The sequence below is a fragment of the Vigna unguiculata genome, chromosome 10 (genome assembly GCF_037176805.1).
Source record: "Vigna unguiculata cultivar grain cowpea cultivar isolate G323 ecotype 2 chromosome 10, ASM3717680v1, whole genome shotgun sequence".
In the NCBI taxonomy this organism is placed as follows: Eukaryota; Viridiplantae; Streptophyta; class Magnoliopsida; order Fabales; family Fabaceae; genus Vigna; species Vigna unguiculata.
The window spans coordinates 5333660-5405748 of record NC_140801.1 but is presented as its reverse complement, the minus strand read 5'-3'; the positions used below and the strand labels follow the sequence as shown (position 1 = coordinate 5405748).

Here is a 72089-nt window from a genome sequence, read left to right as displayed (position 1 = left end):
GTCATGTGTTCCTTCTTTTGTCTCATTTAGGGCTCTCCAAGACCCCGTATTTTGATATAATATCTCTCCACATACCTAGTTCTTCATTCACAAGCCTCCATTTCCATTTGTTAAGTAAAGCAAAATTAAGATATCTCAAATCTTTTAAACCTAGTCCATCCTCTTCCTTAGGTTTACAAATTGTCTCCCATTTCACCATGCAATATCTTCCTCCCCTCAAAACCCCATCCCTATAGGAAATCCTTTTGTATTCTAACAATTGCATTCAACACTCTCTATGACATTTTAAAGATTAGGATGAAGTATAAAGAAATAACATATATTACATATTTAATTAAAGTGATCCTTCCAGCAAATGATATTTGTCTTCCTTTACATGTAGCTAATTTTTTCTCATTTTTCTTAGTATAACTAGCCAAAAATCTATTTTTCTATGATTTCCTCGACAGATACTCCTAAATAAGTAATCAGTAAACAGTATGCTAATAGTACTACAATCTAAAATGAGTGAGAACCTTTCTATCTCACATACGTTAATTCTAGCATATTAATTGATTACATTGAAAAACATTAAACTAAATAAAAGAGTATATCAATTAATCCTGGAATATATAATATATTTAAAATTTAAAGCTATTTACATAATTTCAATCCTCTCAACCGAACAAAAAATAAATAAAACTCTTTAGAGAGGATAAAGTAAAAAATAATCTTTGATTGCAAAATTAACTGTTTGAAACTGAAAAATAATATAAAAAAAGTTTTAAAAAAAAAATCTACAGCTAAGCATAATTACATCAGTTAATTTTGTAACGGACTCCATTGCTTCATATTTTCTAAACTACCTTATCCTACCACAAGGTAATCATCAAGAAAGTCATAAATATATAGTAAATTTAAAATAAAATAATATGTACAGTAATTTAGAATAAAATACTATACAAATTAGTGTGACTGTTGTAAATTTATTTTACCATAATTTCTTTCCAAACTTCGGATATGCAACCAACAATTTTCTGTTTTAAAATAAAAATGTCTAAGTAATAATGAGCTGCACAAAACTAATGTTAGAAATATAAGTGTGAGTCTAAGTCCTACATTGATCAGAAATGAGAAAGTAGAGCATTATATAAGAATAAAGACTCATAAATTCATTGTCTTAAGGTTTTGGGTTGAGAATGGTGTCAATGTCTGATGTGGTTGGGCTCAGGTCTCATTGGTGTGTGGTATCTCCCCAGTGAAACCCCCTCTGTAAACCTAACAAGTGGTATCAGAGCCGATGGTTAAAAACCGGCTTAGACAAGTGCAGTATGGTCCTAGTATCGAAAGTTGGGTCAGGTAAAGGCCTGTGAGTACTCGTGGTTACTCGTGGTTGGACAGCAGCTTCCGCTGAAGCCCTTGAGGGGGAGAATAAAGACCCATAGTAGTGAAAAGGAATAAGTCGGATAGGTAGAGAAAAGGCAAAAGAAAAACCTTCTATACAGACTAATTTAAAGTTTATGAGTGCTTCCACATTTTATCAATATTATTTAGATCAATTCTATTTAATAGTTTTAATTTAGCTAATTCGCTTTCGTAATATTCAAAAAAAGTATTCTTTATATTTTCATATTCTATATTCTAATAAAATTAAAAAGTTTTGATTCTAAAATCGAATAGAAAAGAAAAAAAGTTTTTTTAATTATTTTAGAGAATGAATTGGGAGACATTTAAGGGACTATTTCAAATAGAAGCATAAACCCATTGTCTTAAGATTATGGGTTGAGAGTGGTGCTCCAGCTTCTCCTGCCACAAAAGAAAAAGAGGAAAATTGTAGAATCAGCTTTGGTATCTAACACACAAAAGTCTTCACAGAGTCTTTATATTATACATTTATATTTTATATTTTTTTTTAAATATCCACACAAAAGTAGATATTTGCGAGTTTTAAAAAATTTGTTGTCATTCCCATACTACATTTTGTGTACTATTGGACTACACTCATTTGTTTAAATTTGGGTATTCGCTGTTTGCCCACCATGTTTTATTCATACAACCTTCTTTATAATTTTCTCACTTTTTAAAGTTTTGGGCTCTTTTTTCACAACACTTATTTTCACTATTCATACTTTCACTCTTTTAATTGTCTAGCATCCCATATTTTCAAATGTATATACACCTTTTAATAAAAATAAAAAATATGCTATAAAAATAATACATTTTGGGTATTTGTATAACTGTCCGTGTGTAATTTGGAACCCTATGAAAAGTAAAGCTTTTGTATGGTCACACACATGTTGTATTTGAATTTTTTTTAAGATATGTTTTATTAGTACGATCACTCAATTCATTTCATTATAAAAACATATTTCATTAACAACTAATTAATTTTATTGATAAAAATTGTTAATCATTATAATAACCAATTTACAATATAAAAAATTATTGATTATTAAAATATTTTTTTTTATAAATAAAAATTTATAATTAATCTTTAAGTTGGTTTCTAAATTTATTTAAGTACGAATGTTTTAGCTATTTAAAAAAATTAATCATTAAATATTAGTTATGAATATTTTTATAATTAAAAAAATTGATTTTTAAATTGATCTCTGATTAATTTTATAATTAATTATATATTTTTTGTTTTATTTTATAGACTGATATTTAAATTAATTATTATTGATGACTAATATTTTTTTATTATTGAAATTTGTTATTAATACGATATTTTATTGTAGTGTTTAATATCTCAAAATAAAATAAAAGTATAAAAAATCGCACATGTTATCCCATTACTTAATAGTTTTTCTTTTCCAATAACTAAAAAATAATTATTTTGCATTTCGTTTTGATGTCTCTAAAGCTGCTCATATGTCGGCTGACATTCTCCAAAGTGAAGGTCTGTGACCATCGCTTGTCCTAATGCTCGGTAAAAAAAAAAAAACTTTATTATATGATATTTCTAGATGATATTTATAATAGTATCTTAATATTAATCCCAAGCTAGTCTTATATACATATATTGCTTTTTATATGTTGAATTGAATATTTAGTTTATCCATATTAACATTTTATAAGTTAAATTGAATAGTTAATTCACTCTTACTCTCTTTGACTGTTATGTTATTTTATATTATATTATATTATATTATATTATATATATATATATATATATATATATATATATATATATATATATATTATAATAAAAACATGTATTGGATATGGATTGAGACGATACGTAGTAGTGTTTTATTATACTAAAACTATATATTTTGGATTATTTTATTGTTGGAATTTGTTTTAGAAAAACAAAGAAAATATAATATATTTTTTATTTTAATAATGAAATATGTATGAAATTTTTTATTTTACCTTACGATAAGAGTACAAATAATAAAAACATGTAATTAATATATGTGTTTTCCAACACATATCAAAGGATTGGAGGAAATATTAAATAAGCTTCATTACATTAACTGAAAAATAATAAAAATAACACACACTTTATTGAATATTATTAAATGAAATAAAATTGGCATTACATGAAAGAGAAATTATAAATATAATACTATAATTCCCTCAAGTCTAATCTTTGTGAAGAAAAGCTTTGAACCATTTTGCAGATTGTTTGGCATGTCGCTTTAAACCACTTTTGTAATCCACAAAGTTTAAACCAAATCGCACAACATACCCATCTTTCCATTCAAAGTTGTCCAACAATGACCATGCAAAGTATCCTTTTATTTTTACGCCATCCCTTATAAATTCAACAAAAAAAAAATTAATTTAAATTTAACAAAAATAAATATTATTGTGTGAAAAAAAATGATGTGTTACCTGATTGCTGAGAGTAGATAATAAAGATGGCGGTAAAAATAATCAATTCTGTAAGTATCTTGAAGCATTTCTTCAACAGATAATGATGGATCAGTGTAAATATCACCCATACCTTTAAATAAAAAGTAATACACATTCATATGTTAGAACAAGAATCACACACACACACACACACACATATATATATATATATATATATATATATATATAGTAAAATTCTATATTTTGAATAATTTTGTTTAAATATTCACTATGTATTTTGAAGATAATAAAAATGAATTTTGATATATAATTACCATTTTCTGTGATGTAGATCAAAGGATTGTTGTATACTCTATTGGTATAAAGCAACAGTTCTCTAATTCCTTTGGGATAGACATATAACCAACTTGGACCAAACTGCAAGTATAATTACAAATCAAGTTATAGAAAAACCAATAACTATAATAATGATATGTGTTAAGTTTTAAGGAGGAGTTTCATTAGGGAGATATAATATTAATGAGACCCGAACTCAACTATATAAGGAATTGACATCACTCTCAACTCAAACAAAATCTTAAGTATATGTTCTTATATAATGTTCTATTTTCTCAATGTAGAACTTAAACTCAAACTTGAATTCCTAATTATATGTTTCTACAATTTGACATGAACAAATACATACCTGTGGACCAATAGAAACTCCGTTGCGAATAGCTGTGGCAAATGAAAATCAAAGAAAAATGTGATTTTCATATTCTTAACATTTATAATTTAAATATAATTGATAGATAAAAGGTTTTGCTCACTTATTTCATTGGCATTAGCATCTGTAGTATAACTAGGTTTGTTGGCTTTGGATGCATTGGCAGCATAATAAGTAGTGTAATAGTTTAGTCCAACAAAATCTATTGAACCAGCAACAAGTTTTGCTTCACGTTTTGAAAACTTTGGCAACCGTTTACCAACCAGACAACGCATGCTCTTTGGATATCTTCCTGTTGTCAACGGTTCCATGTACCTATAATAATCATTGTCACATATCAAAATATCAAATTTCAGAATGGTCGGAAACAAAAGAAATAGCAATATATAAGGATGTGCAAACGGTTTTGTTAAAATTATTATCTAAAAAAGTTATTAGGAAAGACAATAAAGAAAAAAAAAATAAAAAAAAATAAACACAAATAATTTAACGTGATTTGACGTATAATGTTTACGTATATGTCTACCACTATGTTCACCATTTAATCTTATATATTTGTTCTCTTTAATACTTTAGTTCTACTTTAGAAGGTTCATCAATTGAAATTCAAATAATTTCTAATTGTCTTTGCTTAGACTCTTAGATTCGTCGGTAACTGTATATTCTCGTGTAGAATTAAGAACTTACCATCCAAACATGAATTCAACAGCTCGAATTGCAGCGTCTTTATCAGCTTGGCTATTTGAATATGGTTCATACCAATTAGAATTAAGTGTTATGCCTATGAGTCCTTTCTGAGTGTTCTGCATAAATAATAAGAGTGTTATACCATAATATTTGAGCTCTTGCAACAATGTGGAATTGTAATGAAATATGAAGATTTAAAAGGTCTCATAGAGGCTTAAAAAACCTGAAATTTTTTCTTGTAGACATGTACAGCGGCTGCATGAGCAAGTAGTTGATTATGTGCAGCTATATAAGGTTCTGTTCCTGAGTCGCCACCAAAACAAGTTGAATCTAACCATTTAGAACATCGACCTGGTGGAAAGCTCCCAACTGCATACCCACTGTTACTGTAAGACCATGGCTCATTCAGAGTAATCCAATATTTCACCCTGTTTCCAAAGTATCTGAAACAAATCTCTGCATAGTCTCGAAAATCATCTCTGAAAAATCAACAATACAACTGTTAGAAGTAGATTTTAAGCCTAACTCAATCTCACAAAATCGACTTATAAGGTGAGGATTTCACCCACTTATATTCTAACACACCCCCTCACGTCGAGGTATATTCATCTCGTTTGTGGAATAAATTAGCGACCCAATATCGGATGGAACAGAATGTCCAAGAAAGTTCGCTAGAATAGGCTCTAACTTGGTAGAAGTGAGTTTTAAGCCTAACTCAATCACACAAAACCAGCTTGTAAAATGAGGATTGCACTCACTTATATTCTAACACACCCCTCACATCGAAATATATTCATATAATAAGTCATTGTTTTAAAATTATAATTAGTATAAAATTTACCAAATTTAAAAAAGAAAAATAAGTAATAATTTTTGTATAACTTACACAACGCGACGACTTAAGAAACCTCCGTATTCTTCTTCCAAAGCTTGTGGAAGATCCCAATGAAAAAGTGTCACGTATGGTTTTATACCTGCAATATTAATATTTATGTATTGTCGTTTTACTATACAATGTAAAATTTAATTAAAAAAAAAACAAAAAACAAGAGAGTAAAAGATGAATGTTACCGTTGGCTAGCAAATTATCGATAAGGTTGTTGTAATATCTGATTCCTTCCGGGTTTACACCTCCACTCAGCTTTCCGTCTATATATGAAAAACGGAAATCGTTAACGTGAAAGATCCAACTACAATAATTTCAAAAACAAAAATTGTTTATCAACTTTGATCTCACTTGGTAGGATTCTAGACCAAGAGATGGAAAATCTGTATGCATCCAAATTCATATTCTTCATTATCTGAATATCTTCCTGTTATATAAGTGAAAAACATCCAAAAATAATTAATTACTTTGAGGAAGAGAGATAATTGGTTCTTGTTGTCATCAATAAAAATTAAAATTTACCTTGTAGCGATGATACTGGTCAACAGCTACATCTCCATTACTTACACCCCTTATCTTGTCTGCAAGTATTACACATTTATAATCAGATTATTATCAATTATTTTTAAGTTTAAAAAGTACAACACAATGATATCATATTAGAGATTGAAACACAATAAGAAAAAAAAAAACCTGGATATTTGTGAGTGTATGCATCCCATATACTTGGTCCTCTCCCACCTTCGTTTGCTGCACCTTCGTACTATACGTAGATATGATGGAGAAACATAAGAAAACAATTCATGGTTTGCAAATAATAATGTGAAAGGTTTTGCAAATCCGTTAGTCGAGACAATATGTTGAAGAGATAAATATATAAGATTAAGGGGACAAAATAAAAAATTTTCATATATTTTGTGTTCTGGTCCAACCCCTCACGTCGAGGTATATTCATACCATGTTAGAAGTGGGATTTAAACCTAACTCAATCCTACAAAATCGACTTATAAGGTGAGATTTGCACCTCACTTATATATTATGGATTGGTCTTATCTCTCTAGCCGACGTGGGACTTCCAAGAGTAGTAATTTTGTTAGGTCTTTAAAAGATGTGAAATATTTAAACTAATTTCAATCTCTCAACTATGGTATGCATTAAAACACTTAGTAATAATGTTAACAAAATAAGTTGCGCTGGTCAACCCTAGTATACACGTAGGTCTATAATAAGAAAAACATTTACCTGATAAGCCGAGGATGCTGTCCCGAAAACGAAGCCCGTCGGAAAACTGCTTCGATTCAGAGAAAGAACTTCCGCAACAGATGAGTGCTGTTGCGCAAAACCAATCGAAGAGAGTGTGGTAAGAGCGAAGAACACCAACAGAATAAACCCTTTGCGTGCCATCTTCAGTGATGAACACTGTTTCTGCTTAATGCACAAATGCTACGTGTTAACGTTTTCTTACATAATGCTCGAAAACTTTGTAAGTATTATAAGTATATAGATAAAGAATTATTGAAATTGATTTTCGTCTAACCTGAAGCAACGTTGGTATCTTGAAGTGGAAAGAGTGAGATCTGCAGAAAGTTGAGTTTGATCTTCCAAGATGAAGACTCAGAAAAGATCAATCTCCAGAAATTTCTTTAACTCTATGAATAGCTATAGCGAATGAGTGTATACGAATATTGAGTGAGTAGTATCTGTAACATTAGTATCTATTTATAGGGTTTTGAACTCTACAATAAAGATAAAGATTTAGATAATAAAAAGATATAATTTATAGTTTGGTATTCAATTCAATTGTAACCATAATCATATTCATTCCTTATCATCTATCTATCTAATAATATATAATATTTATAAGAAAATCACTATACATATATGATTTTCAATCAACATATAGTTATTTAATAGATTAACTAATTGATTTTTTTTAGAAAAATTAAAAGATATAATTTATACTTTGGCACTCAAATCCAATTCTAACCATATCGTATTGATTGCTTATCATATATCTATAAATATAATATTTATAAAAATATTACTATACAGATATAATTTTCCATCGACATAGTTATTTAATAGATTAGGTAATTTATCAATTTTTGGAAAAATTAAAATATATAATTTATACTCTAGTACTTAATTCAAAATTGTACCCATATCATATTGATTCCTTATCATAATAAATATAATATTTATAAGAAAAATCACCATAAAGAAATAGATTTCAATCAAAAAATTAAAATTTTAAATAAAATCTTATATTAAAGTTAAATCATTCTTTTTCTTTAACAATAAATAATACTTCTCAATTCTCTTATAATGAAATTATGAATTTTTTTTCAATAATAAAATTTTCATACTTAAAATTGCACATATAATAATAATATATATTAATCACAAAAAATAAATATATATTAACTTAAATATTTTAATATATAGTAATTACACTAGTAATAATGACTTATATAAAATACAACCATAAATATTTTGTGAATTATATCAAATTATAATCAAATTTATAAATTTTTGGAGAAAATGTCACTTTAATTATCACTAAAAAATTACAAAATTATAAAAGCTACATGTTCTTTTTAATAATAAAATTTTCATATTTGAAATATTATTAGCTCACAAAAATTTATATATAATAATAATATGTAAGAATTGTAATAATTTTGTATGCGTTAACTACTAAAATATACTAATTATAATAATTTAATACATATTAATTATTAATATACATTAATCATAATAATTTAACATATATTAATCATAATTATAGTTAATAGTATCAATAATTTTTATTATTATTATAATTAATAAATATATTATTAACTATATTTCAGTGTAAGACTTAAGTAGTATTTTGATCGTGAAATTTATTTAATTTTTTTTATTCACAAATCAGTTTTTATTTTATTTTTTAAAACAAAAAAAAATTATTAAATTTATGTTAAAATTTTTTAGAAAATAACTACGTGTTTAAGATATTTATTTTAATTTTTTTATTGAATTTAGGAGGTCTTTCTAATTTTTCTGGCACTTAGTGTTTTTAAGAGTGGGTTGCTTTAAAAATATGAATTTGAGATAGAATGAGCAAATGAATTTGAAGATAAAGTTTGAATTGATTATTTAAAAAGTCTAAGTTGTGTTCGTTTGAGCATATTTATCAAATATGTTGATTTGGAGAGAAGGAATTTTGAACTTATTTCGTGTTCCGTGATGATGATAGTACAAATTCATATCTAGGTGTGGTAATTAGGGCTTGGCCCGTAAAAAAATGCGGGATGGGTTAGGGTAGTGAGCCCGTAGGCCCACATAGGCCCGTGCGGGCCGTCTCATAAGTCTCCATAAAATTAAAAAAAAAAAAAGAAAAATAACTTACACTTGTGTATATTAATTACTTCTTTTATGGACTCTTGCATTAATGTTTCAAATTCTTGTTTAAATGGGAAAGATAAGTATTATGTATTTTTTAATGTGCTAAAATTTAAAGAATATGTGTATATCATAGTATGAATATGATGAAAATGTTGAATTATCAATTTATCATCTAATTCCTCAAAGTCTTTACTTAATTTTGTGAACTTTTTAAAGTTTCCCAATTTTTAAACATTGAAAGTTTTATCATAAAAAAAAAAAAAACAGGCTAGTGTTTGCAGTCCGCATAAAGTGTGCGGGCCGGGACAGACTAGCCCGTGTTGTACGAGTCTTATGCGAGCCAGGCCTAAACGGGCCAGGCTGACCCGCATTACCACCCCTATCCATATATCCTTTGTTTGATTTTTTCTTGTTGAATTTTACTAAACATTAAAAGTATAATGATATTGATATTTTAATTTTTCTTAATATATTTTAAAAGTATCTATCAATGTATCTTAAATGTGCAGCAGCAAGAACAATACAAAAAAACAAGTAAAAAGTCCAAATTCTGTGTGGTACAGAGAACCAACTTGCACTAGTTTGATGAAAGATAGTATAGTAGTTTGGAAACTAGGGGTGGCAATTAGGGCCTGGCCCGCGGGCCCGGCTCGCAGGCCCGCATAAAAAATGCGGGGTGGGCCAGGATATTGAGCCCGCAGGCCTGTGCAGGCTCGGCCCGCGGCCCGCACGGGCTAGCCCGCGGCCCGCGCGGCCCGGCCCGCAAGCCCGCATAAAATTAAAAAAAAAAAAAAAAAACTTGCACTTGTATATATTAATTACTTCTTTTATGGACTCTTGCATTAACATTTCAAATTCTTGTATAATTGGAAAAGACAAGTATTGTGTAATTTTTAATGTGCTAAAATTTAAAGAATACATTGTGTATGTCATAGTATGAATATGATGAAAATGTTGAATTATCAATTTATCATCTAATTCCCCAAAGTCTTTACTTAATTTTGTGAACTTCTTAAAGTTTCCCAATTTTTAAACATTGAAAGTTTTATTATAAAAAAAAAATAAATAAAAAAATTAAAATAAAAAAAAAAGCGGGCCGGCCCGCAGGCCCTCGGGCCAATGTATATGCGGGGCGGGCCAGAGTATGCGGCCCGCATAAAATGTGTGGGGCGGGGCGGGCCGGCCCGCGATGTGCGGACCTTATGCGGGGCGGGCCTAAACGGGGCGGGCCGGCCCGCATTGCCACCCCTATTGGAAACTACTATATCAATTAATTCAAGAGTCAATACCTACATTATTAGTATTGTATTCTTTTACATTAATCTAAAGAAATATACAATTGTTTTTAAATCGGAGCTAATATATAATTTCAATATTAAATTTTAATGAGGAAGAAAATCAAAAGAAGATCAAGAAAAAACGAGAGGGAACCTTGCGCGAACCTCAGCAAAATGAAAGCACTTCAATACTCAAATGAAGAAGAAAAACAGAAACAAAACATAGTTTTTCACAGCCAAGGAGGAAAAGGTGTTCTCCATCGGCGGGAGTTAATAGTGACATCCGCCAACAAGTAAAAAATAAGAAAATAATGTTATCTAGAGACGTATAAGCTACAATTTTATCTTAGCCTTTACCTATTTTTTCACCATATTTTAAAAAATGCCATCGTGTACATAGGCTACGATTTTCTTATAACTGTAGTCTTCATGTGTAGTTTTTTTTTTTTTTATGACCAAAAGGAATTTATAAGAATTTATAAATGTGAAAATTTATAAGAATCGAGTCATGGTGCAGTAACAATATTAAAGAGATGTCACGTGGTTAAAGGATGTCATGTGTCAGTTCCTTGATTTTTTTATATTTCTTTTAATTTTTAATTTATTTATTTTTATGTTTTTAAAAAAGATTACAAATTTTCACATGTCAAGTTGACGTCGTGTTACGTGGCAGTGACAATGTGCTGCGACAGTGACAAGGCCACTTATAACTATTATGCTAGGTCTCATTTTCTCGTACTCAACTTTGTCCTTAAATTTTTATTTTGTCTTAATTTAATCTCAATTTTTGTAAAAATTGTACAATTTCATCCAAAAAAATTAATTTTTATATAAATATTATACAAATATTTTTATTATATATTTTTAACAAAAGTAAGTTTATTTAAATTTGTGTTTCACATTCACCTTTATTTTAAATTGTTTTAAAATTTTAAATTTATTTGTTTTTCATTGTGATATAAATTGGTTTAAATTATTTTAAAATTTATATAATTTTTATTTTTACACCAATTCAAACATTTGTATAAAAATTATTGAATTTTACACATCTAAAAATTATACAATTATTTGAAATATAATTTCGAATAAATTTATTGAATTTTTTCTATCAGTATTATTTTCTATTAACAACTTTAAAACAATTTTAATTAAAGTTCAATGTAGAATATAAATTTAAATAAACTTATTCTTGTTAAAAACATTGACTAGAAATATCAATTTTGATAGAAATATTTGTATATTATTTATATAAAATTTAAATTTGGTTTTAATTTGGAAAGAGACAAAATTACTCAACTTTTACAAAATTTGAGATTAAATTGAGACAAAAATAAAAAAATAAAAGAACCAAATTAAGTATAAGGAGATGACATTTGGCATAATAGTAACATGTGACACTATAACTACCACATCACACTCTTATTGTCACATGACATGACGTCACCTTCAAACATGACATTTAAATTTTTTTAAAAAAAATTAAAAAAATTTAATTATAAAATAAAATAAATAAATAAATAAATCCAACATTGTTACTAAACTAATAACAAAAAAACTTCATTGTATCAAATTTTTTAAAAAATAAAAATAAAAATAAAATAAAATAAATAAAAGGACCAAGTTAATATTTTACTACAAAATAAAGAATAAAATAATTTAACCTATATTTTTTATATAAAAGAGAAACCCAATTATAAGATACTAATATCAACCATTCTCAATATTGAGTTCACCCGAGTCCGTGTCACGCGGGTTAATTCCCCTCACCCGAAAGTTTCCTCAATTCTCATTTGTCCTACTATTACAGTCTTATATAACACCAACACTTACCCTCTGTCTCCCATTCTGAGAGAAACAAAATCAGCCACTGACTTAGCTAAGAAAAATGAGTTTCCGTTCTTCCATGAACGCCGTTACCCTTCTTCTCTTCTTCTTTTTCATTTCCGCATTAGGTATGAAATTCTGCTCTTACTCTTCTTCGTCCTTCCACTGCCAAATCTCCATCTCCTCTTTCTATCGTTTTTCTCTTCGTTCCGCAATTGCTTTAGATCTCGCCAATCTTCCGCTTCAATTCATCAATTCTTATGGTTTATCGTTGTCACTCATAATTTCTCTATCGTTCTGACTTCTCTTTTTTATTTCTGTGGTTAAGTTTGTGCCAAGAAGACCGCTGATGTGACGGAGTTGCAGATAGGCATTAAGGTAGCCTTTAAAATGATACTCTGATTAAGATCCATGCCATTTTTTTATAGTTTAGCCTATAGGCTTTGAATAATTTGTACGGAAAAGGACTTTGCGTGTTTTTTTTTTTTTTTTTGTGGTTAGAATTCTTTGTCTTGGTATGTTTTTAGAGTTGATAAATTTGATTTTAATAGATAGAGTGTATTCGTCGGTGAGTGTGACCACATTGAATAATCGGTAGTTTTGTCGGAATTGGAACTGTACGAGTGTTGTTTCCTTGGCTTAGCTGCAAAGTGAAAGGATGCTTTTTTTATGTATAAAAAAGGTTAGTACTTGCTGATTTTATGGCATCAGGGGTGCTTGAACATTTATGTATTGTTTGGTGTAACTTGTTGTGATGTGTGTACAAGTGCAGGGAAAGACCTTTGTACGGGTTTGAAATATTCAATGTTACTGTTTTGAGCATTTGGAATGGCTAAATAAATAGCTGATCTTTTAGGCTATTAGGTAGAATAGTACTTCTTTTATTCACCAGAAAAAGAACATTGTTGTTTTATGTTCGGCGGTTTGTGACTTGTTTATTTAAAGTAAAGTATGAATACATGATTGGAGTCTGGCTATGGCTTTGAATGAGGTAGTGGTATAGTGTGATGGGAGACTTGCAAAGGAGAACATTTCAAGGACTTTACACGTATATGTTGTCTTGTCTGCTGCTTGATCACAAGTTCATTGTGATAGATAGCATCAACAAATTGTTTGTAACTGGTTAGGGTGGAAATGAAAATTTCTGGTAATTTAATGTGGAGGTTGAAAACAGGAAATACGTCATGGTTTCCCCTGTGAATGATGCAAAATTTTTTATTCCCAGAGATACTGAAGTTGTTGCTTGTCGATATCTGTTAGCAAGGTTATTTTGATTGTACATTCGATGAGACCGAGTTTATGCCCGCGTGTTTGCATACTACTGATGCGCTGCCTCTTTTTGCAGCATAAACCAGCAACATGTGAAGTTCAGGCACACAAAGGTGATAGAGTCAAAGTACACTATCGGGTAAGTAATTTCTCAAGTTTATGTCGTGAGGCTGGAGGATGGTGCCGTTTAGTGAAACCTTTTTAAGTAAGATGTTTGTTGAAAGGGAAAAGGCTCCAGTGTCTTTGCTGAAGTTACATATAATAAATCTGAAGCGCAACAATAAAGTATTTGATGCATAATATTCACTCACCATCCATCAATAAAATTAACTCTAATTGAACGTATTATATTAGGTATATTACCTATAATGAACAATTCAAAGTACTATAATATCTGTTAGGCAATTGTAGTTTCCCTTTCATGTTGAATATGCCTTATTCTGGTTTTCAACGGGATGAATAATATTACCTTATTGTTAATTTCATATACTGTTTTTTGTGCAATTTCCATGTCATTTTGTAGAATAACTTTGTTCTTGGTCTATCTTGGTGGTTTATTTTTTTATTTCATAATCTGGACCTCTCCATCTAATCTGGGCAATAATCTGACTACCCATTGAAAGAAAATAAGTGGGGGCGAGATATCAGTGACATAATCACAACTGGGAATCACCTAGAGTCATTTCGATGGTGTGCTACTTGCGTATCGTTGCTTTTATTTATATGGATGGAGTTTTTATTTTAGGTTATCAGCAGGCTAAAGCACTTTAAGCTACATATACTCTAACGAATTATTATTTTCAAATCTCATTTCATTTGTTAATATGATGAGGTATCAGTGTATTCACTTAGATTTGTTGATCGTATTCTTGCATGTGTTTCCAGGGAAAACTCACTGATGGAACTGTGTTCGATTCTAGCTTTGAGAGAAAAAATCCCATTGAATTTGAGCTTGGTGCTGGTCAAGTGATCAAAGGTATGTTGTGCATTAACAATTTTAAGTTTTTAAATTTCTAGGTTCATCACCAATAAAAGTGGTTATCGACTAGCTACTTTGCTTGTTTTCTTATTTACTGAAAGTGGAGGTTTTTGAGTAGATAAAATAAAGGAGAGGAAAAAAAGATGCTGCAAACTGTAAAGAAATTGTATACCAGATCACATCTGTGCAATGAAATGGGTCCTGGTAGTTGGAAATAGAGGAGAACCCTTGTACAATCAATTATTGACGAGTGATTGTATAATACTGGATTTGGACGTTTATGAGGCAAGAAAATATGCAAAATGTCACCTTGTAGTAGCATTGTTTCCCTTATCTTCTTGATGTCCTCCCCATGCTCTTTTTAGTATCTTCTGTTATCAGCATTACCATAAAAATGTAATTATGAGCTATAATTTATACTGATATAGTTTCAAATTTGTCTTTTATTACTTAATTTATATGCATGGGTATATTTACATAATCATACTTGCATGCATCGCAATTTTATTACAAATTACTCGTTTATGATTGATGGGAAATCTTTCAAGATAGAGGATTCCATTTCACTTCGTCTCTTTGCAGGGTGGGACCAGGGATTATTGGGAATGTGTCTTGGTGAGAAGAGGAAGCTGAAAATACCATCAAGACTGGGCTATGGAGATCAGGGTTCCCAACCCTCTATTCCAGGTAATTTATCATGTTGATAATGATAGTAATGCTCTCTACCCAGCATTCATTTCTAGTTTAGTAAAATTCATGTTTGACACCTAGATATTTGATCAGATTAATCCCCCGGTGTACTTTATTAGTTCTGATTCTTTTCCTTTAAAGATATGGGGACGTTAGGTATCAGATAAATTTTTTCATACTTGGAATTATATTTTTTTAAAATTATGATTATTGGAGTGATTAAATTTTATTTGGTTGGTAAAAAAGTATTATACAAGTTGTTTTCATAGATCAAAGAGTTGTTTATCCTAAAATTCAATTTATTAACATGTTAAATTATTTAAAAGGAGGAAATTGTATTTTTTTCATTCAAGTTTTTATTTCAAATTGGGATATTTAGATTCTCATCTCTCATATAGAAATGAACTTCTTAAAGAAACCAGCCAAAAAATTATTTCCAAAAACGTTGTTTCCTTTTACTTTTTAAAAGTCAAATCAAACTTGAGAAACATTGTTTTTCGTTTTCAGACTCTTGGCACCACTTCTCTTTGTTGATGTGTGTTTTGTCATATTTTAATGACATTGTCTTATGATATTAGTTATGATACATCATGAGTTATAACTCGCAGGTGGTGCAACACTGATATTTGACACTGAGCTGGTGGGAGTGAACGGTATAAGTTTCGATGAAGAAGACGACGACTCTAAGACAGGCTCCGAACTGTAGACAAATAGAAATAATTGGAACGTTGAGACTGTTTGCTATCTTAGCTTATTTTTGTTCTTCAATAATGATTATTTTTGTTCTACAATGATTTTATGACCCGAGGTTTCACTGTTTAATTCTGAGCTTAATTTAGAAAGATTTAGACTCTCTACCTTTCTTTTGTATTCATCTCACCCTAGTTTTTAGTAGCGATCAAGTATATATGTTTCAATCTTTTTAAAAAATTGCTTTGTTATGGAAAATTGAAAAATAGTACTTGTTTCTTAACACTAGTTTTTCAATTTAAGGTATTTAAAACCAGCTATGAAAACGTCTTTATAAAATCTAGAGTTAAACCAAAATCTAAAATAAAAATAGAAAACGAGATTGAAAACATGTGTTTTGTATTTGAGATTTTTTTTTTTTTTCTTAAAACGAGCCTTTTCTATTTGAAACCATTTCGTTCTTGAGAAAGGTTTGGGAGCGGTTTCCGAAGGTTTTATATATTCTGAAAATAGAAGCATTGGAAAAGTTGGATTTTTATTTTTTCAAAATAAACCCGTTTAAGGAAGTTATCTAAATAAATTTATCTCTACTTTAATTTTCAGACAAGATAGGTTTATTATTCATATTTAGAATTTACTCTGGTCATTGTTCACGTTAAGAATTTGATTGGTATAATTCATTTGAAAAATACCTCATCACAATTAAATGAGTTGAAGTTTTTTTTTTTATGATATACATTATATTAAGTATCAATTATTTATGATGAATAAGAAATTATTAAACTTTTATTAATAACACATCTAAACGGACTTCTTAAACAAATTAGAAATTATGAAAATAATAACAAATATAATGTTTAATTTCTGAAATAATAATAATTATGCAATTATTAGAAAATAACGTTAAAAACATCCAAATTAGGGAGGTTTGTTTGGAGTTAACATGATATTTGATTAGAATTAAGGATGTATATAGGGTTACGACGTGAAAATCTTCTTATTTATCTTCTACGTTTTATTTAAGAATGGTTGTTGTTTTCGTCATCTTTATTTTGATCGTCATGATTGGATCTTGTAAGAACATTATGGGTTGATAATAGTGCATAATTAACGTGAGATTGTATGCAAATGGAGGTATTAATCGTTATAAAAACAATGGTTCTAATATATTGCAAAATGTATGAACGTTGCATTACTTTTTAATTTTTGGTTAAAATACTTTTTTTTTCAATTTTCGTCAAGTTTTGTCAAATAAGTCATATTTTTTATTTTGTGTTCAAATAAGTCATAATTTTCGTCAATTTTGTTCAATTGATCATTTTTTACTAAGTTTAAATCATTAACGGCTATGAACAGTGACTACCACGTATCACTTCGTGGTTTTATTTATTTATTTTTTAAATTTTTAATTTTTTTTAAATGTCCACGTGTCAACCCAGCAGTGTGTCACATGTCAAAGTCAATGTTCTATATTGAATTTGGTACCTATATTTGTTATTTTTATTCAATTTAGTTCCAATTTTTGTTAACATGGACCAATTTGGTTCGTCTCCAAATTGAAACCAAATTTAATTTTTATATTAAAATTCACATTTTTATTAAATATTTTTATATAATATATTAAAATTCACATCATTATAACTTTGATATAAATATTAAATTTGGTCACATCTTCGATAGAGATAAAATTGGTCAATTTTAAACACAATTGTGATTAAATTGAACAAAAATAACAAATATAGAGACCAAATTGAATATAGAACATTGACTTTGACACGTGACACGCTATTGGATTGACACGTGGCCATTTTAAAAAAGTTCAAAAAAAATTCAAAAAAACCACGAAGTGACACGTGGCAGTCACTGTTCATGGTCATTAATGATTTAAACGGTGTTAGCAAAAAAGGACCCAATTGAACAAAATTGACAAATTCAACTCGGTTTTGATGATTTTGGGGTTCTAGAATGATTCAAATCAGGGGGAAATGGAATTTGTATACGTGTTGATTGTTGAGGTTTAGGAATTGTTGAAATCACGCTGTAAATGGAAATCAATTGGGGAAGATTGTATGAATGTGACTTTAGGGTTTAACAGTTGGGGTGTTGATGTTGCGAGAACAATTAGTGATTGATTTGTACTGTAAAATGTGAATGTAAGCATAAGTGAGTTCGTGTGACAAGTGGGAGAAAGCTGCAAAGAAGGAAAGTTGGGAAGTTGGAAATTCTCGCAGGTGCAAGGCAGAATTCTGGGTTCCCTAAAACTTATGCACCGGCTAGCGGCAGGCTATGTGCCGCTAGGCGCCAACGCAGTAAAATGCAATGCTACGTGGCTGTGAGTGATTTTAAAGGTCTGAGGACTTTTTGCAAGAAATTGTGTGGGAGGATGAAGCATGGGGTCGTTGGATTAAGAGTGAGTGAATTGAAACTACATAACTTATAGTTAAATTATGTTGGATTAAGTATATGGGAATAATGGGAAATAAAATGTGTGAGATGTTGTGTTAAGCGTTGAATTATCATTTGTGATGCCTAAATTGGTTTTATTGGGATATAGGAATCTAATGTTCTTTGATGGAAATCTTAGTCAATGCATGAGGTTAATTGAGATAAGGGTATAGATGGTTGAGGCTAGAAGTGCATTAGGCAAAATTCATCATGGGAAATCTTGAGTGGGTGAACCTAAGAGGACATAAACACCTAGGAATGGTTTAAACATGTGAGAGTTGAGGTAATCCACTTAGTAATGGTCACTATAGGATTTTGTACCCAGCTTAAAGAATGGAATCAGACCTGTGTGCTTAAAAACTAGTAAAACGAGAGCACTGGTGTGTCGCCTGGCGGTGAGGTATGAAACGTTAGGCGATAGCAAGGGAAACAGAGGCAATCTGTTTGAGTGGCGCTTGGCGGTGGACAGTGGCATCCAGAGGTGCGAGGCGCCTGGCGACACGTGTCCCCTGCCCGGCGGCCTGGAAGCCTGTTGCGCCTGGTGCATAAAGTTAAGCAATTGTGGTTGCTTGCTTTGATGTGCGTGGTCTACAAGGATCCTATGATACCTTAAAGGTCGGCTTGTTGGTGTTCCTTGAGTTGTGCCTCAGAACGTATCCCTTGAGTTGTGGCTCGGGACAGGGGTTAAGCATGTGGCATTCCTTGAGTTGTGACTTGGAATGACATCCCTCGAGTTGTGGCTTGGGATGGCGGATGAACATGAGGAACTCTTGAGTTGTGGCTTGAGTTAACGGTTGTTGCCGGTGTGAGTGTGCTTATTGTGGCCAGTACAGATGGGTCTAGATAGATTGTGATCCTCAGTAATTAGCTGATGAGTTTGGTAGTCTTGGGACGTTACGAACTAGGTTCGTATTGGGAACTCCACCTGGCGTTACGGTGTGTGATCCATAGCATGGTTTCCTGCACGTGCTCTATCGGTTGTGGCCGATAGGTATGGCAGCAAGACATCTTGAGGTACTCACTAGAAGATGTAGAACACGGTTAATATGGTGGTTGCCATGTATTCTTGAATCAAAGGATGTAATTCCTTTGTTGTGTTGTATGTATATATGTATATTCTATATATATGTTTATTCTGTTAGCTCACCCTATCTGCTTATGTTTGGCGATGATCGTGTATGCGATACACGGGAGCAGATGATGTTGCAGGTGGATCTGGTGAGGCTTAGTGACAGAGCGAGGATAGCTTGAGAGCTTTTATGGTTTATGATTTTGAAATAAATTGTAAACACTATGGATGTTTTTATATTATTTCGAGTTTTATAAATTATGGATTTTTGGACTATTCATTGATCTAATAAAGTTTTAAATTTTCCGTGTTTTTTGGAAATGGAATTTTAATAAATGAGGTTTACTAATCATTTATTTATTTCATTATTTAAATTCATAATATATTGTCGGGATGTTACATTGTTCACCATGATGAGAAAGTAGTTGAGGAGTAGAAGCATGAGAATGATGGTGGTGGATTTCCTGGAGGTTCATGTGGCACTTCTCTATTGATTAAATACGTTGATCATGACAACATTCAGTTATTTCGTTAATTGGTCTCCATGCAATGCCATATATTTATTGCTTATCAATCTATTAAGTATATAACAATGTTGTAAAGACAGAACAAAGAGGCACAACAGCAAACAGACACCCCCAAAAGCTATCATGTAGTCAAAATAAAAAGTGCAAGGAAATTTAAATGCTGGAAAAATAACGCCAACTAACTTGTGTCAAATAAAAATATGTAAAACAACTTATATCGTGGTCAAATAATAGTTGTGAAAACAATATGTAACAAATAACATAATTAATGTACCATAACATGCATGTTACGTCAGGCAAATGATCATTATCGGTAAAATGAATATCTTGAATGAAATTATATGATCATTACTTTACATTTTTATCCACCTTTCACGATATTGTGATTAATATCTATCTAGTTTACTCTGTTATATTCTTTATAAAGTTGGTCTAAGTTTAATGAGTATGTTAGAATAGTTTGTCGAAAGGAAAATCAAAATGTCGTATTACCCACTCAACTTAGATAAAATTCAACTTTAACAAAAAACATAGCGAACAAACTATTTCCAAATAACCTTACATAAAGAATAAAGACATCCCAAAATGAAATCATTGATCCTAAGTCATTGTTACAAAATTCTAAGACGAAAAAAAAATGTTAATATACAAAATATAAATGTTATAATTGTAGAATTTATATAAAAAGTAAATAAATAATACATATATGTGAAAATAATATTATTAATAAATGTAATCTTTAATCATTACAATATACAAAAATAATATTGATAACTATATTTTAAAAACTGTAGAAGACTATAGTCTTTAATAATTACAATCTACAAAAATAATACTAATAACTATGTTTTAAAAACTTTAAAATACTATAAAATTTAATAATTAAAATCTATGAAAATAATATTAATAACTATATTTGAAAAATTGTAAAATACTATAATCTTTAATAATTATAGTCTATAAAAATAATACTAATAACTATATTTTAAAAACTTTAAAATATTATATAATCTTCTATAATTACACTCTATAAAAATAACATTACTAAGTATAGAATAAAAACTGTAAAATTATTATAATCTTTACAACCAACAAAAATAACATTATTTAAGTATAAACTATAAAATACTATAGTCTTTTATAATTAAAATCAACAAAAATAATATACAAATATTATATGAATAATTTCCTATTTAGTTCGTAAATTGAAGTTACTTGATATTATTTTACTCATTGTAAATTTTGGGTTAAACATGTATTTAACCTTTTATTTCTTACATTTTTTTTTAGAAATCATGTTTAAGCAAATATGTCAGTGGCTTCATTAACGGGACACACTTACCTAAATCCCTTTTCATGAAAACTTTCGACACATGCATCATATTGAACTCGTACGAGTCAGTCACTAGGACTAACCATCAACTCTAATACCATTGATGGGTCTTTCAAGGGGGTAAATGGGGAGATACAACACCAATGAGACTTAAAGCCTAACTCACATATGGGATTGTCACCCTTTCTTACTCAAAACCTTAAGGAAATGGATTTATGGGTATTCATCCTTATATGGTGCTCAACTTTCTCATATTTACCCGATATGGGACTTTGACTCATTCTTGAATCCAAACATATAACATCACAAATCATTTTAGTTCCTTTTAAGCACACACTACTATTTGTACATTTTTTTATAAGCATTAAAGATCACCACAAGATATAGAAAATTCATAATAAGATCAAAATGGTTAAAGGAAGAATCCTAGCAGATCATTTCTCTCGCTTCAAATGATAATCAAACATTATGTTTATTCCTTTCATTCCCAAATTATATATACCCATTTTTATAGAAGAAAAAAAAAACATAAATAAGTTTTTGGGTCTTTTTATTCACATGCTAATAGTTGGATCCTTTGTTCTCATTCCAAGTAAACAATACACGTGAGCAACTTCTTCCTCATGTGGGACTCCACATGTTGGGCCTTGTCATGTAATTGCACCTCCATTAGACTAACAACATATTTTCAAAGCTTCCTGGGCCAATTTAGCTCACACTCTTGTCAAGAGCCCTCTTAGCCTTGTATCGGGTCTTGGGCTTCCATTTTCATGATTATTAAGAGCTTTAGCTTGTTAATGATATACACAAATATGATAAATCATCACCTACATCAAAGGAAGAAATATCATCCATATTAAAAGTATTACTTACTCCATACTCACCTAGCAAATCTAGTTTGTAGGCATTGTCATTTGTCTTGACCAATATGAGAAAGAACTTCCTTTATGATGACAATCACTCTTTTCTAAAATGCACCTATACTAGTCACCTCGCTCAAATGCGGCCTTTTTTCTTCCTTTAGAGGTGACTAATAATTTTGAAATCCCAGTCACTTACAATACCTTTAGGCAGTCTAAGTAATCGTACCATATCTTTGAAAAATAAGTCAACAACATGACATGCATCATCTATTTTGTTACAAGGTATAAAATGAGCCATCTTAGAAAATTTGTCAACTACCACAAACATTGAATATTTTCCTCCTTTGAATCGAGACAAACATAAAACAAAGTCCATAAAAATATCAATCTCAGGATGTCATGGAACAAGTAATGGAGTATACATGTGGCATGACTTTAGATTTAGCTTTCTTGGAATCAATACACTTTCAAAAAAATGTATGCACATCATGTTTCATATGAGGCCAATAAAAATGCTCATGCAAGATGTCATATGTCTTTTGCACTCCAAAACGATTCATTAATCCCCTTTCATGTGTCCCTTTAACAAGAATTCGTCTAATTCAACCCTTAGGAATACAAACTCTCTTGTCCTTAATCAAATCCATAATGTTTAAAATATCCATCACATGTAGTATCAGAACATGTATGATAGATATGAGAGAAATCATCATCTTGTTCATACAATTTCTTAATGCCCTTAAAGCCAAGAAATTTAGTTTCAATAGTACGTAATAAAGCATACTTGCGTGATAAAGCATCAACAACCACATTGGACTTACTTATATTATGCTTAATGACATATAGGAATTGTTCAAGGAACTCCACCCCTTGGTCTGTCTCTTGTTCAACTTACAATGTCCTTTCATATACATTAAAGATTCATGATCAATATGAATGACAAATTCTTTTGGTAAAAGATAATGGTGTCGTCTTGTAATGCTTTAACCAATGCATACAACTCATTGTCATATATTGGGCCCCATCATGTAACTACAGGTCCATTAGATTAACCATAATCTTTTGCGAAGTTTCCTAAGCCAATTTAGCTCTTACTCTTATCATGGGTCCTCTTAAGCTTTATATTAGATCTTAGGCCTGTATTTGATTTTTAGTATAGACTTCATGGTTGTTAAGAATTTTAACATTGCCAATGATGTCCACGTCAGATATAAAGATTGATGTCTACTTAATCAACATATAAGTTATACCTTAATAATTTGAATGTCTACCAACGTAACGCATAACTAATGGTTAAAAGAAATGGGAATAGATGAAGTGAAATATGATGCTTTCAGTTATGAGATAATGTAGGTTAGACACACCTAGCTACTTATAATGGGAAAGGAAAAATTGAATGCAATTTCCTATGCTTATATATGTATGTGTGTGTGTGTATATATATATATATATATATATATATATATATATATACACACACACACACACACACTTAGCCATAGATTTAATTAATTAGATCACTTTAATACTTTGGCTAATAATGTAATGGCTCTAACACATTTAATTATATTAATTGTGTAGATACCATCAATATTCTAATTTGATGAAGGACCAAATTAAAACTATTGAAATTAAGTAAGTAATTAACAAAAGTTACATAAGGGATTATGGTCCCTATTTGTGAGCACAACACATACATCATTCTTTTCCATTCTCTTCCTCCCCATTAAAGAGAAAATCAAGAGGGAACCTTCAGGTGCTCTACAGTTTGAAGAAGGAAGATCAAGTACCAATCTTTCATCTATTGTTTCCAATGACCAGGTATGCTTCCACATTATATTGTTTGGGGTATTGGGAATCGCTCAATTAGTTATAGGGTTTATTGCTCTTTTATGATTGATCTTTCTTATTCATAATCTGACAGCCTCAACTCCACCACAATATGTTTATAAACTAAAAGAATTTTTGCTTTGAAGTAGTGCTTTCCATATGTGAATTAGTGTAATATTTGATTTAATGCACCAAACAAATTAAATTTGAAACAACAACAACAACAATATTATAGCTTCAATATGCATGATTCTAGATACCATCAATATTCTAATTTGATGAAGGACCAAATTAAAACTATTGAAATTAAGTAAGTAACTAACAAAAGTTACATAAGGGATTATGGTCCCCATTTGTGAGCACAACACATACATCATTCCTGTTCCATTCTCTTCCTCCCCATCAGAAGAGAAAATCAAGAGGGAACCTTCAGGTGCTCTACAGTTTGAAGAAGGAAGATCAAGTACCAATCTTTCATCTATTTTTCCAATGACTAGGTACGCTTCCACATTATATTGTTTGGGGTATTGGGAACCGCTCAATTAGTTATAGGGTTTATTGCTCTTTTATGATTGATCTTTCTTATTCATAACCTGACAGCCTCAACTCCACCACAATATGTTCATAAGCTAAAAGAATTTTTGCTTTGAAGTAGTGCTTTCCATATGTGAATTAGTGTAATATTTGATTTAATGCACCAAAAAAATTAAATTTGAAACAACAACAACAATATTATAGCTTCAATATGCATGATTCTACAAGGTGTTAGTTGAAACATTAAAGTCTACTAATGGAAACATTGAAGTCATGCTTATAGTTAATGACTTCATTATAAAAGTCATGCACCCCATACTTCACTTTCTTAGAAGTCGTGCACCCCCATAACAACTTTACTTTTATAAAAGTTGTGCACTCCTTTAACAACTTCACATGTGTTAAAGTCATGTATCTCCATAACGACTTCAAATGGACTTAATCCCTTGTGAGAAAGTTGTATCAATTCATTAAGATTTTTGCATGGGCTTGCAAATACTATATGTGATCTAAAATCACTAGCAAAAGTTTTAATTTGGTGTAGGTTGGTCATGTTGACGATTGAGTAGATGAATTACTTATAGTGAAAAGTTGTGCTTGATTAAAGACCAATATTAAACAATCAAGCATATCATATTATAATATATTAATATTATAACCAATGTTATATATGACCTCTGGTAATTGTACTTAATTTTTCAAAGTCATTACAAAAACCATTCCAAATGAAAACTATTGAACGAGTTGAAGAAGAGTAACCATTTCTAAATCACAACTTTTGTTCTTATCATATTCAAAAGGTATATATTTTCTACTACTAACTTTATATATTTGTAATACACATACAAATGATATTTTAATTATTAACTTTGTCCATGCCAAATAGATAGTTTATACATTGACAAAAAGTTCTAGGACTATGAGGGAAAAACCTATCATCAGATATATGATTAATAATTTCAATGAAGATACATTAGGAATTAGTTCATTCTAGAGTAAGATATTTTTCCCACGTCATCCACCCAACAAGTTTGGTCATTTAGCCACTCATTCCAAAAATATTTAATTTGAACTTTCAAACCAAATATGTTTCAATACAAAATAAGTTACCTAAATTGTGATAAAGCAATCACATTGACCAAAACTATACATTGTTGTGAAACCCAGACACGTGTGTAGCATGTTTCATCCATTATGCCAATGACTACCAATAACAAATTTGAGCATCTTTTAGCAAAATTCATCGATAATGAGAAATAAAAAATAAATCAAAGTGTCTCATACATTTTTGTGAATCATTCTTTCTCATGATCACATAAATTTGGTCAAGGAAAATCCTTCAATTTTGATAAAAAGTTTAATTGTAAAAATAAATTATTGACATGGTTATTTTGTGATATATAAAGAAGCACAACAAAAGGCATTTGCAATGGAATTTGACAACCGAGATGAATCATGTAATCACCTTCCTAGATTGTTGCAAATTGTACAACAATATATTCTATACACAATTGTATAGTATGTTACATGTCCATATGTTGTTGACAATGTTTAAGACACTTTGTCTTACATCTTAGAAGTGTCTTTATAGTCTCATGTCATGTCATAATACAAGTTGATAGGACATTTTTATTCGAAAATATCATGGCACGTTTTTTTACTACAATTGGTTTAGATGACAATTAAAAACATATTTCCTTTAGCTTTTAAAATTGGGAAAGGTGAAATAGAGTAAGTTATAGTATGATTCTTCTAATTGTTGTAAGAATACGTCGCATCTCAACCAAATGAATGTATGATAATTGACATAGGAAAAATCATATTAGCATCAAAATTTCCAAAAGTTGATTTGGAAATGAGATGGTATTGTCTCACTATACTGCATACGTCATATTGCATTAAACTTAAAAAAAAAATTAAAGATTATGAGTTGAAGAGACAACTAATAAACATGGATATATTTATTTCTTAACTTCCATGCTTAATATTGAATTTGTCACAATTTTGTTATGTCATTTTATTTATTACATTGTCATAGGTTATGAAATGAAACAACCTATTTTTTAAGCTAAGTAAACAATAATGAGATCAAAATTTTGACAATAAGTTTCCTAGATAGATCAAATATCCCTATAAAACTTGATTTAGGCAAATGAAGGGACAAGAGATATGTATATATGACAACAAATCTAACCAAAAATATGAACTTTATTTTGAAGAAAGCACGATCCTTATCCATTTGTGTCTTTGTTAAGATAACCTTTAAAAGAACAAAATTGAACGAAGAAATAAAATATAACATGTTATCAATATCTTGAAAAATATTATTGCTTTATTAAGAAAAAAATGAATATTTTGTCCTATGTAATATTCAAAGATATAATGTTCAAGAAATAATCACTTCCCTAGATGCCAACAAATATAATTAAATTAAATGATTAGTGGTATAGTTGTTGGTATTCGATTACCTTATTTGTTTGTATCATTGTAGATAACATATATTAATCCAATTTACACTCTCTACAATATCAACAAGCTTATGAAATACAATTTTATCTGGTTAAAAATAAAGATCGTTGGTGTATTTATATAAAACTGAATTTCATACTTAACTTTCACCTCCAACCTGTGAAATCAAAAAGACCAACTACCTAATTGTATTCATAATAAAATAAATTAACTATTTTTAATCACTTGTAACATAATTAACTTTTGGATTCAAGATATTTAGCCCTAATAAACATTTACAGCTAAACCTAATAATAAGATACGTTAAAATAATTTGAAAATGGTATGTTAAAAAAGTTAAAAAATATTTTCTTAAATATAAAAACACATTCAAGAATATTTAGTTAGAAAAATCATGTATAAAACTAGTTAGCTAAATCTGGAACCATCCGAACCCTGAATTCTCGAAACTACCCACACACTCTGAAACGCTCGCTGTAGAACTCTCTCGAACCTCTTCCCTTCTCACTTCCTTTTAAACCCTCTTTCCACTTTGCCCTTTCCGTATTCGTTTCTTTGCTCCTCTCGGAACCTCAAACCACATAAACCTTCTTACTTCATTCCCCGCAATCTCACATTTCCACATGGACGACGACTTCGACATGCCGCCGCCGGATTCCATGAACGACGACTTCGACTTCGCCGGCGCTGACGGCGGTGACATCGACCCCCCTGTCCTCAAGGTCGGCGAGGAGAAGGAAATTGGAAAACAGGGCTTGAAGAAGAAACTCCTCAAGGAGGGCGAAGGATGGAACACTCCTGAGGTTGGTGACGAGGTTCAAGGTACTACACGTTATCTTCTTTTTTTTTTTTTTTTTCAGAAATTAATTAACCTATGCAAGACACTGTTAGTATACATTTTATATTGGGCGTGACACCTCTCCTAATTCAAACAAATCTTACTCTTTTTCTTTTCTTTCTTTTTTTTCACGTTGTTTATATTAGCTTCCTGGTGTTTTATGATAACTTCTCCTAATTACTTCTAGAAGGAAGATAAATGCTGGAGATCTCATTATATATATATATATATATATATATATTGGTTTTGTTGGACTGTGTGAGGTTGAGATAAAAATAAAGTAATATGTTCGTTAGCAACAAAAAAAAAAACAAAAAAACTTATGATCAAGTTAAAAAAAATTAGAGAAGTTACATGTAAGAGCTTCTACATATTAGCTTTGCTTATTCATGAGGATGTTTTAACTCGTAAGAGAAGTTTGTCCAGACATGTACTTGCCTGATTCTCTTTGGTTATGTTTTCATTTCGTTTGCATTTACATTTCGTTATTTTTTCAGTTACTTTTCTGTGATCAGCTTGAGAAAAGCTTGCGGCTACACACTTTTAATTGTTTGTTGTAGTTTTGTTTTGTTTTGCATGATCTCTAATTTCATTTTCTTATATTCTACATTTCCATTTGCATTTTGTTGCATTTCCATTTCCATGTTTGTTAAATCCCTATAATCGGATTGAGAAATGGTAGTCGTTTAATGATTTATTACGGGTTGAAATTTATCTGCTAAGATATTTAATGAATTTTAATCATAATCTTTGTGACTTTTAGTTAATTGTGTTTTAAGACTATGAAAGAGTGACTTCATTATCTAAAATAATGTGTTAGAGTGTGTATAACTTTGACACTTTTCTTGCGTAGCTTGTTTGAGTTTCATGTTTGTTTTGTTTTTCTTTAATTTCTTAATGATTTATTGAATTTTAATTTTTTGGTAGTTCACTACACTGGGACATTGCTTGATGGCACTAAGTTTGATTCCAGCAGAGACAGGGGAACTCCTTTCAGTTTCACGCTTGGACAAGGTGAGTTTCTTTGTTTTTCGAGAACTCTGGGTGCTTTGATTTAATGCGTTGGAAGTTCGAATAATGTGTCTGTTTGACTCGTTATAAAGAGGGGACTTAGCTGTTAGCATTTCAGTGTGTGATTTAGGAGTTTAAATGAGGTTGTCGTTGTGATGATCAATTTGTGAAATTAATGTTGAGTGCATACTCATGATTTGATGGTATCAATGATTATTAATAAGAGAGTTGAATGAACACTGTTTGTTTGTTTACTCTTTATTATTTGGAACAAGATATTTTGTTTTGATTGGAAAACACTATGTTTTTTGATGTATCTGGTGCCTGGGAAATGCAGGGCAAGTTATTAAAGGATGGGATCAAGGTATTGCAACGATGAAGAAAGGTGAAAATGCCCTTTTTACCATCCCAGCCGAGCTAGCGTATGGTGAATCTGGTTCTCCTCCAACTATTCCCCCCAATGCAACTCTTCAGTTTGATGTGGAGCTGTTGTCTTGGACTAGTGTTAAGGACATATGTAAGGATGGAGGTTTATTTAAGAAGATAGTTACTGAGGGTGAAAAATGGGAGAACCCCAAGGATCTTGATGAAGTTTTAGGTATGAAGTGTGAAATATTGTTAAATATTTAATTTTCTAATTTGGTATGATTCAAGTTTAACTTAACTATCAAATGCATTCTTGCTGTTGCAGTGAATTACGAAGCACGTCTTGAAGATGGGACTCTAGTAGCAAAATCCGATGGAGTGGAGTTCACAGTCAAAGATGGTCAGTGCCTACTAATTTTGTTACGCTCTTGTTAAATTCTGCTTTTTGTGTGATCTTACATTCATGTTAACTCTATTACAGGTTATTTTTGTCCTGCTTTGTCAAAGGCTGTTAAAACCATGAAGAAGGGAGAGAAAGTGATTTTGACTGTGAAGCCACAATGTAAGTTTTGGAAAACCTTTGTCTGCTTTTATCTTTTACTGAAATGGAGATAAAAAGTAATTATTCATTTACCTATTTAGTTCAAATTTTTATGCATTTATTTATCTTTTTTGTAGATGGATTTGGTGAGAAGGGTAAGCCAGCACATGGTGATGAAGGTGCAGTTCCACCAAATGCATCATTGGAGATTTCTCTTGAGTTAGTTTCTTGGAAGACTGTGTCAGAGGTAACTGATGACAAGAAGGTCATTAAGAAGATCATCAAAGAAGGGGAAGGATATGAGCGTCCAAATGAGGGGGCAGTTGTAAAATGTAAATGCTTGTAATTCTTAATGTGGATGATAACCTTTTCATTGTTCATGGATTAGAACATGGTTTCTGATGTTTCCTTACCTCTTTTTGCATTCTTGTAGTGAAAGTAATTGGTAAGCTGCAAGATGGTACGGTGTTTTTGAAGAAGGGTCATGATAACGAAGGGGAGCTGGTTGAATTCAAAACTGATGAGGGTAACTCGAAAAATGTCTCAATGATTCTCTGTTTCATACTAGGTTATTCATTATGCTAACTAGTGTGTGTTATGGATTAAGCAGAACAAGTAATTGATGGGCTTGACAGAGCTGTGTTGACTATGAAGAAGGGTGAGGTGGCATTGTTAACTATTGCGCCTGAGTATGGTTTTGGCTCAACAGAGTCTAAACAGGAACTTGCTTTGGTTCCTGCTAACTCTACTTTGTATTATGAGGTTGAGCTAGTATCGTTTGAGAAGGTAAGTTAATAAACATCAATGGTTTGCAACTCTGCATTGATCTTGTGCCTCAATTTTACATACTTTCTTTTTTTCCTGTTTTCATTCCTATATATTAATTAATTGCATTCTGTTGCGTGTATTTAACGAATTATCATGATCAATCTGAGTGTTGAAGTCGAAGTCCGATGAAGTTCTCTACCTAATAGTAGTTAATATTGTTGTCTCCTTCCAGGATAAGGAATCATGGGACATGAACACTCCAGAGAAGATCGAAGCTGCTGGCAAGAAGAAAGAAGAAGGGAATGCATTATTTAAAGCTGGTAAATATGCAAGAGCTTCTAAAAGATATGAAAAGGTAATCGAATATAAATTGAATACCTATTCATCATTCATTCTCCTCCTTTCCAATGCATCTTCTAAGGCATTTTCTTACTGCCACAGGCTGTAAAGTTCATAGAGTACGATACCTCCTTCAGTGAAGAGGAGAAGAAGAGCTCCAAGACCTTGAAGGTTGCCTGTAATCTAAACAATGCAGCGTGCAAGTTGAAGCTAAAAGATTATAAACAAGCAGAGAAATTGTGCACTAAGGTGTGACTGTAGTTACTGTATTCCCATCTGATAATTATGGTAAAAATTACAAAAGTGAAAACTGATTTTTGATTTGGATCCGCAGGTACTGGAACTTGAGAGCACCAACGTGAAGGCTCTCTATAGAAGGGCCCAGGCATACATCCACTTGGCTGATTTGGATTTGGCTGAATTTGATATTAAGAAAGCTCTTGAGCTTGACCCTGACAACAGGTAGATACTTTGATGAATTTAATTGAATTAACTGATTGGATTGATTAGAAGTTGCTAAATTTTGTAATTACTTAGAATCTTACTTAAAGATCATATTTATTAAAGTAATGCATGGATATTTTATAGTATACGAATCTTTACTCATATTTTGTCTGAATCACTATTGTTGGCTATGATAGGACGGTAGTTTCTGAATGGGTTTGTAACTTCATTTCTACTTGTATAATGAAGGATTTATCACCTTTTATCTCGATTTTTTTTTTTGGTAAAGGTACTTATATTTGTTTCTGATTTATAAACCAGGGAAGTCAAGCTTGAGTACAGGACCTTGAAGGAAAAGATGAAGGAATTCAACAAAAAGGAGGCAAAATTTTATGGAAATATTTTCAATAAACTGCATAAGCTGGATTCTTTGGACAATAACGTGAGTATTCAACCTCTGTAGTTTCACTTATATCTGTGCTGTACATATATATGTATATACAGAGATCTGAGTTTTCCATTTCCATCTACACATTCTAATGTTTGAATTAGAATCTCTGTCCAAGCTTTATTGTTGTTTCATACTTCAAACGATTGAGAATTTGTCAATTTTTCGTCTCAATCACAGAAGTTGAAAGTTTCTTCTCAAGTATTTAGTTTTAAGAGACATACTTTTAGATACTCTTAAATAAGCAGAAGATAGGTTCTAATTGTGTAAAAGAAAAGTAACATGTAATAATTTATTGAATAAACTGCATGTGTTTTATGTTCTTTACCATATATTTATGCCTGCCTATAAAAAGTACGTTTACCTATTTCATATATAATTTTGTTAGCCCTGTTAACCCTTAGCTTGTTGTGCATGTTAGGATATTATTATATCATCGTCCAATCACATCAATAATTATGTGGCTAGTCTAAATAGAATTCTGCTATTTTATATATATATATATATATATATATATATATATATATATATATATATATATATATATATATATATATATATATATTCATGTGTTACCGAGTCACTTGTTTATGAGTGCTACTAAAATTAACTCAGAATTAAAATATAGTATATATCTAGGAGTTGGAACTTTGTTCCAAATTTGTGATACATGTGAGAAAGTTTGAGGTTCAGTTTTTTGTTTTGTACCTTATGTTTTCTAATATATACCGTATTTGTTTAATGTTTTGTGATACAGAAAGCAGAGTCGAAGGATGCCCAACCCATGAATGTCGACAGCAAGGCATAAACACCATGGGAATTCATCTAATTTCTAGGGTCTGCTTTCTTATTATTATTTGTGGACATTTGGAAATTATGATGGATTATGAAATGTGATTCCGGACAAATTTTGTTTAATTCTTCTGGGAAAATGGAGTTCTAATTATTTAGACTAAAATGTCTATTTTTAATTCAAATCAATATCATATTTAACAAAAAATTATTATATTGAAACACTTTTATAGTTAATTTTGAAATGGTTTATTCAAAATTAAACATTTAAAAGTAAAATGTGTATATTTTTTCAATGAGTTTCCGAGTTTAATTTCCTATAAATAATAACTTGTTAAAGCTAAACAATAGGAATATCTATGTAATAAAATCTTCATCTGAAGATACGAATTATGTAAATTTAAAATAATGAATCAAAACAATCAAATGATCAACTGAATATAAAGTAGAATAGACATGAACATTTTGAACGATAAAATAGATAGACATGAAAATTGAGTATTTGATAGAAGAATAGTGTATAGAAATTGAGAGTGGAATGTTATTATAATTTTAACTTGGCGTTACGAAAATTATTGATGATTTTTGTTGATAAATGGCTTATGGTGATACTGCTACATGTTTATGGGGATGTTTTTCTGATTTAACTTTCCATTTTTTTTAACATTGACTTATATAAAAGAAGCATCTTTTTATATATTATAATTATTAATATTTTTTTATTTTCTCTTCTTTTAGTATCAACTATCATTTTATTAAAATACTCAGCTTTCAAAGTAGGATAAAGAACAAATGCATGGATATTCGTAACTTGAGAAAACTTCTCAATTCAGTGTGATTTTACATAGAATCAAGGTTTCTTTGAATATAAAACGTATAATTAGTCGTATAGTACCCAGTTTGGAGTTAGGGTGTTAAATAAGTATTCGATTTAAAAAGAAAAGTGTTAACTAAGTATTTCAATTAGGTCCTTTTCAGACATTCGTGTTAGTATGTGATTTTTTTATTTTTTATAAAAAAATTGTAAATTTTTTTAAATTTTTTGAAAAAAAAAATTAAAAATGTCACAACATGACATTGTCAGTGTCATGTTAGTATCACTATCAAATGTCATTGTGTTGTCCTTATATATGTTTTTTTGTTTCAGTTTAGTACTTAAGTATGTGTATCTGAGTCCCAATTTTTTAATAATTAAAATCTTTTTTTTTACAAAATTAAAAGTAATTAAGTATAAAAATTTAACAAAAAGTATTTGATATTTATATTAAAATTTAGTGGTAAAAGTCAATTTATTAAGTTATTTTTAATAATAAAAAAAATTAGTATAACATTCAAACCAATAATGGAAATTTTGGTTTAAAATTAGTAAGAGACAATATTGTTTTATTTAAAAAAAATTAACAAAACATGAGTGCTTAATAAAAAAGTAATTAATAAAATAATATGTTAAAAAGTCGTTTTTTAAAAAAATATTGGTATAACATTTATATAAATAATAAATTTGGTCTGAGATTGAGAGAAACAATATAAATATTAGTACTTAATTTTGTAAAAATATTTATACTTAATTATTTTTAATCTTATAAAAAATGGATTATAAAAAATGGATTATAAAAATATTTTAATTATTAAAAAAAATTGTAACAAAATTGAATCAGATACACACTTAGGTACTAAATTGAAACCAAAAGACATATATGAGGACAAAATTGAATCAGATATAGTGACATTTCACGTGGCACTAACAATGCCACGTGTCACACACAGGGACTTGACACGTGGTATTTTTATTTATTTTTTCAAAAAATTAAAAAATTTTAAAAAATTTTAAAAAAAAATCAAAAAAATCAAAAAAACCATAGACTAACACGTGGCACGTTGACTAACGATATTAGTCAATTTTGTCTAAAAGGGACCTAATTGAAGCACTTTTTCAAAAGTTGGGATGTAATTGACACTTTTTTTAAACCGGGTACCTATTTGACACCCTAGCCCCAAACTGGATATTATACTTCTAATTATACCTATATGAAACGGACATGGCCAACAAGAGCAAAAGACAAGAAAATTGAGTTAGTTTTGCTACTCCTAAAGTTAACTCACTTAAACATAAATATAGGTAAATTAATGATTGACTCTTAAAAGTCATAATTTATTATTCAAAAGATATAAAATGATTCTTCAAAGTGACATCTAAAAGTTAAAAACTTTTCTAAGGTCATTCTCTTTCATAGCATTTTTAAAGTTTCTTTAAAATCTATGGGTTTTATTTTGATCCTTGCTTTTATGGAGCTTTTCCAACATGATCTAATTTTCTTGTTTAATTACGTATTAATTTTTGTTAATTTTATTTAATTTAATTTTTTTTGTTAATATAGTCTAAATAGTTAATGATAATATACTTGATATTTCACTATTATGATGTGGTACTTTACTTCCTTGATTTTTTCATTATACATTCATCTTTAGATATTATCATCTTCATCTTCCTTACCTCCATTATTACCTTCATCATCGAATCATTCATCATCTCCTTCATTATTCATTATCTTCTTCGTGTTCACCCACTCCATATGGATTCTTTCTCTTATATTTTCTCAATTGCTCAATTTTTTAATCTTTTCAAACACCTTCCACTTGACCATTCATTATTTCTTCATTTTTTTTTCATTTTCGATTAGTACACCAATGACAGTTTAGTGAGGAAGTAGATGATTTAGAGATTGAACAGAGAAACATGGGCACACCTACAACCTTAAATCAGAGGTACACTTTGATAGGAGTGTACCTTCCAATAACATAAGGGAACACCTTCCACTTTTTCTTCCAATCACTTTTAATTAGGGATACACCTTCTACTTCTAATGAGAATGTTACGGGTGAGTGATTTATAGAAGCAGAATTTGGTGTTAATGTAGCTTCCTCCTAAGTAGAATCTACACATTTGTTATGCTTTTGGCCATTCCTCCATTTTTCCCAATTTCTTCTCCTCCTTCCTAAATACACAATTCCAAAACTGTTAAAATTGTGGAGCAAAACAAAAATCTAAATTTGTGTATGAAAATTGTGGAGGTGAATGTGTTTCAACGATAGTGGTGATAATGGAAGTGAGAAAGATAGTGATGCATGAAAATGAGTCGTAAAACTCAACAAAAATAGAGAACAAATTAATATTTAAGTCAATTCTATAATACTTCAAGTAAACAAAATAAACAAGAAATAAATGAAAATTTTAATAAATGTATGTATCTTTCTCATTTTTTATTTATATCACGCTCTAACAATGTATAAATTTTTTAGCACTCTTCTATGATCTCAAAACTCAACTTCAAAACGAACTAAATATAAAATAAAAGAAAAAACATTTAATTATTTATTTATTTTAATAGGTCACTTGTTATTAACTTCTCTAAATTTATACTTAAGTCACTCTTTAACTCATAATTTATTATATCATTTTAACATTAGGTCGGAAAAATTATTAAAATTAGCAATCCTATGGTACATTAATAATATATAATTATAATTAGTACACAATCAAATGCTTTTTCAGCCCTAGTTGGAAACAAAATAAAATTTTTATCGCGAACAAATCTTTTACTAAATATTTTAATTTATTTATTTTTTTAAAAATTTATAAAAACACTTAAGCCCATTTTTTTGCATGCGTAATTGCCTTTTATTTTGGTATAATTCAATCTAGATGGAACATATTTGTTCAAAATAGCATAAAAATAATTTAATAAAATAAAAATATATATTTTGTAACATCTGAAAACTAAAATTAGGGAAACACAGGAAGATCAAAATAAAAAAATAGAATTTAATTGTGATAAAAATGATAATTTTTGTTTTACCTATTTATTAGCTTTGTTTTAAAAGAGCCACAAAATTGGGCCTGGGCAATTTTTTTGAATTTAAATTGGGCTTGATTTTGGGCCGGGTGAGAAGTGGACCAGCAAAAGGTAGGGTTTCGTGTGTTGAAATATATATCGCGTAATATTAGGGTTTTTCCAGGGAGTCAAGAAGCAGAGAGATACAATACAGAGTGTGTCGTTGCTTCTTCGCCACAACTCAACAACATGGGTCAGTAAACGTTTCCTTCACATCTTTCTTTTGTTGATACCGCAAACCCTAATTCCATCTTTTCTAATGGGATTTCTTCTTCTTCTTCTTCTGGATCAGGTATCTCCCGAGATTCTATGCACAAGAGGCGTGCCACTGGTGGCAAGAAGAAGGCCTGGAGGAAGAAGAGAAAGTGTGTGCCTCTTTTTCTTTATTTATTTGCCTTAGTTTTGTTTTTGTGTTTATCTAAATTTGTGTATTTTAATTCAGTCATATCTGTGTTCTTTTACACTGACTTGCCTAATGCTGTTGCTAGTAGTGGGAGATATTTCTGTGTGTTGGGGCTTCGTTACTAAGTTTTTTATTATTACAATGTTTTGGGATCTTTGCTTGGTTTTGTTTTTGAGTCGACGGTTTGAAATTAAAATTCAAATGGCATCTTTTTTTTGTAGTTAAGTTTATTTTTTTGGGAGTGGAGATTTGAAATGTGATTCTATGTGTAATTGAGCGTATAGTGTATCTAGGTTTATTCGTTCTTCAGTGTATCTAGGTTTATTTGTTCTTTGATCTTGAGGTTTTCATGGGAGAAGGGAAAAACAAAAGGGTTGTAAACATGATGGCGAATGTTGAATTTTGGTTCTAAATTGTGAAAATATTTCCAATCTGCATACTGCATTTTCATTTATTTTTTAACTAGTTTTGTATGGTCCTTGAGCAAAACATAAACTTCCTTTTTTTCTCTGCCTCACCATGTAATGCTTTTTTCTTAGCAATTGTCTGGTGCGTTGTTCTAGAATTTTATGATTTCTATTTCCAATTTCGCCCTTCTGAATGATTTTTGTTAAGTATGTTGTTTCATTTGTAAAGACAATGAATCATCGATCAGAGAAAATATATGCAACAATTAGGGTAATATAAGATTTTTTACTTTGAATAAATAGTGTGACTGGACATAGTGCTTAACATTTATTTAGGTGTTCGCATCTTTTTAATTGTTTTGATACTATTATTAAATATCCCCTATATTATTCCTATTATATTTTATAAGCAGTGAATTAGTTGTATGTATAAACGTATTTACAACTTATAATTATTATACTCTAATACTTTTTGGCATTTTGTTCTAAGCCATGATGATATTATACTTTAATAATTGATTTTAAAGAGATTTTGGTGATTTCTGATAGGTATGAGCTTGGTCGCCAGCCTGCTAACACTAAACTGTCAAGTAACAAGACTATCAGGAGGATCCGTGTTAGAGGTGGCAATGTGAAGTGGAGGGCATTGAGATTGGATACTGGAAATTACTCCTGGGGAAGTGAAGCTGTAACTCGCAAGACTCGTATACTTGATGTGGTATACAATGCCTCAAACAATGAGCTTGTGCGTACGCAGACCCTTGTCAAAAGTGCTATTGTTCAGGTCGATGCTGCTCCATTCAAACAGTGGTATCTTCAGCACTATGGTGTTGACATCGGTAGGAAGAAGAAGACAGTTGCCAAGAAGGATTCTGCAGAGGTTGTTCTTCTGGAATTTTCTCCTTCTTTTCTATTCTTTTATGCTATGTTTTCATTAACCCAATGTTTAAGCTTCTTATAACATGAGTTACTTTTTGGTTCGACACTATAATATGTTCTGAGAAGTAAATTATGTGTATATAATCTTGCAGCCATCGTATTCTATCTTTCCATATTCACGGTCCGTGGATTTGACTTATCTTAATAGCTAGGAATGTAATAAAATGTATATATGCTGCAGTTTATCTGATATATATGAAACATTTTAGAGGCTGATGCGTATTTCTCTATCTTGGGATGTAATCTGCAGGAGGGTGAAGCTGCAGCAGCAGAAGAAGCCAAAAAGAGTAACCATGTGCAAAGAAAACTAGAGAAGCGCCAGAAGGATCGCAAGCTTGATGCTCACATTGAGGAACAGTTTGGTGGTGGGCGTTTACTTGCTTGCATTGCCTCTCGACCTGGTCAATGTGGCAGAGCTGATGGGTAATTACTTGAATTCTCATTATGCTTAATATTAATATGTTTATAATGAACCACTTTCATAATTGTTTTCTTTCTTGCTGGGTTATGCAGGTACATTCTGGAAGGTAAAGAGTTGGAATTTTACATGAAGAAACTCCAGAAGAAGAAGGGGAAAGGCGCTGCTTGATTTTAGTTTTTCCAAAATTTTTATATATGGCTTTAGTCGTTTTTATTTGTTGGTGGTACCATTCATTCTGATGTTTTGTGCCACAGGACATTTAGTGCAAACTATCATCCTAGTATTTGCAAATTGACACTTAATTTTTGTTTTTAACTGTTTTTGCTTCTGATGAGTTACAATTTTTATTAATGAATGCCTTTCAGTCCTTATTGTTGGTGTAGTCAGGGAAGGTCTGAGTTTATTGCTTATAAATGTGAAGGGATATCAGATAGATGCCTCTTCAATTTTTAAAAACCAGTAGTATGATTTAATATAACAATTTTATTCAGATTTTATTTAGAGTAAGATGTATTTGTTGCTCTTTTATCTTTTCTATTTTCTTCTGTCTATGATTGTAATAAGAATGAACTAAATCTGGAATATTAGTTTATTTGGGTGGTTTCTGAAAATGATATTTGTGTCTGGGATTGTCTAATTTTTTCTTTCCGTTAAATTCCAGGTGCTAAATCAATATAAATTTTAAATTCCAAAACTATTTTCAGTAATAATTGTAATAATTTGTTTCATTTGGTGGATGTAATGATTTTTCGATGTTATACGTAAGATATAATTTTGTTTTTATTGTTATTTCTCACCTCATATAAAACATGAATATATCGAACTGAGGCTAAAACAGTTATGTTTTCACTTTAGAAAAAGCATCAGTCCCAAATCGAACATCAAAAACTTTTTGGTGAAACTAAAAGGAAGTATACTTCACCAATATTTATAAAATCAGTAAGCAAGCTTAGAATATTTAGCTAATTAATTAATAGTTACCAATCCAAAAAATGATATTCCTTATCTCAAATGTCTTTTATTAAAGAAAAGAGAGGGAAAAATAATGAAAGGAAGAGAAAGGACTAGTTGTGCAAGTATTTTTGTATTAAAAAAAGGTCATGATTAACAAAGTATTTTCAACAAAGATTTGGCAAACTTTCTTTTTTAGGTAAAAAAAATGTTATTTTAATTAAAAAATAAAAAATTAATCAACTTTAATTCTATTTTTAAAAGATAATTTTTCTTTAAAAAAATCAAAAAATTTCACCACTTGTATTCATTGAGTGTTGAGTGAAAATGTTGAGTTGCTCTTTGATGTGAATTAGATGTTTCGTGGACTGAATTTGATTTTTTTTTTTCATAAGTATGCAGTTGAAATTCATTACATTTTCATTCGAGATTTGTTAACTGAAGCCTATTTTATGTAACATAGAGAAGAAATGTCTAGCTTATTTGTTGAGCAGAAGATGTTAAATGTATCGATGTTATTGTATTAGAATAAAAAAATTACAAATAAGTAATAGAAATATGGAACTTTAATCTGAAGTCAAGAAATATCTTAAATCTAAAAGTAGGAAAAAATATTAATATTTTTTACTCGCCATTTACTCATAAACCCAATTGAAGTTTTAAGGGGAAGAAAATATATAACAACATTAACACGAACAACAAATGCCTACCAAATCAAGAACTTAATAATACGAAAAGATAACTTTCATATTATTTTCATTGTACCTAATTATTTTAATTAGGGTGGGATAGAGACGTATTTCGCAATCTCATTCATTATCATGAAAACATTCAATTTGCATTCTCATACTCATATCCAAACTTAATGGGTATCAAATTTTTGTGTCATCCCAAACAACAGGTATATACTTTATCATCCATACACGTACTCGCTTCCTTATTGTTTCAACGTTAATTAACTAATTTTTATAAAATAATAAAAAAATACGACAAAAGATATTATCAAATATTCAATATTAAAAGAAAGTTTATTTCTTCAATATCAAATATTTAAAAAAATATACTATAATTGTATACATTTCGATTATTGTTCTAATCATGTTGTAAAATAATTTTTTTTTATTTCAGCACTTGAATAATGTTAATGTTCACTTCAACTCAGAATCTGTTCCATAAATTAGAAACATTTTTTTAACCATAAGTCAATAAAAAATTGTATTAGTTTTTATATAGAATGAACTTACATTCTCATTCTATAGATAAGGATAGTAGCCGTTAAGGTGAAATGAAGAAAAACAAAACCGATACTAATAAATATAAATTGGATTTGTAGATATTAAAACAGCATTATACCACCCTTTAATTCTTTAGTATTTGCTATTTTATGTTATTTCAAAACTATCCTATTTTTCTTGTTACTTCAATTTTATCCCAAATTTACGAAGAGTCAACGAATTAGAAAACTGACGATTGGATTACATGGAACAATTGAACCAGAAAGGAAATCTTATGCCAACTTAAACTACCAAAAATTACAAAGCAAGCCAAAGCCATTATTGTAAAATGCTTACTATTTTCTTAATTCAATAACCATCCTGCAATTTAGATGAATTTTATTAAAATTCTATATTTTAAACTTTTAAACTTTTGAACTTTTAAACTTTTAAACATGTATTTTTAAAATTCTAGCAGAAATGTATTACTTCCTTCATTTTTGAACTTTTAAACTTTTAAACATGTATTTTTAGAGCATTTAATAATAAAATAACTCTTTTAGTAAAATGATTGTAAGATTTTCTGTTTTTTCTTTTAGTTTAACATTATAATAAGTACATATATAAATTAACTAAAAAATTGGATAATCAACAAGAAAGTACACAATATTATGTTGATCTTTAAAAATGATATTTAAATAAAAATGAAGAACTTTCAAACTACCAGTTAAAAAAATGGGGAAGTATTTTATAGCCTTAACCTGATCAATAGATACATTTCCGATTGCTAGAGATCCCCTCTCACATGCATTTAAAACCAGCACAAATTTGAGTCATCCATTGACAAGGCTCAAAGTTTCTTCATCATCATAATCAGGTGTACATATTAAACCATGATAAAGACAAGCAATAAAAATGATAGGAAAAGATGAAACATGCTTGCTGATTGTTGTGTCAAAAACCTCACTGCCTGATAACAAATACCACAATGAAACTATATGTGATTGTACAGTTTGTCAATGAAAAAGAATAACAAATGTTATAATCTAACAATCTCCACCTTTTCAGTTCAGGAAGGCAAGTAATTGTATATTGGCATTTTATAGGTCAGGAATGTTGAAATCTTTTCTTTTCCAAAGTGTGGATACGTTTTGCCATTAGGAACTGAAACAACTTTTATGTAACTTTAAGGCATATGCTTGGCAACAACAATGAGGCATAAGTCTTTACACCAAAAACAAACAGAACTGCAAGTTTGGCGTGTCAAGCAGCAACTCATTTGCTTTAATTGGAAGCCAAAAACCACTGAACAGCTTAGGTTCAAAACAATGTGTTCAGGGATGGTTTAAGGTTTTTGCCATTCTGACCTTTATCAATGAGGATCTGAGAGGAGGATTTGTATGCACATAAAATCCAAAATCTGGACATCAACTTACCTGCTCTCCGATCAAATCAAGACCAACAACCAGAAAACTTATCCCTTGAAACAAGAGGAAGTAGAAGTGAATTCCTTGGGCAGATAGTAAGCTTCTAACTGAGGCAGTCAACAAAATAAATGCAAGACAAAGTTCTTTCCTGAAGAGACGATTTCTCTTGGTCTTCCCAGTTTTCTTTGACAATTCTAGTTTGCTTAGTTCCTCAAGGCCTGAATCTGAGTTTGATCTATGGAGACTGTTAGATCGCATTAGGGGTTCAGATTCTTTCTCAAAGGCAACCAAATCTGTCTCTGATGATCTTCCCAACTTTTTTGTAACCACCCACTCATAAGAACTTCCAAAGCGAAATAATCCAGATATCATGGCATTAAACTTAGTTACTGACATAGTGTTCTCAAATAGAAGGTAAGGAACTATAAATGGGAATGAACGTGGAGCTGGGAGAACACTTAAGAGGGACATAGCTCCAGGAATGTAACATACAACCCAGGCTGGGAGCTCAGCTTCGGGAAGGAACATGGTCAATGGAAGAATTATGCAGAATAGGGTGAATGAATAAAATGGCAGGATAAGTTTCCTCAGGAGGAAGAAAAGAAATATCAAATTGAACTTCTTCGCCCAACTAACCTGGTACAAATGGAAATATCGTACAAGTCAAACCATTTTAATAAAATGGAGGAAATGAGTCAGTATTCCCTACAGTGCAAGATGTAGACAAATAACACAGAACAAAAGCTTCATACTGAATTTAATAGCATTTTGAATGTAAAGAAGAAAAAGAAACACGTTGAATAACCGGTAATCCATTTCCACTGCCCTAGATGCTTTAACAGTGTTGCTTGCTTTAAGCAAAACAAGATGCTTGATACAGATAAAAAAAAAAAACAAGATGACTAATTTTTTACCCCATGGATCATTATTGTTCTTAAAACATCAATTACTTTATAACTGCCTTACCAATGATGTTTTGGGGTTTTAATAACTGATCTTAGAACCCATTCTAAACTATTGGGCTAAACTGGGATTTGAAATAATTTTTCAGCATTTGTATGAACTTATTTCAGTGTTTTAACCCTATCTTGTGTTTTATATATGCTATTGGTGTTCTTTATATGCCAGTAAAGATGATCAACAAGTTCTGCGAAATGTTAAATTGGTAAAAATGGGATTTTTAATGGCTAAATTTAGACTTTAAGTTGGAGCAGAGCAGCCATACATATTGAAGGTACCCTCATCATTTTAAACATATCTCACTTATTTTAAGCCTGGCCAAGGCAATGAACACTCCTTCGAAATCTTATTTCCTGGGCTATCTTTTAAACTAGGTTTAGATTGGGGATAATGTGCACAGCATCTGCAACATAGGGAACTTAGAACAAAAGTTGACAACTCATTGTTTAGTGATTTTGAAAGCTCCAAGATTCTTCCCTTTAGATTGCCGTGTTCTTGTATTTCTGCAGTCTTTTTTAAGCTTTTCCGATGGCAATTGTTGTGGGATACCCAAGACATTATAAATCTAAAGGATTCAAGGATTGTCGTTTGGGTATTGTTTTTCTATGCTTAGTCTTTGTTTTGTATGAATTATCTATTCTTCTTCAGAGTATTCTTGCAAATATTAATGTTTGACCTATTTCTGACTGGATCTATATTTATATAATTGAAGCAATAAAAACTAGCATCGATTAATCTGACATCTAACTAAAGTTAGTTTAATTGATTGTTAATCTACGTTAATTGAATTCATTTAAAATAAGCATAAATTTAGGATAGTGATTATGATTTTGCTTAGTTAATTGAAATCTAGGCCATTATATGATGGAAATTCAAAATTAATAAATAAAAAAATAACTACATATACTGTCATATGAGTTTAATTCCCAGGATTAGTGATTTGCTTTCTAGATTTGAAATTCTTAATTACATTTCTATCTGGATTTTCTTTGCTTTCCTGATTTGAACACAAACCCCCACCCTCTCCGAAATCCGTAACTTTTTATCAGATTAGAAATTCAATGTGTTTTTAGAAAATACTATACATAATTAAGCAACCTAATCATATTTTGGCTTGAGTGCGGCATTTGTGTCACATGCCAGGCTACAATTTACTTGTGTCTTTAAATTCCTAAAGGATAGAGAGAAAGGTATAGAGTGAGTAGTAGATATTTGACAGCTTTATGAGAAGTATCTAATGATTTTGCAAGATACTATCAAATCCCATTGTTTAGCAGGGGATACAGTTTTTTTTTTTTATTATTATTATTATTAAACAAGGATGAGAGTGTGTGTGAACAAGATTGGGACTGGACAAACTTAACAGATTAAAATACATAACTGGAGCATAAGGAGCTATGACCTAAAGGCATACGAGATGTTATCCTAGGAGAGGCATATCATGAGCATTACTCTCAAACCAAGGCATGAAGCACGGTTGATGGACTTCACATTCTTCTGGTATACAGTTGGTGGGTTAAGCATTTAAGTTTAACCTCTTACACGTCTTCTCAAGAAAGAAGATGATAAACATACTACACATAATATAGTCAAACATTCAGTAAAATGATTAGTAAGAAGCGTATAACATTCAGTAAAGTCTTTTCACAAATAGAGTTGTTGTCTAACAAAGTGCTAACAAAGTGGTATCAGATCCAGTTAGCTTGAGTGTCTGAGTGGAAAAAAGAGAGAGCTAGAGAGTTTGAGTGTTTGAGAAAAGAGAGCTAGAGACCTAAGTGTTTGAGAAAAAAAGAGAGTGAGATGGCCAGTCTTACAAATAGTGTTTCCCTGCCCAAGTTGACAAAGGATGTCAACTATGACAATTGGAGTCTCAAAATGAAGGCCCTTCTTGGATCCCAAGAAAATTGGGAGGTGGTTGAAGATGGTTTCGCTGAACCATCCAACACTACAGGTTGGTCAAATGCCCAGTTGAAAGTGCTGAAAGACGCACGTGTGAAGGACAAGGCAGCTTTGTACATCCTATACCAAGCTATGGACGAGTTTGGCTTTGAGAAGATTGCAAGTGTCAAATCTTCAAAAGAAGCGTGGGATATTTTGGAGAAGGCGTATAAGGGAGATGACCAAGTGAAGCAGGTGCGACTTCAAACACTCAGGGGTGAGTTAGAGAGCATGAGGATGAAAGAGACCGAAGGAGTAGCCGAGTACATTACTCGAGTTGAAACCGTGGCACCAACTTGATAGAAACGAAGAGACGTTACCCGCTAGCCGAGTTGTGGAGAAGATCTTGAGATCATTGACAAACGACTTCGAGAATGTGGTGTGCGCGATTGAGGAGTCCAAGGACCTATCAAAGCTCACGGTTGAAGAGCTTGCAGGATCTCTTGAAGCACACGAACAACGAAAGAAGAAGTGGGAGTCACTTGATCAATTACTCCAAACGAAGATGTCAATTAAAGATGAGAAAGCTTAGAACACTCAGGTAGAGGACGATATCGAGGAGGTATAAGAAGCGGTACTGGTGGTAGAAGCCGAGGACAAGAAGAGAAAGAACAATCCGGTCAACAAAATTGGCACGAAAGAGGACGAGGTCCATGGAGAGGAGGTCAATCAAGCAACTCAAATGTTGAGTGTTTTAAGTGTGGCAAGTATGGCCATTATGTGAAGGACTGTTACTCAGGTGTTTCAGTTGTGGTAAGTCTGGACATTTTGCCAAAGATTGTAGATCTGAAAGTAGAAATGAAGAGACGATTAACCTCACAGAAGAAGGAAAAGAAGAAGCGACATTGTTGATGATGGTGCGTAGCTCAGGGGCCGAGCATAAGCAAGTGGAGAACTCGGCAAGAAGACCGAATAACATGGAGAATTCAGCAAGAAGACTGAGTATAGTTGAGAACTCGACAAGACAGTCGAGTAGCGTAGATTACTCAAATAGCTCGGTCGAGCGCGTGAAAAGCTTGAATAGCTCAGAATTTGAAGAAGAAAAGCTTCTAATCCAAAGGTTAGAGATTGCAAAAAGAGACTTGCAACAGAGTATTGAAAAGGAGGTTAGAGACAATTTAATTCTACAAGCAAGCTTAGAGAGAAGGAAGCAAGCTTTGCAAAAGCGACGCTTGGAATTTGAAGAAGATGTTTCAAGTTTGCAAGAACAGTTACAAGTTGAGAAGGATTTGAGAGCTGCACTGGAGGTGCAAGATTGGAAGTGGCGACTTGAAATGGATGAGGAGATTGAGCACAACAATACGTGGGTGTGGTCTGATCTTTCAAAAGGAAGTCGGCCTATTGATAAGAACTCAGTTAACGACAAGTCGGCCACAAAGACAAAGAACCCAATGAGTAACAAGTCGGCCAAAGAGAAGAGCAAGTTTGCCAGTAAGAATGCAAAAACTGAGAGAGCAAAGAACAAGTTAGCCACAGGAAAAGCGAAGTACAGGTCGACCATAGATAAAGTGAAAGGGAAGTCAGTCATGAAGAAAGCGAAGAACTTAACTATTCATGAAAGGAACAAGCACAATGTGAGAAGAGTTATTGCACGTTGGAAGCCGTGATGAAGAATAAAGGAACAAAGATGGAGAATAAAAGAAGCATTTAAGTTTACGGGGGAGTTTTGTTGGGTTTTTAATAAACTTAAATGTATTAACCATTATGGGTAACTAGCCGTTGTAAGAAACTAGCCGTTGTGGGTGGTTAATGCACTAGCAGTTGGAGTCTAGGTTGTTAATGAGTTAGTCGTTTATAGCCATTTATAACCGTTGAGAGTACAATGGTCAGGAAATGTGGGTCTATAAATATATTATGTATTGTATGAATAAACAACAACACAAGAGGTGAATAAAGTTTTTTCACAAATAGAGCTGTTGTCTAACAAAGTGCTAACAGATACCATTAACTCATCAAGTAAGCGCTTTTCTTATGCTAATCTACTTCCTCATGTCTTAAACTAAGCTAATAATGACCACAATAGTTACCTTCATGATGCGCACATGATTCTAAGTTCATTTATCCGATTACAATTCAAATTTCAATATCAAGAAGTGGATATTCTCACTGATTAACAATTTGGAAATATAGTTCTGGAAGTTAAATTGCTGAAAAAGATCAAACTATATTTATATTCTGATAGTGATAGTAATAGTAATAATAATAACAAAAACAAAAACATCAACATAATAACAACAGAATGATAGTTTCCGGATTTAAAAAAATTCAATTTCTCTGGAAAGAAAACATGTGCTGAATTCAATACCTTTGAACGAAGTATATCAAAAAAACATAAACGAAACAACTGCATTGGACCTGAATGCCACCGGTGTTGTTGTTTCTTATATGCCTCGTAGGTCTCTGGAAGTTCACAAAGACACTACAAGAAGCAAAATAGTCATATTAAAGTCTAATAATGTATGATTAGCAACCAAAATTTGAAATATAGTGCACCTTAACATCATTTACGAATATAAACTTCCATCCACAAAGATGAGCACGAACAGCAATATCCATATCTTCAACAGTCGTTCGCTCTAACCAACCACCACTTTCCTCAAGGGCCTTTATTCTCCACACACCAGCAGTTCCATTAAAACCAAAGAAGTTAAGGAAGATACCATTCACCTGTTGTTCTACCTCAAAGTGGAAAGACAAATTGATATTCTGCAATCTTGTAAGCAAGTTCTCATCCTTGTTTACAAATGCCCATCTTGCCTGAACTAATGCCAAATCATCCCTTCCCTTCGGTTAGAGCATAACAAGGAGAAAATTCGTTAGACAGATGCTTAATACAGGAACCAAACAGAATTTTCATTTAAAATGACATAGTAATGAATAGAAATTGTCTACTATTTGTTTAGAGTGTTGAAAACGTTTTTCCAGTATTTATTTAGTTTATGTGATATAAATATAGCCTCTATATCTAGAACTGATTTGTTTACTGCTTTCTACTAGAAGTCATCAATTGCTTTATAGCTAACAATGATGCACTTGTGAATTACAAGCAAAGACAGAAGTAGCATTAAAGGAGCTGGGATTAATAATTCAAACTAGTTTAGAATTGGGGAAAAAATGGAGACGCTCAACATATTGGCAGAATTTCAAAATAACATTATTATATTTAAATTGTCTAACTTTGGTAGGAGAGTTAGGATACTAGGTAGTTTAATCAGGGAAGGGGACTCGTTTAATTAGTTCTATCATTTGTAAATAGAGCACTTGCTTTTTACGAAAGGAGAAATCCTTATTAGAGAAGAAATCATTGGAGGAGGAGTATTCTTTCTCCTAGTATCCATTTAACTAATAAAATCTTTCTTAACTAAAAGTCACCCTCTTGAAATTCAACTTTGTCCTCAAGGATGGAGTGATAGAGCTATGTTTTTGGAGCAAAAATGGGGGAGGTGGGATGCTGAGTTTTTGCTAAGCATGCTGCTTGTAACACAAAATGGGAACTTTGCAGATTGTTGAGCCCCAACGCCATTAACAATGAGACAAGTTACTGCAAATGTAACCCTCAAAGTGTGCCCTTGAAGAAAATATTCTTCCTTCAGCTACATCAATATTTTCCAGCCTCTTCAGTCAATATCTCTCTTGTGGCCTGGGCTTCGCCAATCCGGTCATGAAATGAGATTGATTGGTGTAATTCCAATTATTGCCTCTTCTCTTCATTTGCAAAGTCCTTGTTGCCATCATTGGATCTTCAACGAGCCAATTGACTGACATATAACTTGAATCCAGCAGTTTAAGCAGTAGAAGATTGACCAATATGTGAGTCGGTTGTGTAACAAAAATTGATATGGAAAAAATACAACACTGATGGTTCAAAACTTCAGTTAGGTATGAAAGGATGGTAGACGGCTGTGCATGTGTACAACCCATAACTCTTTTCTCTGAATGATTAATCTGATTTTAAATCAGCAATTATACCATTACAGGTACCATTATATACTTATATGGTATGCAAGAACCTATAGATCCAAAAGTGCACTGATCTTAATTTTTATAGTGAGAAAATCATGCATCGCGTCTCCAAATTAAAACTCAAAGCAAAAGCACCTTCCGGTTCTACTACTTAGACTAATTTTAAGGATGTGCTTGATCTAAAACAAAAAATCATTATAATCATTTTATTAAGTCTAAATAACGAAAATATATTACTGTCCTTTTTCATAGTCAAATGCATGCCAGTATATTTACTAGAATCAACAGTGTTTTAACTTCAACTTTATAGGCATAAAATTACCTTGAAATAGGGCACTGTTTTCTTTAAGAAATCCGGTGTTGGCTGAAAATCAGCATCAAATATTGCAACGAACTCATAATCCTTAACATAATCACAGCCCATTGCTGATTTAAGATTCCCTGCCTTGTAGCCTGTACGTAGAAGCCGGTGCCTATATATTATCCTAACACCCCTTTGTTGCCATTTATGCACTTCTGCCTTGATAAGCTGTTGGGTATCTACTTCATCCGAATCATCAAGAATCTGAACGAGCATTCTCTCCTTTGGCCAATCCAGGATACAAACTGCTCCAATGGATTGATGGTAAACCTACAGGCCAACAAGATAAAAATTAAGTCACAGAAAACAGCAGAGGTAGAATGATATAAAGTCAAAAGTCACATTCTTAATAATCCACATTCTAGGCTGTAGGGGGAAACTGCTGATTGGAAAAATCTTTTAGTGACATTGGGATGAGAAGATGCAACTCCTCCTTTGATACTCATTAATTTTGTACTAAAAAAGACAAGAATAAAAGAGTAAACTAGTGAGGTGACATGCTATGAAAAGAAAGGTAGAAGACTATATTTGAAGACAGAATAATTAGACAAGCAAATTTTTGTAGGACAAGAGTGTATGTGCTACCTACGTGCCACCTCAAAGATAAAGAACAAGAAAGAGAAAACGTAGACTAAGTTTTCAGTAATTGTCAACTCTGAACACAAACATCAGCTTACAAAGGAAATCTCTTCCTTTAACACATGGCATTCCATGTCACAACAACTAAAACTCTTATTATCTCAACATCCCATCAGATAAGAATATATAGACTTTCTCAAGAAGTCTCCCCCCATAACAACTAGCAGTTTAACTACTTTTATTTCTAAATTTCTTCCTATAATACACTTTCCAAATCCTCTAATACTTCCCTGTTTAACAGTATGTGAGTGAATGTGCACACACACACACACATATATATACACACATATTATGCATCAAAGTGTAGATCGGGTGTAATTATTAATCAAGCATATGAATGTTAAACAAATCTATTGTTTTTTCTTTCATCTTTTCCTGTTTTGGTCCAAATAGCCAAGGGCTAGTTGCTTCTATCAGCTTGGCATTGCAATTGCTTCCCATAAGTGGAGCGTTAGGAAAGGAATATATTTTCCCTACAACAACCACATAAACACAACAAGCCTCTGCCATTTCCTCTTTCAAATGGAGCACTAAATCCCAACATCTAACCTGGTCTACATCTCATTCACAATATCTCAGCAAACATCCATTCTGTTCTGTCATGGCTCTAAGCTCCAAGACATACCCTCCATTTTGGCATCTGCAAGTTACAGAGCTCTAACTTTAATCAACCACACGTGCCCAAGCCATATGCCAGTACAAACTCATAGCACAAACCACTCAAGCCAGCAAAACCCTTCACATGCATGCACCTCATTTAGTTGAATATCACCCAAACACTGTACTCAAAGAGTGATTTGGTAGGTTGTGTGTTTACCTATCTTAATATCTAACTATAATTGATCTTAATACCTTATTATAATTGATAGAATTAAGGGTTGTCAACTTCTAAATTTATTCTCTGCCTACAAATACACATCCTACATTTTGAATCTGTGCACATGCTTAGTATTGTTATTAACTAAAAAATGCACCTTATTTAGTTGAATATCACCCGATCACTGTATTCAAAGAGTGATTCTAATCTTGCTAAAAAATTAATAAATAAAAAATGCACCTTAATATCTTATTATAATTGATAAAATTAATCCTGCTAAACTTCTACATTTAATCTCTGCCTACAAATACACACCCTGCACTCCGAATCTATGCACAGGTTTAGTATTGGTATTAACTAAAAACTTTTACCCAAATGATTTTTTTTTTTTTTCATTTACCTTTTATCGTTTTGGTATAAGTAGCTGAACAGTAGTTGCTTCTATCAGTTTGCCTTTGTACTTGCTTCCAGAGGTCCAAAATTAGGAAATGAACAAATATACTGTTATAATTGTTGATACATTGTTTAAGGATCTAGTAGTAGTTGTATATGATCAACAGAGTTTCAGATAAGCAGCATTTAATGATGGCACATAGATAAATCTCTTTCCCTGTACACAAAAAACTATTCTCCACCATACCCGTATTTAAAATGAAGCATTGAAATTTAACACCTAAGTCAATCTCACTGAAAATGTCACAGCAAATATCCATTCTATCATGTCTCCAAGCTCCAAGATACACACCTTCACATTTCGCCATCACCAAGCTAAAAACGCTCTACCTTTATTACCTAAACATATCCCAAACTATATGCCCTCAAAAGACTGAGTCTGCTTGGAAGAATTTATTTACAGCTCTTTGGAACTTCCCCAATAATGTAAGGACTTATGTAAGTGTTTGAGATGGAAATATCTTATGATATGTCCATAAACTGTTTCATATATATCTCAGTAAGCTCCCTGGATAGATTATGAAAACAGCTTCACAAATTAAACAAAAACAAATAAACTCAATTTCCTTTGTAATGGTAAAGGTAAAAACAACTTAAGAAGTGCTTATACAAGTAAGCACTTAATTAAGTTGTTTACCCAAACAAACCCTTATAAAATCACCCAAACACCTTGTCTCAAAAACCTCTCTAGGACAACTTAAGAAAACAACTTGAAACTCATGAAAACAGTTTAACCCAATTTCCTTGTAGAAACAACTTATACCCGTGTGTTTATTTGATAAACACTAATTCAATAAACCCTTAATTAAGTAGTCCGCTCAGAAAGACCCTCATAATACAAAGCACCCAAGCCACAACAGCAGAAACATTACCATCACTAAAATCTACATCAGTTGAGCACATCATTTAAACAAGACACCAGATCACAAACAGATAACAGAACCGACATTGAAAGTCAACATTCACAGAATCGGACGTTCCAAAAGGACAAAGCAACCTACATCTTCTTACCTCCCTCTCATTGCACATGGGAATCTGAACCAACACCATGGGGAAATCCTCCGCGCTAATACCCACAACATCGTAATCCACACTGGCCACAGGCTTGAGCCTCCGAAACTTGATCCAGAAGCACCCCAAGATCAAAACGACCCTGTCTACCGTCTGCACGATGAACAAAATGGTGCACAAATTCGCCAGGCTCTGCAACGGCGGCGACAGGTACCGGGCGCGGACGTCGACCCACACGGCGTAAGCGACGGCGAGCATGCCCAGAACGTCGCTGGGATCGGGGCGCCTGAAATGCCACCCCTTGAAATACGCGACGAGCTCGAACCCCAAGAGCACAATCACCACCACGAGGAACACGCGGATCGCGCGGTAGAGCCTCGACGAGTCCCCCCGCAGCGACGCTGAGTCCGCGATCCGGCGGTGCGCGGTGCGGGCGAGGTGGAAGACGCCGCCGTAGAGCCAGCCGAGCGAGGCGGCTAGCTGCTGGCATTTGAGAAGGCATACCCAGGAGAGCTGGCGGGCGCTCCGGGAGCGTTCTTTTTTGGATGCGACGGAAGAGGAGGAGGAGGAGGAGAAGTCAACGTCGAGGGCGGTGAAGGGCGGCGGAGAGGCTGAGTGGGAGTGGTCGAGTTTTGCGTCGTTGAGGGGATCGAAGTTGTTGTTGTTCTTCTCACGCTGCTTGTTCCACCATTCCTGGAACTCGTAGTTGGGAGTGCGAGACATGGAATGGAAGAAGAAGAAGAAGTTGAATTGGATGAAGGAAATTTACTTGTAAGAAGAAGAAAGATAAGAGAGATCTTTCTTCTTTCTTCTTTCTCTGTGTTTGTGTGTGCTTGATCCAAAGGGAGAGACCTATAATTAAGGTACCACCTTCTACAATTGTTGCTCTTTTGTGCATTCTCAGCTTCAGGGGCTCAGGATTCAACTTCCTTCTACAATTTTATTTTAACTACCATATTAATAAATCATTTATAACTATATCTTAAATATATTTTACTTTCCTATATATTTGCTTAATATATGTAAAATTACTTTATTTATTTTCTTCTAGTTTATTGCCCTCCTAACATAATCTAATTCCATCTCACTTTTCATGTCTCATTTTTTTTTTAAATAAAAGTTTAAAACAGAATTTAAATTTAGTACAGACATTGACATGTAAAATAATAAAAATTATTACAGTAATTAAATTTTAACTCTCCTTTAGTATATAGAATTGTTTTTTCTTATCATACATTTGATAATAATATTTTGAAGTCAAAATACAAAATTTACAATAAATATCAATGTAAAAAACAAGAAAACAAAATGATATAAAATATAAAGGAAAAAATAAATATGGGAAATTAAAATAGCTAATAGTGAGAACTTTCTTCCCTCTAGCTCTAGGCTAAGAAGGGAACTAATTTCAATTAATATAATGAAATAGTTTTTTTATTCTTTAATATTGATCATATTTATTTATAGTTAAATTAGTTAAATTTCTATTTTAGTTAAAATAATTAATGTGATTTCTTTGGTTAAATTAAGATTGATGTGATTAAAAGAATGATAATTAGAAATATAAATATTAAGATATGATAGTATAGTGAGAGATAAGAAGATTGTGATATTTGTTCCTTTTATGTAACTATATTACCTTCTTAACATCTTCTCTTCTCTCTTGCGTTTGGGTATATCATCCATTCCTTATCTATGACTCACTATCACTCCTCATTCTTCTGCAAGTGTAATCGAAACTCCATACTGAATACTGTTTGGAGTTGTAAAACTAATGTAGTTCCTCTCATGATATAAAATATATTATTTTGTTACTCTTTTTCTACCGTATTATGCATAGTTTAAAATAATAACTAATATTATTAAAGACTTTAAACAGTGTAGTGAATATTCTTTGTAATATGATGTATTCCATACTCAAAACTACATCAATAAGATCCTATAAAGTACTTGATTTAGATACATGCTATTAGTTATATCAAGAAATGCTGATATTTCTTGTTTTAAATTTTTTATATTTTTAATTAAATTACAAAACGTCTTTTTTTAAATATACTTATAATAAATAAATCAGATAAAATTATTATAAAATAACAAAACCTACTTTAGTATTTTAACACATATTTAGCAACTTTACTCAAGAAAAAATAATATGCAATAAATTAACTTATATAGAATCTAAAGTTTAGACTTTTAAATACAATTAAAGAACATTAAAGTTTAGAATATCGATTATATGAAAAGTTGACGCGAGTACAAAATTAAAACGTTAATTAATTTTTTTTACGGGCTAAAATTATTTTAGGAAAATAATTATAAGTAGTCATATTAATATACTTTTGTTTTCTCCTTATTTCTTAATTTTCTTCTAATTACATCGTTTATTATATTCATTACTATTTTTATTCAATCAAAATCAATCCGGAAACTAAGTGGAAGCTTATGATTTTCTTGTTTTAGTATTATTTAATATTTAGATAGAAAAATATATAAGGAAAAAATCATATAATAAAAATGATGAAAAAAGAGTATAGATATTAATAGAAAGTTTAATATAAATAGAACTCATTTTACGTGAATTTCAGTATTTTTATGCCTTATTTTATGTGCTGTGTGAATATTTCTCTCTCTTAATTTTTGTATCACTTTAAATATTAAAACAATACTAAATACCTTTAATAATAATAATAATAATAATAATATCCTCAAGAAATAAATGAATTAAGGATATTTTAGCTAGATACAATTTTATAGATATAAAAGTTTATTTTACCCTTTAATTATAATTGTAAATTTTATATCCAAGTTTCTTTAGAACATGTTCTAGCATCATTTGTTTACTTTTTGCACATTTAAACGGGCAATTAATTTTTTAATGGAACGAGTTATAAATAATTATTATAGAAAACTTACAAAAATATATAAAATTTAAAAGTGACATATTGTTAAAAAAATTATCGTATCAGTCTAATAGATGAAAATTTAAAAGTTTGATGATAAAATATATAAAATTTACTACATAATTATGTCAGTATTACATAATAATAGTTTATCTAAGACGTATATATTATTTTACTTAAATTCATTTTTGGCACATGCAGCTAGATTATGATATTTTGAAAACTTTCACATTTTATAGAATCATTGTATAACTATTCATATTATTATTTCAACTTAAATTTATATTTATATTTATATTTATTATTAATATTATACTTCATTGTTAAAAAAGTTGTGAAAGTAGGTGTTCTGAGAAAAAAAAATATACATTAAACTTATTAAACTTAATTGTTACATTTTATTAGCAATAAATTAACAATATTATCATTTTTAAAAACATAATATTTTCTCTAAATAATTTGATAATATATTAATAATGGTTAAACAAATTTAAATTTTAAAATATAGGAACACCAAATTTGCAATTACAATTTTATAATTTATAGAGATTACACGTCAACATGAGAAAATTATAAGAAGTAAAAGTAGATTTAAACCAATTTTTTAAAAAAGTAAGCCAAGTTTAGGGGAATAAGATTTGTTTACATTATCATTTGTCTATTTTTTAATATTATATCAACATTTTTTTATCTTAAGTCTCTTTAAATATTAATTTTTTAGAATATATTCATATTTACATTCAAAAAAAAAATAACTAAAAATTTTAATTTTTTTCAACTATTAATGAATTCAAAAATTTGATAAAACGAAAGACACTTTTTTATATATATTTGATTTATTTTGTAAGTACAATTATATTAAATTATATATTAACTTTTATTATATTAGTAATAATAATTAAATATAAAAATTGTAAATATATTATTTTAATTTTTTAAAATTATTAGTCAAAATTTATCTTTTATCTTCAGAGTCAAAGTCAATTACCACCACATATAAAATACTTTTCGTTCTAAAGTTTAAAAGTTCATCACATATTTATTTTTAAAAAGCACCTGAGAAATTTGAAAAAACATAAACGATGTATCTAAATTATTATTAATTTTCCGTCTTAAAGCATGTAAAAGTATTAAATATAAGAAAAGGAATATCCATTAACGTATCTCATAGTTTTTTGGGAGCGAAGTGAATGGACAAGTCTACGGAAAAGGATTGTAAGAGATTGCATGTGGATTGGTTGGTGTGTGTTAGCAGACAAAAGGGGACGATTCATGTGACTTCAATTAAACACTCACGTTGCTGTCGCTATTTTAAGTTTCTCACTCATGCTTTTTTTCTTTTCTTTCTTTTTTTTTTTTCACTTTTAGTTAGTGTATACTATTTGGTCTTTTCATTTAGATTCTTTTATTATTACTGATGCTGGATTGGAGTCAACTACGGACGGGTATATTTATTTTTTCTTTGCATGCATGATTATTTATTAATTTAATTAAATGACTAATTCCATTTGTTTATGCAATATGTTGGTTCTTGTATTATGTATATTTAAATATTAATATTGATCAACAACATTAGTTGACTCAAATAGTAATTATTAATGAAAGGGTTCGTTATCTTAGTGATATCATCTTGGATTTTGGACATGAAATTAATTGTATGATGTTAGTTCTTGTTTTCGATCGTCAATAATGTGTATTAATATTGTAATTATAAGACATATTAAAAATACAACCTAAATTAAGTTATATTTTAAAGTAAATAATATTAATATAGACATAATATTGTATTTTACAAATATTATCTATTAAATAAAAATTTTATCATTCAAATGTTAAAAAGAACTTTAAAAAGGTGAAAATGGGAATGAATGTAAGACCACTTTTATAAATTTCTACTTAATAAAGTTTTAAGTTTACGAAAAATAAATATTTTATTTGATTAAGTTATAATAATATAAGTAGAGAAATGAAATAACGTATTCTTTATTTAAATTTCTATCTCTTTTAAGATTCTATTTTCTCTAACACTTCTAAATTTTTGAAATGATGATTTATTCATTTCACTTTTAGAAAAATAACATATAGAAGATAACATATAATAGATCAAATTTACTCAACTACAATTTTGATCGGAGTAAGTTTTATTTTTTCCTTGAATCTCAAATTCTTTTATTTTTGTTCTTTTACGTTTTGTTCTCGCATACAATATTTAATAAAAAAATATAAAGATTTATAATTACTTGAATAATCTTATTATCAAAAAAATGTCACAACTTTGTGAAAATCAACAAAACCAATAAATAAAAATAAACAATGTCTGCCATCCAAACTTTATTAAATGGAAAAATAATGCTAAAAGTTAAATTCTAAGATTTTTATCTATTATTTTTTGATCTTGTTTAACTCTCACTCTCTATTATTATCCATTTTCATTTGAAACATTCCCTGCTCCTATGTAATGTAAAAATAAATTACACAATCATCGTAAAAACCTTACTTATGATGTGCTTCCTGTAAGGATTGGAGATCGAAGGATTAAACAACTTCGAGGAAAGGACATACCTTTGGTAAAGGTATTGTGGAATCAACAAGATGAAGGTGATGCAACTTGGGAATTAGAAAGCAATATGAGAGAGATGTATCCCCATCTTTTTACAACCACGTGAATTTCGAGGACGAAATTCCTAAAAGGAGGGGAGAAATGTAACATCCCTATTTTTTTTATAAACTATATTATTTATTTTAAATAAAAAATTTAGAAAATATTCTATTTTTACTAACGTTTTGTATTTTATTATGATGTAGTTTAAGCATTAAAAATATTATTAAATAGGTGTGTGTAAAATAAAAAATATATATGAAGAATTTTCTAAAAAGAGATAAAAATATATATATAAAAAAAAAGTAAAAGGAGAAGAAGGGATAAGAAGATAAGAAGAAAAGAAGAAAAAAAAAAAAGGAAGAAGAAGATAAGAAGAAAATGAGAAAAGATAAGAAGGAAGAAAAAAAAAGAGGATAAGAAGAGATAAACATTATCTCTTAATTAATGACACTAATGATGACTTTAGCACATGCATGGTGGCTTGGCTTATATATATATACACATATGAAATGAAGTTACGTGAAGTGAAAGTGAAAGAAGGAGAAAGAAAAAGAGAAAGAGAAAGGAAGGAGAGAGAGAAAGAAGAGAGAGAAAGAGAAAGAAGAAAGAGAAAGAGAAAGTAGAGAGGGAAAGAGAAAAATAGGAAAAAAAAAGTTTAGAGCAAAGATTCAAAGAGATCTTAGTCCTCTTCAAATATTATTAGTATTAGTGTGCTCTTCAATCAATAAGGTAAGGGGGAGTGAGGTTAAGCTCTTATATATTAATCTTGATAAGCTCATGGGTTTTATATTAATCTTTTATTTATTTTGACTCATATATTATTCTTTTTACTTTCATTTAACTTATTTCCATTTATTATCCTCTTATATTTATTTTATTTAATCTCCAATTATATACTGATCTTGTTTATTTATTTATTTTATTTAATCTCCAAATATGTATTGATCCTGTTTATTTATTTTATTTAATCTTTAGTTACGCACTGATCCTATTTATTTATTTTATTTTATTTATCTCCAGTTACGCACTGGTCCTATTTATTTATTTTATTTTATTTATCTCCAGTTACGCACTGGTCCTATTTATTTATTTTATTTTATTTATCTCCAGTTACGCACTGGTCCTGTTTATTTATTTTATTTTATTTATCTCCAGTTACGCACTGGTCCTGTTTATTTATTTTATTTTATTTATCTCTAGTTACGCACTGGTCCTATTTATTTAGTTTATTTTATTTATCTCCAGTTACGCACTGGTCCTATTTATTTATTTTATTTTATTTAATTTATCTCCAGTTACGCACTGGTCCTATTTATTTAGTTTATTTTATTTATCTCCAGTTACGCACTGGTCCTATTTATTTATTTTATTTTATTTAATTTATCTCCAGTTATGCACTGGTCCTATTTATTTATTTTATTTAATCTCCAATTACGTACTGCTCCTGTTTAATTTATATTTTTGTTTATTTATAACGTTCTTACCCTTATCTAATTATTTATTTAAAGTTCTTGCTTTGATTCTTATTTTATCATTATTTTTACAATTAAAAATAAATAAATGTGAAGTGAAAGTATATATTATTTTATTTAGTGAGCTTGGATATAAGAAAATTGTATGTGCATTTTATCGTTGTTTTATATTCTTTGTATAGTTTATACGATGACATGAATTGATAGTCATCACATTTAATGACCTTTGAAAATATCCAAGAGTATGTCGGTTAAGTAAGAGTTAAGTCTGGTTTCAATAAGTTGAGATTAAATCAGTGTCAAAGTGTTTGTATTTGGGAAGTCACAGTTTGGTACACTGCGGGATGAAAGGCAGGGACCATGGTGGGGTCTAAGGAAGTTTTACCAAGTAGGTGAATATCTGGATAGTTCAGAATAGCGCCCTGGACTAGGATATTCATAGGCCAAACTTGGGACTATCCGATACCTGCTCGGCATCGCCAAGGTTAGGTAGTGAGTATATATCTCTTTTGTGAGCCGATGAATGGCTAATATTCTCGAGAAAGAAATAATTATGATTGTACCAATATTTTATGAGAAATACTCAACTACCTAATCACTTCCTAAAGCAACTTTTGATGTTCAGATTGGATCATCAGAAGTGGAATATGGATCCATATGTCTGGTAAAACAAGATCAAGTTTGGTGGTTATAGGTCCAAATCTAGGCCCCCGGTGTCTGCATTGTTTGTTGAGTTTATTAAGATTGATATTTAAGGCTTATAAAGACCTCACTCCTTTCATATTTTTCTTTCATATGTACCTGTTGCATGAGCAGAAGAGGAACCTGCTCAGTGAGAGTTGTTCGGGATATTGTTGGTGGATCTTTTGAAGATTAACTCATGGATAATTTCTATTAATATCTTTAGGAGATATTAAAAATATAGATAATCTTCTACTCTGATGTAGAACTCTTAATATTTTACAAATATATATTTTTGTAATATTTCATGAACAATTATAGAGATGTAAACTATATATATAAATATGAAGTTATGTTATTATTAATGTTCTCTCAAGGATAATCTTATGGTAAAAAAAAAAAACAATTAATTCCATATCTTTTTATCAAATAATAATTATTTAGTATAGTAGTCGGGGTGTCACATTTAGTGGTATCAGAGCAGTTCTTTCTGTCAAGACCTTGGGTATGGTGTCTTCCATGTTTGTAGTCTCTACTAGTAAGTAGAGGTGCAAGTTGTTTGTTCTTACATTTTTCTTGTAAAAGAGAAATGCAAGATAAGTAGACTAATAAAAGTAAGTAATAACAACAATTAATACTTGTAGTAAGGATAAGTTTTAACAATAGTTAAAAAAAAAAAAATCTAAAGAAAACTAAGGAAATTGTTCATTCTTTCAGGAAAAGATGGATAATTGACCAAACATTACCAATGAGTTGTTGGAAAGAATGACAATTGTCCTGGAAAATATGAGCCAAAAACAAAATGTTGAACCCATGGAAAATTAAGGATTAGAAACCTTTCGCAGGAATAATCCACAAAAATTAAAAGGGGGATTTAATCCTGAAGGTGCTCAGTCATGGATAGCAGAAATTGAGAAAATTTTCATCGCAATGACGTGTGCAGATGCAAATAGAGTCACATTTGCTACATTTATGCTCGTTGAAGAAGCTGAAAACTGGTGGAGATTTACAAAACAACAATTGGAGGATGAAGGGAGACAAATTACTTGGGAAGCCTTCAAACAAAAGTTTCTGGAAAAATATTTTCCAGAGGATCTTAGAAGGAGAAAAGAAGTTGAATTCCTTAATCTTCGTCAAGGAATCATGTCTGTAGGAGAATATGCAGCAAAGTTTGACGAGTTGTCAAAGTTTTGTCCTTACTTTCATGATAGAGTTGATGAACGTTCCCGTTGTTCCAAGTTTGAAAGTGGACTAAGACTTGATATTAAACAAGCAGTTGGTCATTTAGAGATTTCTTCTTTTCCCACTCTTGTAAATCGTTGTAGGATTTATGAGGATGATACTAAGGCAAGACAAATTCAGTGGAGACAAGGAGGGCCTTTGAGGCACAAAAGAAATGATTTTAATAATAAGAAACCTTACCAACGTCCATCTCATGCTTCGTGGAATTCTTCAGGACAAAGACATTCCTCTCCTGCCAATAATTCAGGCATAACCAATCCTATCAAATGTTTCCACTGTGGAGGACCTCATCTGTCAAGAAACTGCACCATAAGGACTGTAACTTGCTTCAATTGTGGGAAGTTGGGTCATTATCGTAATGAATGCAAAGAGTTAATTAAGGAGCAAGGAAGTGGAGGAAGCAACAACAGAGGAAATAATCAACTTGGAAGACCAAAGACAACCGGAAGAGTCTTCACAATGAATGGTACTGAAGCTGTTCAATCTGAAGATCTAATCCAAGGTAAATGCATCATAAATGGTCACCTCGTTAATGTACTATATGATTCAGGTGCTACCCATTCTTTCATATCACATGAATGTGTCAAACATTTAAAGTTACATGTCTCTTTATTGCCATATGACTTAACTTTATCTACTCCTACCAATGTTCCAGTCACCACTTCACTTACATGCACAAATTGTCATATTTCTATAGGGAATAGAAAATTTTCTGTAAATCTTATATGTCTACCCTTGTCTCATTTGGATATTGTTCTTGGAATGGACTGGTTATCTTCCAACCATGTTCTCCTAAACTGTCACGATAAGACTTTAATTTTTGAATCACACATAGGTGAAGTTTTTGACTCAAAAGAATTAAAAGAGAGTACTACCAACCACAATGAAATCCCAAAAGGATCTCAAGTATACATGATTTTAACTTCTTTAAAAGTCAAGGAAATTCCAAACATTAATAAGTTTCCTGTTGTTTGTGAGTATCTTGATGTTTTCCCTGAGGATGTCCCTGGGTTACCTCCACAAAGAGAAATAGAATTCACTATAGACTTGGTACCAGGATCAAGACCTGTGTCTATAGCCCCTTATAGGATGTCACCTCTAGAGTTAGCAGAGTTGAAAAAACAAATAGAAGAATTGTTGGATAAACAATTCATCAGACCTAGTGTTTCTCCCTGGGGTGCACCCGTATTGTTAGTCAAGAAAAAAGGATGGCACGATGAGGTTGTGTGTGGATTATCGCCAGCTTAACAAAATCACCATTAAGAACAAATACCCCCTACCAAGGATTGATGATTTGATGGATCAATTGAGAGGAGCTGTGGTATATTCCAAAATTGACTTAAAATCTGGTTATCATCAGATTCGAGTCAAGGCGGAAGATATTCAAAAGACAGCTTTTAGGACAAGATACGGTCATTATGAGTACTTGGTAATGCCTTTTGGTGTGACCAATGCTCCTGCCATTTTTATGGATTATATGAACCGTATTTTTCATGAATTTTTGGATAAATTTGTGGTTGTTTTCATTGACGACATTTTAATTTATTCCAAAAATCATGAAGAACATGAGAGGCATTTGAGGATTGTGTTACAAATTCTAAGAGAGAGACAATTGTATGGAAAATGGTCAAAGTGTGAATTCAGGTTGAGAGAAGTTCAATTTTTGGGTCATGTGATATCACAAAATGGCATTGCAGTTGACCCCTCAAAGGTTCAAGCGGTATTGCTTTGGGAACAACCAAAGAATATCACAGAAATACGTAGTTTCTTAGGATTAGCAGGCTACTATAGAAAATTCATTGAAGGATTTTCTAAATTAGCATTGCCTTTGACTAAGTTAACACGTAAGGGAAAACCTTTCGAATGGAATGAAGCATGTGAGTTTAGTTTTCAAGAATTGAAGAAAAAATTAACATCTGCACCTGTTTTAATCCTTCCTGACCCTACAAAAAATTTTGAGGTATATTGTGATGCATGTGGACAAGGATTAGGATGTGTGTTGATGCAAGAAAGAAAAGTTGCAGCTTATGCTTCACGACAACTCAAGCAACATGAGCTTAATTATCCTACACATGATTTAGAATTAGCTGCAGTGGTGTTTGCATTAAAAATATGGAGACATTACTTGTATGGAGCAAGGTTTGAAGTTTTCAGTGACCATAAAAGTTTAAAGTACCTTTTTGATCAGAAAGAACTAAACATGAGACAACGTAGATGGATGGAATTTCTTAAGGATTACGACTTTGAGCTGCAATACCACCCTGGGAAAGCAAATGTTGTTGCAGATGCTTTGAGTCGAAAGTCTATACATGCATCCATGATGATGGTGAAGGAATTGGATTTGATAGAATCGTTTAGAGACTTGAACTTAGCAGTAAAACTTAGACCTAATAGCATATGCTTAGGAATGTTAAAAATATCAAGTGAATTCTTAGAAGAAATAAAAAGAGCTCAAGAAATAGATAAATTTTTACAAGAAAAGTTGATAGCAAAAGTTGAAGGAAAGGAATCAGAATTTCACAAGGATTCAAATGGAATCATCAAGTTTAAAGATAGAATTTGCATACCTGCAAAAGAAGAGTTGAGAAAGTTGATAATGGAGGAAGCTCATAAGAGTAGCTTAAGTATTCATCCGGGTACTACAAAGATGTATCAAGACTTGAAGAAAATGTTTTGGTGGTCTGGGATGAAGAAAGAAGTGGTGGAGTTTGTTGCACGTTGTCTAGTGTGTCAGAAAACAAAAGTTGAACATAGAAAGCCTTATGGGGAACTACAATCCTTAGATGTACCAGAATGGAAATGGGAAAGCATATCCATGGATTTTGTGACAGGTTTACCAAAGACTGTGTCTGGTCATGATGCAATTTGGGTCATTGTGGATAGGTTAACAAAATCTGCTCACTTTTTACCTATTAACATTAGATTTTCCTTAGAAAAGTTAGCTCATTTGTACATAAAAGAAATTATCAAGCTACATGGAGTACTTTCTAGTATAATTTCTGATAGAGACCCTCGTTTCACATCTAGATTTTGGGATAGCTTACAAAAAGCCTTGGGAACAAAAATTAGGCTTAGTTCGGCTTATCACCCTCAAACTGATGGACAATCAGAAAGGACTATCCAATCTTTAGAAGACTTGTTGAGAGCCTGTGTTTTAGAACAAACTGAAAGTTGGGACAAATTTTTACCACTTATAGAGTTCACTTATAATAACAGTTTCCACTCAAGCATAGGAATGGCTCCATATGAGGCTCTATATGGGAGAAGGTGTAGAACCCCGTTGTGTTGGTATGAGAATGGAAATTCCTTAGTTTTGGGTCCAGAGGTAATTCAACAAGTAACTGAGAAGATTAAAATGATCAGGGAAAAGATGAAAACTTCTCAAGATAGGCAGAAAAGTTACTATGACAAACGAAGGAAACCCATTGAGTTTGAAGAAGGAGATCATGTTTTCTTGAAAGTTACACCTGTAACTGGGGTTGGTAGAGCTATCAAATCTGGAAAACTTACACCCAAATTCATTGGTCCTTATCAAATCCTTAAAAGAATTGGTTCTGTCGCATACCAAATTGCTTTACCTCCAAACCTTTCAAAACTTCATAATGTTTTTCATGTGTCTCAACTTCGTAAATATATTCATGACCCTTTTCATGTGATAGAACCTGATATAGTACAGATACGAGAAAACCTTACTTATGATGTGCTTCCTGTAAGGATTGGAGATCGAAGGATTAAACAACTTCGAGGAAAGGACATACCTTTGGTAAAGATATTGTGGAATCAACAAGATGAAGGTGATGCAACTTGGGAATTAGAAAGCAATATGAGAGAGATGTATCCCCATCTTTTTACAACCACGTGAATTTCGAGGACGAAATTCCTAAAAGGAGGGGAGAAATGTAACATCCCTATTTTTTTTATAAACTATATTATTTATTTTAAATAAAAAATTTAGAAAATATTCTATTTTTACTAACGTTTTGTATTTTATTATGATGTAGTTTAAGCATTAAAAATATTATTAAATAGGTGTGTGTAAAATAAAAAATATATATGAAGAGTTTTCTAAAAAGAGATAAAAATATATATATAAAAAAAAAAGTAAAAGGAGAAGAAGGGATAAGAAGATAAGAAGAAAAGAAGAAAAAAAAAAGGAAGAAGAAGATAAGAAGAAAATGAGAAAAGATAAGAAGGAAGAAAAAAAAAGAGGATAAGAAGAGATAAACATTATCTCTTAATTAATGACACTAATGATGACTTTAGCACATGCATGGTGGCTTGGCTTATATATATATACACATATGAAATGAAGTTACGTGAAGTGAAAGTGAAAGAAGGAGAAAGAAAAAGAGAAAGAGAAAGGAAGGAGAGAGAGAAAGAAGAGAGAGAAAGAGAAAGAAGAAAGAGAAAGAGAAAGTAGAGAGGGAAAGAGAAAAATAGGAAAAAAAAAGTTTAGAGCAAAGATTCAAAGAGATCTTAGTCCTCTTCAAATATTATTAGTGTGCTCTTCAATCAATAAGGTAAGGGGGAGTGAGGTTAAGCTCTTATATATTAATCTTGATAAGCTCACGGGTTTTATATTAATCTTTTATTTATTTTGACTCATATATTATTCTTTTTACTTTTATTTAACTTATTTCCATTTATTATCCTCTTATATTTATTTTATTTAATCTCCAATTATATACTGATCTTGTTTATTTATTTATTTTATTTAATCTCCAAATATGTATTGATCCTGTTTATTTATTTTATTTAATCTTTAGTTACGCACTGATCCTATTTATTTATTTTATTTTATTTATCTCCAGTTACGCACTGGTCCTATTTATTTATTTTATTTTATTTATCTCCAGTTACGCACTGGTCCTATTTATTTATTTTATTTTATTTATCTCCAGTTACGCACTGGTCCTGTTTATTTATTTTATTTTATTTATCTCCAGTTACGCACTGGTCCTGTTTATTTATTTTATTTTATTTATCTCTAGTTACGCACTGGTCCTATTTATTTAGTTTATTTTATTTATCTCCAGTTACGCACTGGTCCTATTTATTTATTTTATTTTATTTAATTTATCTCCAGTTACGCACTGGTCCTATTTATTTAGTTTATTTTATTTATCTCCAGTTACGCACTGGTCCTATTTATTTATTTTATTTTATTTAATTTATCTCCAGTTATGCACTGGTCCTATTTATTTATTTTATTTAATCTCCAATTACGTACTGCTCCTGTTTAATTTATATTTTTGTTTATTTATAACGTTCTTACCCTTATCTAATTATTTATTTAAAGTTCTTGCTTTGATTCTTATTTTATCATTATTTTTACAATTAAAAATAAATAAATGTGAAGTGAAAGTATATATTATTTTATTTAGTGAGCTTGGATATAAGAAAATTGTATGTGCATTTTATCGTTGTTTTATATTCTTTGTATAGTTTATACGATGACATGAATTGATAGTCATCACATTTAATGACCTTTGAAAATATCCAAGAGTATGTCGGTTAAGTAAGAGTTAAGTCTGGTTTCAATAAGTTGAGATTAAATCAGTGTCAAAGTGTTTGTATTTGGGAAGTCACAGTTTGGTACACTACGGGATGAAAGGCAGGGACCATGGTGGGGTCTAAGGAAGTTTTACCAAGTAGGTGAATATCTGGATAGTTCAGAATAGCGCCCTGGACTAGGATATTCATAGGCCAAACTTGGGACTATCCGATACCTGCTCGGCATCGCCAAGGTTAGGTAGTGAGTATATATCTCTTTTGTGAGCCGATGAATGGCTAATATTCTCGAGAAAGAAATAATTATGATTGTACCAATATTTTATGAGAAATACTCAACTACCTAATCACTTCCCAAAGCAACTTTTGATGTTCAGATTGGATCATCAGAAGTGGAATATGGATCCATATGTCTGGTAAAACAAGATCAAGTTTGGTGGTTATAGGTCCAAATCTAGGCCCCCGGTGTCTGCATTGTTTGTTGAGTTTATTAAGATTGATATTTAAGGCTTATAAAGACCTCACTCCTTTCATATTTTTCTTTCATATGTACCTGTTGCATGAGCAGAAGAGGAACCTGCTCAGTGAGAGTTGTTCGGGATATTGTTGGTGGATCTTTTGAAGATTAACTCATGGATAATTTCTATTAATATCTTTAGGAGATATTAAAAATATAGATAATCTTCTACTCTGATGTAGAACTCTTAATATTTTACAAATATATATTTTTGTAATATTTCATGAACAATTATAGAGATGTAAACTATATATATAAATATGAAGTTATGTTATTATTAATGTTCTCTCAAGGATAATCTTATGGTAAAAAAAAAAACAATTAATTCCATATCTTTTTATCAAATAATAATTATTTAGTATAGTAGTCGGGGTGTCACAACCCTCACAGGGCAGCCTCCCTTACTATGATGGAACACATCGCCCTCATAGGGCAGCCTTCTTGACTATGATGGAACACATCACCCTCACAAGGCAACCCCCCGACCATGATGGAACAAATTAACCTTACAAGGTAGCCTCCCCAACCAAAAGTGAAACACATCACCCTCACATGGCAGTCTCCCCGACTATGATGGAACACATCGCCCTTACAAGGCAACTTCCCCGGCTATGATCGAACACATCGCCATCATAGGGCAGCCTCCGCCCGGCTATGGTGGAACCAATCACACACACACACACACACACACACACTCATAAATAATAAAACATGCTTATCAAACCTCAAAACACTATTGTTCTTAACTTTGAAACACATACAAGCAAGCAAACAAAATGTTAGTTTCCTTACCTGAATTTAGTATGTAAGCCTTCAAAGCTTTTCCCGAAGTCACATTCTTTCTCACCAAGCATAACACTTACTCACTCTAGTATGTATATTTATAGGTTTCACTCTCACCCTTAAAACCCTATATACACTTAAGAGATTTTATGTGATCTTTTTGTTTCTATCTCTTAGAAAATCTTTTAAATAAAAAATAATAACAAACCATTATATCTTACAATAAAAATTTAAATAAATCCTTTTAAAATAATTAATTATCACCTTTTTTTTCCTAATTATTGTAATTTTACATGGTCTTACAAGGAATATGTTTGATATGAGTACATTGTATTGATCAAAATTTTGTTTTTATAAGTAGAATTAGTTTTATTTAAAAATTTTATCCTTTTCTTCCCCTTTCTCGAGTGGATGTTTAAGAGGAGTTACTATCAGTGTAAGGTTGAGTTTCTGAAACTTTACCTAAACTATTTAGAGCGATAGAGAAGAATCATTAAGAGATTATTATGTAAAGTACCCTTTAAACTAGCTAAGGAGAGTCAATAATACTTCTATGCAATGTGATAATTGTTTTGAGTGTATATATCGTATAAACTTGAGGATATCTGAATCTTAAGTTAAGATTGGGGAGTTATAATGGCTTCTTATGGTAGTATGTATATTATGTTCACTCATGTTGAATTTGGAAATTTTGGATCTGTTGCACCATTGTGAGTATATATATATATATATATATATATATATATATATATATATATATATATATATATATATATATATATATATATATATATATATATATATATATATATATATATATATATGAACGAGACTTAAGTGGTGCAAAATCATTGCATTCATCACATTATGTCGCTCAAACTATGTGGTTGTTGTTTGAGTGATGTCGTGTATGACTTAAGTGTTGGCTTTTAGCTTGAGCAAAATAGAGGTTGAGACATTTCTCTTTCCCCTAGAAAAATTGCTTAAGGATTGGAGATGACACTCAAGTGATATGGCTTATGGTTCAAGTGTTGGTTTTGAATGCTTAAATGTGGCAAAGGTGGTATACACGTGTCTTGAACGTATGATAGTGCATGATGCATTTCATGGGAGTTACTGAATGGACACTCTAGGACCTAAAGGTAGTGGAAGAGTTCTCTAAAATGTGTTGAATTGTTTTCAACGAGTGGTTGTCACTCTAGTGTCAATTAGAACACTCAAGCTACAAAGTGGTAACTAAAGGAAAAAAACTCGAGAAAGGTGACGTTTTTGGGTTACATTTTGCTCAAGTAGTCAGAATACTACTCAAGATCAAAGGACGATACCTTGGATATATAAAGGTCACTCAAGTGAGAGGAGATTGTAAAAATTAATTAAGGATCTTTAAGAGTTGTGATTCTCACTCGATAAAACATAATAGAGCACTAACCTTGATCCATGAGAGATCCTGTGAATATGCGTTCTTCAATTTTGTAATCTTGTGTGCTCTTCAATTCACCGTTTCTCAATCTATCTCTTTACCTTTCTTTCTCTTTACACACGTTCTTGATAGGTTACTGTGAAAAGAACCTTATGGCCAGAGACAGAACCCCAATTCCTTTTTTATAAACTAACGTCCATCAAGTTGGTTTTTATTTTATCTTTATCTTTATTTTATTTTATTATCACTTCCTATAATAATAACCAATAAGTCTTTATATTTTATTAAATCACAATTGGGCCCATCATAATATTTCAAATGAGACACTAATAGAATTAATTCGTCAATTAATTCTTACATTCTCCCACTTGACTCATATGATGTCATAACATTATGTGATTTAATACATAAACATAATGCGCAATAAAAGACCTTGCATAAATTGGTTCCATCATTATTCATAATTAAAGATACAAAAATAATAAGAGTCATGGCGGTCACACATCATTTGATCGACATGATCCCTTCCATGTACTACTATATTATCCCTTTCTCCTTAATATGACCTTAAAAACGAGAAGTCCATAATGGGTTCAAACATAATGTCATTTTACAAAGCAATAACATAACATAATTTGTTTTCTTCATCATAATTTGCATGCATAAACATAAAGAAGAAAACACAGATTTCAGAAATTTATACATTAGGGAGCTCAGAGTGTCACATAAACATTCAAAATATTAACATTCAACATTCACTAGTAGACATAATGCCCATATTCTTTACATGACCAACATACAATTTGGGTGGTAACCCTTTTGTTAAAGGGTCAACAATCATAAGATTTGTGCTAATATATTCTATTGACACTTTACGTTTCTGAACTTCTTCTTTAATGATAAAGTATTTCAACTCCATATGTTTAGCACCTTTAAAATACTTGTCGTTTTTAGAAAAGAAGACTGTTGTGGAATTATCACAATAAATTTTCAGCGGCTTGGAAATACTGTCGACTACTCCAAGTCCTGAAATAAAGTTCCGCAACCAATTAGCCTGAACTGTGGCCTCAAAGCATGCCACAAATTCAGCTTCCATGGTGGATGCAGCAATGACAGACTGCTTCGCACTTTTCCATGAAATCGCACCTCCGGCTAAAAGATACACATAACCAAATGTAGACTTTCTTGTATCCACACAGTCGGCAAAGTAAGTCTGAATCTGTATAACCTATCACCTCAAGGTGATCAGATTTTCTATAAGTAAGCATGTGATTCTTTGTTCCTTGTAGGTATCTTAAAACTTTCTTTGCAGCTTTCCAATGCTCCAGACCTGGATTACTTTGGTATCTACCAAGCATACCAACTGCAAAGCTAATATCTGGCCTCGTACAGGTTTGAGCATACATCAAACTCCCAACAACATATGCATAAGGGATATTTTCTATCTGTTTCCGTTCCAAATCATTCTTTGGACATTGTATGAGACTAAACTTGTCTCCTTTCTGTATTGGAACAGGAGATACTGAACATTTATCCATTCTGAATCTCTCTAAAACTTTATTAATATATGCATTCTGAGACAAACCTAACAATCCTTGTGATCTGTCACAGAATATTTCTATTCCTATCACATAGTATGCCTCACCCATATCTTTCATTTCAAAGTTATTAGAGAGAAACCTCTTAGTCTCACTTAATAGACTAAGATCATTAGTCGCAAGCAAGATATCATCAACATACAGAATCAGAAATATAAACTTACTCCCACTGACCTTCAGATATATACACCGATCAACGTTGTTTTCCTTAAATCCAAATGACACAATAGTATCATTGAACTTAAGATACCATTGTCGAGAAGCTTGTTTAAGTCCATATATCGATCTCTTAAGTTTACACACCATATGCTCCTTTCCTTCTTCAGCGAACCCCACCGGTTGGTCCATATAGACATCCTCTTCTAAATCCCCATTCATAAAAGCATTTTTAACATCCATTTGATGCAACTCAAGATCATAATGAGCTACTAATGCCATGATAATTCTAAAAGAATCTTTCTTAGAAACAGGCGAAAATGTTTCCTTATAGTCAATGCCATCCTTCTGAGTAAAACCTTTGGCAACAAGACGGGCCTTGTAACGTTCAATATTGCCTTGAGAGTCACGCTTAGTCTTAAAGACCCATTTACACCCAACTCTCTTGCATCCTTTTGGAAATTCCACAAGATCCCATACGTCATTATATGCCATTGATTTAAGCTCATCTTTCATGGCATCTAACCACTTATCAGAATTATCACCATTAATGGCTTTTGAAAAAGAAATTGGATCATTATCAATACTTAAGTC

At 31.1% G+C, this 72089-nt stretch overlaps 5 protein-coding genes and 1 pseudogene across 5 annotated transcripts; 4 read left to right on the top strand and 2 right to left on the bottom strand.

Annotated features, from left to right (window-relative positions):
- Window positions 1-3570: 3570 nt before the first annotated feature.
- Window positions 3571-7487, bottom strand: LOC114167402 (beta-glucosidase 24-like). The gene is made up of 13 exons (XM_028052491.1): window positions 7326-7487; window positions 6777-6846; window positions 6606-6664; window positions 6435-6510; window positions 6269-6346; window positions 6084-6171; window positions 5421-5676; window positions 5198-5313; window positions 4614-4825; window positions 4490-4521; window positions 4119-4221; window positions 3823-3934; window positions 3571-3742 (listed from the first exon to the last, which is right to left on the bottom strand). The coding sequence occupies exons 1-13, from the start codon at window positions 7485-7487 to the stop codon at window positions 3571-3573; spliced, it is 1536 nt and encodes a 511-aa protein (XP_027908292.1).
- Window positions 7488-12481: 4994 nt separating this feature from the next.
- On the top strand, window positions 12482-16366 carry LOC114165922 (FK506-binding protein 2-like). Its single transcript, XM_028050547.2, has 6 exons — window positions 12482-12699; window positions 12900-12949; window positions 13917-13979; window positions 14726-14816; window positions 15402-15506; window positions 16118-16366. Exons 1-6 carry the CDS (start codon window positions 12633-12635, stop codon window positions 16213-16215), a joined length of 474 nt encoding a protein of 157 aa, XP_027906348.1. The 5' UTR covers window positions 12482-12632; the 3' UTR covers window positions 16216-16366.
- Window positions 16367-27706: 11340 nt separating this feature from the next.
- LOC114167366 (peptidyl-prolyl cis-trans isomerase FKBP62-like) lies at window positions 27707-32942 on the top strand. Its single transcript, XM_028052439.2, has 13 exons — window positions 27707-28091; window positions 29035-29121; window positions 29456-29716; window positions 29810-29884; window positions 29966-30046; window positions 30163-30357; window positions 30459-30551; window positions 30636-30811; window positions 31026-31148; window positions 31235-31381; window positions 31467-31594; window positions 31898-32018; window positions 32782-32942. The coding sequence occupies exons 1-13, from the start codon at window positions 27893-27895 to the stop codon at window positions 32830-32832; spliced, it is 1737 nt and encodes a 578-aa protein (XP_027908240.1). The 5' UTR covers window positions 27707-27892; the 3' UTR covers window positions 32833-32942.
- Window positions 32943-36780: 3838 nt separating this feature from the next.
- LOC114167458 (small ribosomal subunit protein eS8-like) lies at window positions 36781-39250 on the top strand. The gene is made up of 5 exons (XM_028052551.2): window positions 36781-36902; window positions 37002-37074; window positions 38069-38399; window positions 38709-38881; window positions 38972-39250. The coding sequence occupies exons 1-5, from the start codon at window positions 36899-36901 to the stop codon at window positions 39045-39047; spliced, it is 657 nt and encodes a 218-aa protein (XP_027908352.1). The 5' UTR covers window positions 36781-36898; the 3' UTR covers window positions 39048-39250.
- Window positions 39251-41854: 2604 nt separating this feature from the next.
- On the bottom strand, window positions 41855-53531 carry CSLC6 (Cellulose-synthase-like C6). The gene is made up of 5 exons (XM_028051196.2): window positions 52614-53531; window positions 49655-49963; window positions 47863-48153; window positions 47675-47788; window positions 41855-43107 (listed from the first exon to the last, which is right to left on the bottom strand). The coding sequence occupies exons 1-5, from the start codon at window positions 53334-53336 to the stop codon at window positions 42472-42474; spliced, it is 2073 nt and encodes a 690-aa protein (XP_027906997.1). The 5' UTR covers window positions 53337-53531; the 3' UTR covers window positions 41855-42471.
- An 11214-nt stretch (window positions 53532-64745) lies between these two features.
- On the top strand, window positions 64746-65413 carry LOC146882038 (uncharacterized; annotated as a pseudogene).
- Window positions 65414-72089: the final 6676 nt, after the last annotated feature.

What these genes read in the sequence shown, in the direction of transcription:
- LOC114167402 (XM_028052491.1), bottom strand. Translation starts at nt 7,487, where the DNA reads ATGGCACGCAAAGGGTTTATTCTGTTGGTGTTCTTCGCTCTTACCACA. An exon ending in CAGCATCCTCGGCTTATCAG is followed by an intron (nt 6,847 to 7,325) that starts GTAAATGTTTTT and finishes ATCTACGTATAG; the next exon opens with TACGAAGGTGCAGCAAACGA. An exon ending in ACCAGTATCATCGCTACAAG is followed by an intron (nt 6,511 to 6,605) that starts GTAAATTTTAAT and finishes CTTATATAACAG; the next exon opens with GAAGATATTCAGATAATGAA.
- LOC114165922 (XM_028050547.2), top strand. Translation starts at nt 12,633, where the DNA reads ATGAGTTTCCGTTCTTCCATGAACGCCGTTACCCTTCTTCTCTTCTTC. An exon ending in CTTTTTCATTTCCGCATTAG is followed by an intron (nt 12,700 to 12,899) that starts GTATGAAATTCT and finishes TCTGTGGTTAAG; the next exon opens with TTTGTGCCAAGAAGACCGCT. An exon ending in GAGTCAAAGTACACTATCGG is followed by an intron (nt 13,980 to 14,725) that starts GTAAGTAATTTC and finishes ATGTGTTTCCAG; the next exon opens with GGAAAACTCACTGATGGAAC.
- LOC114167366 (XM_028052439.2), top strand. Translation starts at nt 27,893, where the DNA reads ATGGACGACGACTTCGACATGCCGCCGCCGGATTCCATGAACGACGAC. An exon ending in GGTTGGTGACGAGGTTCAAG is followed by an intron (nt 28,092 to 29,034) that starts GTACTACACGTT and finishes ATTTTTTGGTAG; the next exon opens with TTCACTACACTGGGACATTG. An exon ending in GGATCTTGATGAAGTTTTAG is followed by an intron (nt 29,717 to 29,809) that starts GTATGAAGTGTG and finishes TTGCTGTTGCAG; the next exon opens with TGAATTACGAAGCACGTCTT.
- LOC114167458 (XM_028052551.2), top strand. An exon ending in GCCTGGAGGAAGAAGAGAAA is followed by an intron (nt 37,075 to 38,068) that starts GTGTGTGCCTCT and finishes GATTTCTGATAG; the next exon opens with GTATGAGCTTGGTCGCCAGC. An exon ending in CAATGTGGCAGAGCTGATGG is followed by an intron (nt 38,882 to 38,971) that starts GTAATTACTTGA and finishes TGGGTTATGCAG; the next exon opens with GTACATTCTGGAAGGTAAAG.
- CSLC6 (XM_028051196.2), bottom strand. Translation starts at nt 53,336, where the DNA reads ATGTCTCGCACTCCCAACTACGAGTTCCAGGAATGGTGGAACAAGCAG. An exon ending in CCATGTGCAATGAGAGGGAG is followed by an intron (nt 49,964 to 52,613) that starts GTAAGAAGATGT and finishes GTTGGCCTGTAG; the next exon opens with GTTTACCATCAATCCATTGG. An exon ending in TTGATATACTTCGTTCAAAG is followed by an intron (nt 43,108 to 47,674) that starts GTATTGAATTCA and finishes CATTTGTACCAG; the next exon opens with GTTAGTTGGGCGAAGAAGTT.